Genomic DNA, 71,035 nt, shown 5'->3' with positions numbered 1-71,035 from the left:
GGGTGGGCTTAATGTAGCAACTCTAAGATGGCACAAGTAGCTCCACACCAGATCTGATGAAGTAGGATTCAATCCAGAGTTATATCACGAGTAGCATTCTTTTAGGTTCCTTGCAGAGCTATCCAAGGAACCAAGCTACCCAAGCTATCCTGTTGGGATAAAAGCGCAAGGATATAGGAAAAGGAGAAAAGAATCATGTGCTTGATCCATTTGTATGCATATTAAAAAAGTATGCCATAAGTACTCTAACACATTCATACATGCTGCCGTATCTTTTTCAGTAACTTTGGTATTTTAAATTTATTGAAATTTAGGCAGTATTTGTCATTAGTCTATGAAAGAACCACTGGCAAAAAGAAGGCGTGTGTAAGCAAATTCTGCAGCTCTGCCAGCTGTGCTGAATGCCATGTAAAATTAATTCCTTCTTCTCTGAATAAACCTGCCCAGTAAACCTGTACGATCACTTTATAGATAATAATGCAGTGGAAGTTTACACAGAGTGAGCCATTTCAGCTTTCCACAATAAGGAGATGTGTTTATTTGCTTTTAAAAATCCATTTCTAGGTGTCTGTAAAGCAAAAACATCATTGCCCCAGAGCATCCTGTGAGTCTCACAGAATGCTGTGTCTTTGCCTCTCTAGCTCTGAGCTGTAGACCAAACACTTGTGCGACAAGCACAGCGAGCGTGCAGCAAATACTGAAAAAACAGAAGGGGAAAGCAGAATGGAAAAAAAAAAATTTAAAAACTGTGTTTTCAGGAAATTGTTTGTCTGACCTTGGTGGTAATTACTATTTTCAGAAGCAAAACACTTTACCCTTTGATTCTTGTCCTTCACCTTGGAGATTATTGTTATTTGCAGACAGAAGTCTTTGTTAGTTCGTTCACGTACACATGAAGTATAACCCTTTTTCCTTACAATATCAAAATAATGCTGGTTCTTCGTAGCAGAGGAAGTGCATTTTTTGCATTTCCCTGTAACCATGGGATTTCATGACATACTAATCTTATGATAACTTGCATTTTTCAATCCAAAGGGTCTAATGCATTATGCAGATATCATCAATAATCGGTGCTTTGTAAGTGTCAATGGTGCACGCTACTGTGAAGTGGCTGCCATTAGCTTTGCCATAGAAATTGTAACTTAGACTGGATGGTTCCTCTAAGGAAGGAATTTATTATGATTTTGGAGTGTAAAATGTAACAGACAGATCATAATTTATTTAACTGTTGTAAAAGAGATTCAACTTTTTGAATTCTGAGTGCTTAAATTCCTGAGAACCTGCTGATCACCAAGATCCTGATTCCAGGTTGAGTTCCTGGGATCACTGCTAATACCAAGTGAAATTAGTTAAGCCCAGAGGAAGGCATGAATGAGAGGCCAGGGGAAGGCGATGACGTGTAAGACATTCCCACCCTGACAGGGCCCTGTGAACTGTGTAACGAGCAGCACCTCTAAGGTAGGGTGTGCAGAGCTGTAGTCTGTTGGTGGAAGACTCACACAGGGCTGCAAATTTGGGCACTTCTCTGAATTAATGGGAGTGATGGAGGGATTCAGCCCTGCATGGGCTTCTCCCTGCGCGCCCCTGTCACCCCAGTTACAGTGCCGCACAGGAGGCTCTTCCCTCCTCTGGGGGAATAATGGTAAAGTTTGGTTCATTTCTCGGTCTGTGCTGGATAATGGGGCCCTCTTTCCTTTTCCTTGTCTGAGGTGTTTTTTTTTCTATTATTATTATCATCTAAGCCTTTGTTGCTCTCCTAAAATTAAGGAATTGTTCCTACTGCACTGGAGCTATTTTTTCCCCACGTATCTCAAAGAGAGCAGCCAAAATACAGCAATTCTCTCTGAAAAAAACAAGTGGTGCTGACTCTTGGCAGCGCCCAAGCAGACTCCATCCATCAGGAGCCTCGGAGCACTAGCATGAGGCTTGCACAGCCAACCACACACGCTTGCAAACGTCTCCTGTCATCTACCCAGTCATATAACCCCCAGATTTTCTGCAGAACTTTTGTACATACCCTTCATTTATCTGCACAGTGTGTAGTCCTTAAGATACAATTTGTGAATTGTAACTGCTTAAATTTATGCAAATTTAATCGAGAAAACTTTTTTTTCTCTTGATACTCTAGTTACAGGGTATTGCACAACAAAATGAAGTTATTTATTGAAAATAATGAGGATTTTACCACCTGAGAAATACAGGATTTCCTTTAGGGTCATATGTAAGTGTGACTATCAGAAAAGATAAAGGGAAATCATTGCAACGTCTTCCTTTTACAGAGTACAATTAAGAGTGACATTATTTGTATTTGTTTTAGGCAGAGCTTTTCCAAAGCTACCCAACTTTGGCCCTGTGTTTACGCCACAGCAACATCTTCCCTTGAGGAACACCCCTGACTCTTAGTATAGTGCTATGGCAGTGTAAAGGGACTAGAAAATCTCTGCAGCTGACAGAAAAGGGAGTGGACACTCCCTAAAAATCTCCCTTCTGTGGTTTTATTAATGGACATGCTCAAGAAATGACCTCATCACATAGTCTATATAGGGAGTGAGGGGATTTCCTGGGAACTACAGGTGTTCCTAGTGGCCCACAGACCGTCTGGGGAGACAGCAATGATTTAAGCCTTAAGGATTCTTAAAATTGCACAAAGCACTGTTCTGGTGACAGAACAGCCCATGGTGAAGGAGCAGAAAAGTGACTTAAATACATTATTCATGTGAGTACAGTCCCTTTTGTGTTTCGGAGCTTTGCAGGAGCAGAATTAAGCTGTACTAGATCCCGAGCCTGCTCGTTGTCACAGGAGGCGCCCGGCTGTGTGGAACCCCAGGGCAGGCCCAGGCCCTCCTGCACGAGTGTTGCCTTCTTTGAGATGAGCTGCCAGGGATGCCCGCACAGTGAGAACTGCAGGCTGAGATACAGTTGTAGACAGAGCAGTTCTAGTATTCACATTTCTAATGAGCTGTCTGATACCTTATGGTAAATAGGACAAAGAAAAAACAGTGACAAAGAGCTGTCATAGCCAATGCCCTGCAGTTTGGGCTTTCAAAACACTTGTATCGGTTTCTGACAAAAAAATGTAGGAGTGGTAGCAGCAGCGAGAGAGCGAGCGAGAGAACTTAGCCTGGAATACAGTTTCCTTTTTGCCAACAGCGAAGAAATTATAAAAACAAATTCTTGGCTGAAAACTTGAAAGGATAGGTCTGGAATGTTATCTTAAAGGACGTTACAATCCTGGAGCTTCCAGCCATGCCCCAGATAAAGCACTTTGTTTATACATTACCCTATTTGAAGTACAATGGCTCCTATGGTAGAAGAGCTCTAAGTATTCATCCTGGCTTTGGATGACATGTGTTAACTTAATTACTCATTTGCTCTTTCTTTCTGCAACCTGCTTTCTTGTATGTGATGCATGATCTGTATTTTTGTAATGAGAAGTGCTAATTAAATTGTTCAATCAAATTGCTTGTTATAGTTCTAGGATTTGGGTGGTTTTCAGTGTAGTGAAATGAACAGGTTTTACATCAGTGTGATGTGGAGCAGAATCCAGAAAGAGCCTTTAGTAAAACCTTTTACTATCCACTTTGAACTTGACTTTTCGATTTTATCTTTGTGCTTTGTTTTAAAGAAAGTCTAACTTTTGGTTGGGATTAAATTAATGTTACCATTTTTATACTGATGAGTGTCTAAAATGCAGGAACTCCAGGAGTATGCATACCTAATAACTGAGAGAGATCACAATTTGAATGCTATTTAGCATTACCAGTAATTAAAAAAAAAAATCAGCTAAAAACAGTTGCTGAACATCTCTACTGCTGAAAACAAATCACAAAGGACCGAATTTGGGGCTTATGGATTTAGAAGATACAAGTTAAAGTGCAGTTCTGGCTTCCTCTAAAGCTGAAAGCAAAACTCCACTAGCAGCAGGATTTCACCCTGTACAGCAAAGCGTGGGAGAGTTGAAGAAAATCTGTAAATGTTTTTGAGTCTTGGTACTAACCGTGATTCTGCTTGGTGCTAAGGAAATAATTTGATTTCTCCCTTAAATGAATGGCATTTTTGTGCCTTCTAATTCTGTTTGGTAGTTTGCTCTTATTTGTGCCCAGCACTGCCAAGACAGTAGCGAACAGGAGGTGTGGTCTTTTTAGATGAACTTATGTTGTTTTTGTGGGCTCCACTTGATGCTTCACACTTTTCCTTTAGCAGTAAAAATGACTTGTGATGACAGCTGGAGTAATTGCTGTGCATGGAATAAAACTGACTTTAACTTTGTTTTCTCACTCCAGTTCTCAAATGTAGGTGGATTCTTGCAGATCTAAGCTGAAATACAAAGATAAATTCTTGCTCTATGCAATAAAAATGGTTTATATGTTTTTCTGGTGCTTAAATGTGCAGAAGACACATGTAACCATTACTGAAAGGTAAAAAAGAGAATGGGACAGATTTAGAGGCAATAAATTTTATTTTTATATCCTATTCTTCTCATTGCTTGCTATTTTTTAAGCTCTTCTAATGCTTTTTTCCAGCTTCCTTGAAGTTAGTGAGAGCAGGATGAAGTCCCAAGAGACTTCTGAACATGTTAGAAAAGATGGAACAATCTTCTTCAAGAAGTCTGATTTTTAAAAGCGTGTCTTCATAAAGAGAATTAGGAGCTTTCTACTGTTGCCGTACTTGCCCTAGTGGAGATAGAGTTTTAACCAAATATCTATAGAAAGATAGTCCCGTCCCTACGTTCATCACAATTTCTGCCTTTTTCTGCATATGAACATTGATAGAAAACGCCACCTGAAGTTCTGGAGCCTACCAGATTTATGCTGAGTGCTAGTGGAGAATGTAATGGATTGGGATTGTAATAATGATCAATTCTTTTAAAAAAAGGGTGGGTTCTGCTAACCCTGACTGTGACAGAAGCGGAAGAGATGCTGAGGAGGGCTCGAGTTGCGTGCCGGCGATGCCCTGTGCACTGCAGCTTGCGCATGCCTCTTCCCAGCAGCCACCTGAGCCCTTCATTTCTCTGCCCTGTGATGCCCGTCATTAGAAGACTTGGAGAGAATCTCTGTTTTATTTCCCCTCTTGCATACAGGGTAGTGCTGTTTTGTTGAAAAAGGTCTAGCTGGGCCATATCCGTAGGGGTAGGGGCACTGCTTTTGTGCAGAATGTAGCAAAGCGCACGATCAGCCTAAATGGAAAAACCCACATTCTTGCTGCCTCTGGAATGCACAGCTGCATTCCCAGCACGCCGGGCTGGGCCCAAACCCTGCTACTGCCCTGTCTTCTTTCATTTGGCCTTGGGTTGGGTGACTGCCCTTTCTTTTTATTTCTTCTTCATTTTGATGATGTTATTTATTTGCAGAACCACATCGTGTGTAGCGCAAAACATATATTGTGAAACGTGTCATGCAGGTGTCACGGTGTCATGAGTGTATGTACTGCTTCTTGGTGACAGGAAATGGGTCCTGGTGCTTACTGGCAGCCAAAAAACAGCCTTCTTCTCTGTGTTTACATCACTCAACAGAAATGGCAGGGGATAAGTGAAGTGTGGGGTAAGTTCAATATCCACAGCCTGCACAGTGCACGCTAATACCTTGTATTCTGCTGGCTTTGATAGAAATTCTTTTATATCAAATATACTTGTAAAGGAAGACTCGGCTGACCAAATGCCATGTGGTGACATCCAGCTGGTGATGGAATAAGTACCCCAAATCCTGCAGGCCTTTCCACTTTAGGATTGTACCCAGTGACTCTGCTACTGCCTGCACAAGCCGGTACTGGTAATAGCTCCACAGAATTTAGCTCTGCACCTGCTACCAGGATTCTTTCCCCAAATTTTTCATAAGAAAAGTGCGCTTAGGGTATGTTAAAATAGTTTATAGTAGTTGTTGTATGTTTGCCTTTAAACAGATAAAAAAAAAAAAAAGTCATTCCACATTTAAAGGACTGCAAGCAGAGAAAGAAAGCTATCTCCTAGTGCACTGCATAGTGAACCACAGAACTTCAGTTTTCAGTTTTACCGTTTAGGTTGCAGTGAAACATGTTTCTCTAAAGTAGGGTAAGTTTACAGATCTATAAAACCTGCAGTTTCTCTGATGTTCCTCTCCCCTCCCCCTATTTTAGTTAGGCAATCAGAGAAAAAAAAATGTAAAATAAATCTTCATAAACTGCAGAAGGCTGAGCACAGCTTTTACTACATACTTCTGCAATTAGACTAATTTACTGCCCTGTGAGGTGGGGGGAAGTGTGCAAGGTACTCCTTGGATAAATATACCTCAGTAGGAGAAGCATAGCTGCTCTGTAAGTGTTATCTGCTTGCATTCACCAAGTATCAGGGTCATTCCTATGGCTACATACCGCAGAGCGTTAATTAATGGGGCTGCAGCTGGTGGTACCACTTTGGCTGCTTCAGCCCTGCCTCTTATTCCATATTTCTCGGGTTTGTATGACCAGACTTGGACCACATCCCATCATTTTTCCCCCCCAAAGTACAAAAAGTACTTAAGCCTCTGCTGGAAAACTGCCAGACTTTCATAAAAAGAACAGAACTGTTGTTTCTTTGCTATTTTTATCTTCTCTGCCAAAAGAGACACCACGCTGTATTGGCAGTTGTATATTAAAGATTGTCGTTAACACTGAGCTGCTCAGCCCAAGCCTTCCCCAGCCTTTCTGCAGCCAGCGGGTACCAGTGGGTACGCAGTGGTGGGTGCGGAACAGCTGTGGGTACAGCTGGGTGTCCGTGTCCTGCAGGCGTTGCGAAGCCAAAGCAGAAAGGAGTGAAGCTGCCCGCGCTGCTCTGCGGGACCTGGGGCTCAGAGGGAGGCGGTGGGAGGCTGCAGGAGACACCCTGCCCTCCGCGGGAGGCTGCCCGCAGTAGGTGCTGTGCAGTGAGAACTGGGGCTGCACCTGCTCGCCCCTGTGTCAAATAAACACGCCCTTCTTCCTGTTCTGCATTCTTCTGGCTCCTCAAAACCCTTTCTTTTTTATAACTGCCAAAATAACAGCCCATTAAGTCACTTTCATCACTTAGAAATGTTGGAAAATGCTTTCTAGGGAGATACCTGCTTTATTTACATAATTAAAGAGATACCTGCTTTATTTACATAATTAAAGATGAGCCAACTTGCATACTTAAAACAAGGCTTCATGATCTTCGGTACATTAACCTGATAGAATATAGCTAGTGATTCCTCTGTTTGCTTTGGAATAGAGAATGAATTTTCTGTAGCTTCTACTAAACAACACATGGCTTTGGGGTTCTTTACAAAACATAGCATCTGTGCCAGGCAGCTTATGATGTCCTTAACCAGATTAACGACAAACAGGTTAACTTCTTGCCTGCTGATTTAAGTATTTCTCTTGGACCCCAAGGTAAGGAAGCAGATCCCTCAGCTCTGAGCACGCAGCCTGGCAGGCCTTTTTTATTCATGTGTTTCGTGCTAGCTTCTCTTAACACAATGTGTAGTATTCAGGATCAGGAGCCCTTCTCTCCGCAGCTAACCCGGGGTGCTGAACAACCGCCTTCCCCGTTCACAGGCACTGAGAGAGAAGCTACTTGAGGGAGTTTGCAGGCTTGGTTCTCTCACTGAGCAGTGATTTATGGCTTTTGACTTAGGTCATTGCTTGGCAGGTAATGATGACCATTTTGATTAATTCAGGACTCAGGCAACTCGAGGGCCCTTAGCATTTGTAACCAATCATAATCTGGCTGGCAATGACCGTAACAGAAAAAAATCTCTTCTTGTTTGGATCTGTTTTAAACTAGTTTGGCTTTGTTTTCTTCTTGGAGACCTACTGCTGCCGTTAGATGCTCTTTGATTTGGTTCCAAGGATGGGTCAGAGTCACATTTTTCTTTGATAAACCTATTTTGGTTCCCTCATTAATGTGTATTGCTGAAAGCTGCACGTTTCTTTTCAATGTGCTGTTACATTACCACAGGAAGGCAAGCTGAGGGGCCATTCCCCCGCACAGGGGCAGAGGGGTTTTCGTGGTGTCACGGGCAGCACGTGCACCGCTCCGCTTTTCTGCTGGAGCTACGCCATCCGATTTACAACCCCTTGGTTGTCACCAGCTCACTTGTACCATATTTCAGAAATGGCTTTAATAGGGTTTTCTTTGCTACAGCAACTGCAAGGGGAGTAGCAAGCTCTTAAGGAAAATACTTCTGCCCAGACGGACCTGCTGTTGTGAGATACCCTGTCCCCCTGCACTGTTGGACGGGTTTGTGAATTGTGGAACATCCCTCCTTCTGGAGGGCTGTGCCGACAGCTCCTCCCTACTCGCGTAAAATAGTCCCTGCTGAGAGCTGTTCTATGTTCAGCTATCGCTTGCACGTGCCCTGAGTCCCCTCCCCGTAATAAAGCTCCTCTATTTTGTCTCAATATTTTGCTTGGCTTGGACAGCACCGTGTCATGCTTGCATTGCTGCCTGTTGCAGGGGGAGCTGCAGAATGTGCCTCTCAGGCAGGGTGGGCGGGCTGCCCTGCACACAGCAGCCTGCAGGAGCACATTGCTCACACACCCCACAGGTGAGCACAGCTGCAGGAGCGGTGACGCGCTGCGAGGCTGCGGCTGTGACGGGGCACCCCGCAACGCTGCGCTGCCCGTGCTGCTGAGCCCCGTGCTCCGAGCTGGGCTTGGAGAGCTGGCTCTTCCGTACCGCAGGGCTGGGAAGGAGAGTTTTTTTTCTGATGTAGAGTGTAGGCATCTCAAGCAACAGCAGTAAGAATTAGTATTTCAGTACTTGCATAGATAATACATTAGAATGAAATGTCATCCCTTGCAAAGGAAAGTACTATTTTATTAAGGCAGTCTTGTTTTCAAAATGCTGTTTTGTTCCTGATGTTTTACAATCTCAGAAATTTACTTAGAGGATATTGATATGCCTTGTGGGTTTTGATTTTCTTTATTACATGTTAAATGACTAAAACATAGGTTAAAAATAAATTATTGCACTAAGCAGGAAGTTATTATTACTTTTGTTATTCCTCATTATTACTTTTGTTATTGTCTTATTCTATGGTAATGTCTTGGAGCCACAGTGCTGGAACTCTTCCTCCCCAGTGATACGGGCTATACAAACGTAGAAGAACAGTGGTCCTTGCTTCGAAAGGAGATAAAATATTTCTGTAGAGTGCAGAGGGAAATAGATACCAGGAAGGCTCTTCTTTCACTCCGAATCTTTCCTGGGAAGACCCGCTGAAGACCCAGGACTGTGCACGCAATACTCCTGAGTTAGAAGCTGTGCTGGGAACACATTGAGGCACATGCCTCAAGCTCTTCTAGATGCCAACACGTCTGTCCGACAGCCTGTCCCCGAGTTTCATGTTCCTCTGAGGAAGGTCACAGCCTCGTTTTTACAGGTGGCGGTGGGGACTGAGCTCTACAACAGGTCACCCGAAGAACTGGGACTAGGACCTACTGCCTCCTGACCCAGTCACCTCTGCCCTGCCCACAGAAGGGTGGAACTGAAACGAAGTTTCCTCAGACTGCCAGAAATTTCAGCAGACTCCGGAGATCTCCAAACCTAAACTGTCTCCAACGCCTCTCATGAGTCCAGAGCCTCACCTCTTCCCCTCTGTGCAGCTGCCAAACCTCTAGCTTCCTTTCAGTGACAGCTTTGCAAGTGCAGCTGTGTATTTTCAGTGAGAAGCACAAGGAAAATTTGGGGGTGGAATATGACTGAATTTTTAAAACCCACAGGAAAGTTTTTGGTTTGAGCATCTTAGTCACTCAAGTTCAATTAAAGCTTAATTCCTAAGGATGTTACGTGATGCTACCACAGATGATCCAGAGAGCTGCAGGAAGATGGCCGTTGCTGTGGTCTCAGTGCTGGATGCAGGAAATGCAGGAACTCTTGCTTCACATCCTCCTTCTAGCCTGTGGGAGAACTGAGGCAGTGAAGGTCAGTGATGGATGTCTGGAGGGGTTTGTGTCAGTCGGGTTAGATGTCAACAACCTCTGGTTGCAGATGCTTTGCAGAGTCCCCTGGCAGCCTTCTTTTTTGTGAAACAGCAAAAATCTGCCTCTGTCATTTGCCAAAGGTGAACATTCAGTGCAGTTTTGTGATTGAGTCATAACTCAACAACAGGTAAACATTTGTTCAAGAAAATAATGTTCCAAATTAGCCTCATTAACTTGCCTTGCAATCCCCCTTGTTCTTTTCCTTCTATGCAACCCAAAGTGCTGCTGCGCAGGGCAGGGCCGCCCCTGGCGCATGCTCCCGGGCAATCCTGCTTGCTTTCAAAGCAAGCCATTCCCCAGCTTCCTTGGGACAGGCTTGCAGCTGGTCTCTCTTTGGATCTGCTGGAAGTGTGGGAAGTCAGCGGTGCCTTATATGAGACTGATATGCTCTAGATTTACTTGCTGGCTCTACCGTTGTTTAACCCTTTCAGAGTACTTGACTGGGCAATGGGTAGTCCAAGAAAAGAAATACCTGCTGCGTGGAGCCAACAGAAGCGTGCCTGGCTTTCCTGGGCGCAGTGCTCTGGGAGAAAACTAGCGCCAGCTCTGGCAAGGTGCCTCTCCGGAGGAAAAGCCAGCGCTGGGCGTGCAAAAAAGTCCATCCCGCTTTGTCTCAGCAGAACAGCAGCTGTGGATCCTCTGATGTGAAAACTCACCTCTCCCACCATGCATTTAATCTCTCTCCTTGCATGAGCCTTGAGGTGGTACTTGGTGAACAAAGAAGAGATATTGCTTGACATGCCCTGAACTGGAGAGTATAGCAGTCCAAGGAGTACAAGCCTCTCTCACAGCCTGCTTAAACTTCCTGCCCACCCTTTTTGTTCCTCTTCACCCTCCTGAAGCAATTCTGCTGTCTCTTCTGCAATTAATTTTGCCTGTGCTGTGAAATACCAAGGCCTTCTCTGCCAGTGAGTTTGCACTCCTTTCTGTCCTTTCCTGCTTTACCCTGAGTGAGACTGAAGTTGTTTTAGGATGTCACTGCCTGTTTGGTGACATCCAGGAATGCAGGATGCCGTGACAACAGAACTGCTGTTGCAGGCCTTGTCACATGAGGCGAACTGACAGCAGTGAGAAGAGTGGATATGTTTGGTAAGACTGCATATATTCTAGAGTGACCTGAGAACTTTTATATCATCTATTCAGTTTTTGATATAGCAAGGAATTGATATATAGCTCACAACTATGCCTGTCTGGAGTGGATTCTGTAAGCTTGGCTTTTTTTTTTTTTGGCCTCCCTTTGTATATGTCACAAGACAACTTTTTATGGGGTCCTTTATAGGAAATGAAAAGAGAATCGGTTTACATCCTGCTTAGAAAAACTGGTATCAAACAACTTCTTCAAAGTTCATCACATTTCCCTAACCATAAGTAAAAGCCTAAATGGTTAAGTCAACCCCAGCTAATTCAACATTTAGTAAACTCTGTCCTTACTCACACGTTCTACTGTTCCCAAGCAGAATAAAGGACTAGTTTATAGGCAACAATGGTGCAAATGAAAAGAAGCAGAAAATACTCTTCTTGGAAGGATATGGTCACTTCTCTGGATCATTTAGAACAACCTGATGTTGTTGCACCTCTTGATCACTATCATTATGCATCTTTTCCTTCCCCTGTCAATGTAAAGATTCAGTTCAGCTTGCTCAGCATAGATCAAGCCTTCTCCCTCTGCAAACTTCAAATATTGGAAGCGGGATCTGAAATGCCAGCAAAGGTTTTGCAAGACCCATATCAATTGAGCTGTGCAAATAACTCCCTTATTAGTTTCTTGGCTGAACTGAAAAACAATTTGTTATATGACAGTGGAATTAATGAATCCTCATTTCCCAGATCTGAGTCCTTGCCTCAGAGCTCTTTGCCCACCCCTCTAACCCCTGCTCGTTACACGTCCCCTGTGTTGCCTCCCCTCCCAGTTCTCTCCCTTGCCTTGCCTCTTCCCAAACCACCACTGGGCTGTGGCAGCACGTGCTGGAGTTACTTCTGGGTTGTCATTCACCAAGGAGGAGCCAAGCATCCTACAGAACTGCAGTGCGCCCCGGAGTTCTCCTTCCTGCGGGAATGCCAGCTAGGACCCTTTGTGTGAGCTGCCAGTTTTCCTGGAGCTTTTCTGCATGTAGCATGGATGGCAATTTCACATTCCCACAGAATTTGGCCGAAATAGGCCTTCAAAAGCTGTAAGAGAGAGGGGTGGACTGGCAGTGCAGTCACAGACCTTTGAACCTGCCTACAAATACTTTGCTTGAACCAAGATGAAATCTTTTTGGTTTGTTTTCCAAGACTTGTTAACTCTATGAACTAAAACAGATATGTGTATGAAATGACACTTGAAAAGTTTAGCTTCTTTCTGACCATACATACTCATTTTTAAAATAGTAGTGGGTTTATTTCTTTACTTATTTTAGAAGTGAAGCATGGCGCAGTTTATGTTGGTTTCGCTGGACTTTTGTTACCATGGTGCTGTCTGTACCCTTGATATTCCCCTTCTTTCCCTTTATATTTGTGCATAGCCCGAAGGTGGCCAGCTCTGTGGGAGAGCAAAGTGGTATCACTGAGACTTTTGCTGGCTTCTTAAAAGGCTGAGGTGTCAGTCAGACCCAAAGAGTTTTTCTCCTCACCTTGACATGGTTCCAGGTGCTCAGGTCTTAAGAAGCCCTGCTCCCTCCAGAAGATCGCAGCTCCTGAGGACACGGCCGAGCCCCTGTTGGCCTGTTGGACCAACAAGGCCTGCTTTGCTGGTTCCTTGAACAGGGATCCTGCTTCTGTTTGGGCTTTTTATTGACAGATAGAAATGAATCCCAGGTAGGCTCTTTAGGAATGTAGTCTCATGGCATATTTAATGCTAAGGTATTCCATTTTCTTCTTTGTGAGAATAGCAGACATTGGCATTAAGACACCCATGCTTGTCAAAAGAAAAGGATAAAGTTCTTAAATTCATAAATACTTCATTCACTGTACTCAGTTTCTCTGGAGTCCATCTCCCTTTTCCTAGTTTATTCTGCAGTTGTGACTAGCAGCTCGTAGTGCACTGCAGCTGATTATGTGAGCCCAGTGTTTGCAGAGACAACAGGATCTTTTTCTTTCTTTCTTTCCTGACCAAAGGGTTTACTACTCCAGTCCCATTGTGTAGAAAACACAATAATAAACACCTAATGCTGGAAGCCATGAATGCTGTCCTTCTCTGCCTAGGCTTAAAGTAAGGAAGCTGTATCTCTCTAGAAGAGATGAAACGTGCAAAAGTGATGGGTAGCTCCGGCGGAGCTGTGTGGAATTCCAGGTCCCAGTTGCTGAGCTGCACTCTTAAGATTCCCTTGTAAGCGGTTCTCATCTGCTGTTACTCTTTTTACTGCTGAAGCATCTAGGAACCGAGTGCCGGATTGATACCGTGCCGTTCTATGCGTTTTCATTTCCAGATCTCATAGAGAAATATTCCTTATGCGTATGCCTGGGATTTTTGTCCTCCTTCTGTGTTTCATTTAATGCACTTGGTGAGCTGCGTTAGAAGAATCTCTACTGTCAGTGAACTCTGTGTGAACACTCCATGCCAAAGATAAGTTCTAGTGTCTTAAGCTTTGCAATAGCACAGTGTAGAGATGATTTTTAAGGCAGAAAAGAGATGCTCCCTAAATCTAATGGAAAATATAAATGTCTTGAAACATGGGAGAGAAGGAGAAGGAGGAAGATGGGTAAGTTGTGTCTTATATTATTGCACTATTCCAAACCAGCCTTGGTGGTAGCAGACGGCTCATTATCACACTGCTGGCGGCTTGGCGTCTCTGGGAAATGGAGCTCATGGGATAATTCCTGTCCACAGAAGTAGCAAACTTGATGCTAATTGCCAGCTTTGCCACCATGGTTATGCAGAACAAACATCTCCCTTGCCTCCTGGGCAGGAATCAGGCCTAGTACAAAGGTATTTCTCTGAATATGCTCTGAATAGAAGTAGGTGGAAAAGTGGAAAAGAAATGTTGATCAGCAAGGATAGAGAAATCATATTGTGTCTTCCAAGCTGTTAAAGCAGATGCACAGTTGTGTCCATACATCCCTATCAGAAATGTTAAGCTCATCTGATCTTTCTGATGAGGAATTTGGAAAGCAGAAGCAAGGTTGGGTGGCCGCAGCAAATGGGAGGAATCATTTCTAGGCATCGTGTGCCTAGAGTGCAAAGGCAGGGCAGCTGCGGAGAGGCTGGCGAGGTGCTCGAGGAGCTGCTGCGAGGCACGGAGGCCCCCTGCTCTTCGGGGAGTTATCCCTTTCTCCCAGGCGCGGCTGCTGCCCGTTTCCACGCTCCTCCTCTGGCTGCAGGAGAAGGCCCGGCAGGAGCAGGGGACGCGGGTGCGTTTTGCTGGCTCCTTGGCCAGTGTCCCGGGGAAGTGCTGAGCCCACCGCGGCGGAGCAGGCGGGACAGCACGGCCGCAAGTGCAAACCTGGTTGTAGCAGCCAGCAGCAGCGCGTGTTCTGTCTGCAAGCTGCACGAAAACATATTCTTAATGAACTTCTTCAGTTATAAAGGCCATTTAAGTGACATATGACTTTCAAAACAAAGTATTCTGCGGGGCATATATATCTCTCCCCACTCCTCTGTTTGCTTTTCCCGCTTTGGCATCTGACATTAATGTCTGTCATTGAACATCTCAACCTTTGTATTTGTCTCATGGGAGACACCGATCAGAGTGTTTAAGCTTTGAAATTTGGTATTGCTGGCATTTTTGGTTCCCTACAAATGTTTTCTATGATACTAATGGTGTTTAGCAAGTTTTGGAAGAAAAATCATTAAGGACAGAATCCAAAATAGCCTTGGTGATTCAAATTGCTCTCTGAATGAACTCTGGGAAGTTTAAATTAAGATACAGCATCAACCTTTTCATTTGTACTAGAAGTGAGGCTATTTGCAGATACTGTTTGAAAGAAAGAAAATGTGAAATGCTTCACACAAAAGTTTTTCGAATTGTTCAGAGAAGGGATGACTGTTGATCAAAAATACATTCTGTGTGTTCCCAGTTCCTGAAGACGTATTTATTTCCAAGACCAAAACTGCTGTCTTTTTATTTCTACAGTCTTTGTTTGAACTGAGATCCACATTCATTGTTACTGAGGTTTAATAATCTAAGGGTCACTCGAAGGGCTTTTGTTTGAGAGACCTTTCAAGCCAAGCCAAGGCAGCAGTTTAGAGAACGGTTCTTGTTTGTAGACAAAAATATATTAAAACAACCAAGGGAGCTATTACTCTTCCACATAATTATTTTTAATGTCTCATTGGACATGTATGAAATGCCTTTGAGTTCCTGTGGGAGAATTACTTTTTTGTCTTGTTTTTACATTTTGCAGCATGGCTTTTGTTACATTTCTATGCGACTTCCCTATTGAGCAACCTTCACCCCAAAAGACTTTATAAACACGAGCAGTATCCCTAGGAATACGCTGCCAGCGTAGCCCACGGAACACTTGGAGACTCGTCATAGGGCCCGATGCCTTGCAGGCTTTATGCCACCTATTTTTTGTGGCCAGGTTTCCAGCGGGGAAGGTGGCAGCGCAGCTGTGGGTCCAGGGCCGCGTGCGGCAGGGCCAGGGGCAGCAGCCCGTGGGGAAGGCGGGCGGAGGGGAGAAGGGCTCCGGCCCCTTTCACTGCTCTCCCTGGTGAGCGCACGCCAGGCAATCAAAGCAGCCACGGGTCTTTGGCAGGGAAACTGTCTGCAAACACGTTGCCTCTCAAAGCACCTTCCAGCTACCTAGGAAAGACAGAAAGGGAACGTATCCTTCTGCTTTATAACAAGAACAACCTCAAGGAGGGGAAGAATAAGCATAGGAAGAGGGGTAGAGTACCATTAAAGAAAGACAGAAGCCATCTTGTAAGAAGCCCCTCTAACAGGCATGCTGGAGCTTAGCTTAGGACATGCTGCTGCTGCCTGGAGGTGCAGGCTCAGCAGATGCTGCTTTCAGACATCTCCCTCCTATTGCATGCTCGAGATCCTTTAAATCTGCTGTTTGCATTTTGAAAGACGCCTATGTATTTCTGTATTTCTTGCTCGGCTGGTGAGAGACCCCTGAGGTCCAAGAGCATCTTTATTAGCACTATTGCCTTGCCCTTTCTGCAGGCACAGGGAAAGTCACACTGACCCCGCATGGCCTGTGCTGTTAATGTGCTGTGTTTGTGCTCCTGGCACCAGCTTTGCACCAGGGCCCAGGAAGCACCAGAGCTAAAACTGTGAACCTGAAACCTGCCATGCATTAAAGAAAAAAAAAAAGTAATTGCTCACCTGTGTGTTTGGCGCCAAGGTCCTTAATGACATAGGCATTACGTGAGCGTGCCCACTCTGTGCTGGGGCTGGTGGCCTCGGAGGCTGCAGTGCCCTTACCTCTCTCCTCTGCTATAAAGGGAAAAGCAAGGTCTGAGTTCAGGCAGTGATCATGTAGCTCTGTTTCAGTTTTGGCACCTCATGCAAACATATACCATTGTCAGAGTCTAGTCTTAAAGCTGGTCAAGTTTCGTAAAAATGGAGGAGTATATTAAAGGTATGTAGATAGCTGTTTTCCTTGGCTGGATGTAAACCCAGGTTCAAGTATATTGTGCTCCTAAATTCTGAAGGCATTCATTACCCCATGTTCACCATCTTCAGATTACTATACTTGAAGTGTCTCAGCTCGGAGCTTTTAAATTGTAAGCTAAGTAGGTGAAGTGTAATTTGCAACAGCATCTGGTTTGTGGAATTGCCTTGCAGTATTTGTGGAAAGGAACCATGCTTTTCTAGCAATGAAAGTTGAGTCTTTGAAGTAGGGGGTGATGAGACAAGCAAGTTATTGTAACTGTGTAATGCAGTGATCCGTCTGGATGTTCAGTGTTTTAAGCATGAATTACCCCAAAATAAGTGATATTATTTGGCAACTTGACATTAACTTCTCTTTCTTGAAGCAATAATTTGTGTCTCAAGAATATAAGATAATATGCACTTATTCAGTATCTTCCTAATGTCACAGTGACATAACACTTGTGAAGTATTTTGCACATAAAAATCACTGGAAATAATGTGTATACTTCATGACACATTCCTTGAGACAAGAACAACAGATGAGGGAAATTCGTAAGGAAATCATTACTTAAGGGCTTCCTAGAAAGTCGGTCTTGCCGTGTCATCCAAAGTACCCTCTCCTGGTGTAATAAATACATGCCTATGGATTTTCACTTAGTTGTTCAAGGCAATTTAGTCATTGGTTTGTGTGTCCTTACATTTAGAGACCAGCAAATGTAATTATTTGGAAAATACTTAGTGCAGCACCGAGTTCTTCTCCTCTGGAGAGATTCATAGCAGGAAAAATGGACAGGACTTAGTGTGCACAGCCTGAGTCGCTGGGATAGGAGGACATAATAGTCTATATGTAACTGAAACATGTAAGCATGAGCGAGGGAGAAGAATTATGTCCAGTTTGGCAGGAGGATGTAATGAGTAATAGATGGAATGATGGAGGGGAAATAAAATTGGCTGGATGAAGAAAAGCTTCCTGACCGCGAGATCTTGTTTGATTACTGAAGCTTCCCGGGGGACTTCTGTGATTTGGGAAAAGTTAGGCCAGGCTGTTCAAAGCCCAGCAGTGCTGCACAAAGCATAGTTCTCTGGTCACCTAATGCCTTGGCATCCAGGACTGTGGAGTGCTTCCCATCTTTGAAATGAGCTCGAGGTTGGTTGGATTCCTTGTGTTTGCTGGGCAGCTCTGATCCCCGGTGTGCTGGCTGCACCAGGGCTTCTCTCTTGGCTGGTGCAACTGAGCAGTGTAACAGGGTAACAGGGTAAGCAAGCAGCTCATGAAAAAAACTGCCTCTTCTGAGCCTGTACGGAGCCCAGCGCCTGCTTGCTCCCAAGAGCTAACTGGTTGGAAGTGTGGAAAAGCTGCATTTTGAAATGCATCACACAGAAATGAGACTTTCTGTATATAAATACACTAACAAATCAAAATATCTGCTTATGAGGACACTCCTATTTGAATTATCTTCTAATTTGAATGTTATACATATTATCTCATGGGGGTATGATTGCTTCTGTAGCAATAGGTAAATAACTTGTACACCCTGAGATATATCTAATTTCTACCAAAGGAAAAAAAATAAATAAATCATTTAGATCTGGAACGTTGATCACAATGGAAGTTTCATTTGCAAGGGATTTATGGAGACTTGAAGTCAGTATTATGTTTTGAATAAATGCATCATTGACCAGTGTCAGATTTCCATAGGCTTTATCTTGTTTTTCCTAAGCAACTGCTCATAAACTTTTTTAATATCTTGATTAGTACGATGGTGCTACTTGCAGATCTGTTCATAGAGCTATTAATCTACAATACTGCAGTCTAAAGAAAAGTCACACTTCGCTGTTCCTTCCGTGGTTTCATTTAAACACATAAATAACCACTTGACAGGATTTCTTCGGCTTCGCTTTGCATCTTGGCCAGTGCTCAGGGAACTGCGCTCGCGTCAGCTCCGCAGGAGGAACGGTGACGAGCAGCGCTGCGCGGTGCCTGCGCGGCAGCGGGCCTGCACCGAGGGGCGCGCTGCAGCAGATGCCGCAGTGTGTGGCAGGGTGCAGGGGCGTAGCGGGGTCTTTCCTACCGCTTCTGAAGGGGTAAGCATTTGCTTTGCCTTCCAGGTATGTGCCCACATCCCAAGACTGTGTTCCAGGTGGCTCCAGGGATTCCTAGAGCTTGTGTTTACCACAGGTATGTCACTGATTTTTTATCCAAATTATTATATTTATAGTTCAGTGTGCCCTCACGCTTGGATATACACTCTGCAGCCAGGCATAAAGTAATTCCTTGGCTCCAATTTACCATTTATCCGATATGCATTTATAATCTACTCATCTCTAGATTATTTTCCCTTTATCTCTCCCAAAACAATAATTTTATTATCTTCAAGGCCATTAGAGATAAAGCCAAGAACTGAACTCCAAGAACCGAGACCTTTTTTTTACATGCAGGTAGCAAATGGTAGCAAAAGGGGAAAAAAAAAAGAAAGGTAGCAAAACACATATTCTGTGTAATAGTCGGGGGCTCGCCATGCCCCGGCGCCGCGCTCAGGCACTCGGGGCCCGGGATCCCGCCGCGGCTGTCGCGTAGCTGCTCCCAGACAGCGGCGGTGACACCGGGACCGGTCCCGGCCGGGGTCCGGCCCGGGGTGCGGCGCGCGGGGCCCTGCGGCGCGCCCCGCTCGCGAGGGGGCGCCCTGCGCGGCGCGGGCGGGGCGCTGGCTCCCCGCGGCCGGCGCTCATTGGCCGTCGCGGCGGGCTGTGGCGGGCGCCACCCAATGGCGCTGCCGGGTGGGCCGGGGCGGGGCCGGGGCAGGTGCCGCCGCGGCGCCCTCGCCCGGCTCCCGCTGCAGAGCGGGCGCGGGGAGCCTGGCGCTTCCCTGCAGGCGGCGGGCAGGGTGTCCATGCGGGGAGCGCCCATGCAGGGCAGCCCCGGGCGCCCCTGCGGACGGCTCGCAGCTTCCTTCCTGCTGCTCTCGGCACCTACATAACCAAACTCCTGTCAGCTCCCTGAGTGGAGGCAGAGAGCGCGCTCCGAGCGGCCGGGACGGCGCTGCGAGTGCTGGCGATTTATCTCTGTTTAAGGCACTCCTCGCCACCCTCGAGCCGCAGCGGGAGCGCTTAGGGAGTTTAAGGAAGAGTGGCGAGCGTTACCGGCCCGTTATGGTGCGCGTGCGGGGGAAGCGGGAAGGGGGAAAGCGCCGCGCGAGTTCCCCGGCCCGTTTTGCCCGGAACCGAGTGGGAGCTTCGGCAGAACCAGGGCAGGGAGGAGCTCGGCTCGATCTCGGGATGCTGCTGAGTTCGTCGGGACGGAGCGTTCGAGAGGTCCCCAGCCGCTAGGGAAGACAAGCCTGTCCCACTACACTACGGAGCAGGAATTGACTCCAGACCTTTTGGAGGGGAGAGGTCGTAAATTTTTGGGCCACCTGGGTCTGGCCAGCAGCACAGGAGATGCTGCCAGAAAAAAAAAAAAAAAATCCGCCTCCCCACCTTTGCTTTCAGTCTGCCCCGAGGCTGGGCGCCGACGCCCGGTTTGCGGGGTGTTGCGGGGCGATTTGACACCGGGATGGGAATCGCGGTGGGCATCTCCGGGCAAGGTGCCCCGGCGAGCTCAGCCCCGTCCCGCTGCCCACTCCGCTCCCACCCCGGGAGGGAGGATGCGCTGAAGCCGGGATGGCTTTTTGATGCAGCGCTCCGTTTGCGCTGAAGCCGGGATGGCTTTTTGATGCAGCGCTCCGTTGTATCCACTGGAAACGTGAGAGAGAGAGGCGAAGGTTTGGAAGGGCTTTCGCAAGTCGCCCTCCCTCCCCCGGCCCAGGCGAAATAAGGCAGACTTAAGCCATCACAAAATATATCTTTTTTTTTCCCTAAAGAAGATTTATCAGGTTAGGCTATTTCAAGGAAAAACAAAAACACGACAATTCGGAAGATAGTCCGTTGCAAGGAAGGCTGGCTGTTCGTACCGAGAGCGGCGTCGTTTTCACAGCACATAAACCACTCCAAATTGACAGGCCAAAATTCTATTTCTGCGGCTACTCTGTAGATTTCAGAGCCGAATATTACCGAGACCGACATCACGGGCCCGTCATAGAAAGGAACAAATGCCAGAGAGCCCGGCCGCTGGTTCGGCACCTTCCCGGGCCCCCGAAGTCGCCAGTTCGGCACCTTCCCGGGGCCCCGAGGCCGCCGGTTCGGCACCTTCCCGGGGCCCCGGGGGGCAGAGTCGGGAGCCCGCGGCGCTTGGGCGGCCCTGGCCGCTGGCAGGAAGACCCCTCCGAGCGTGGGTTAGTCCCATCCGTGCCCGTGGGAAGCCCCAGGTCTTCAGACGCGGCTGATCGGCGACTCTGGCCAAGCTGGTCGGCGAATCGTTCTCTGCCGCCGTCGCGCGTGGATTTCTGTAACAAATACATTTAGAAATCGAAACAGGTCAATTAAAAGCGCATTGTTTAACGATAGTGAAAATTAGTTTCACTAATAAGAGGGGCGACGGTTTCTGTGAAATAGTTTAAAGGGGAAAATAAAACTTGTCTTCCCTTTTAGGAAACCGTTTTAATTTATTCCAGCGGCTGCCGCCCGAGCTTTAACGCGTCGTTGCAAGGGCGGCGCTGCTGCGTGCTGACCCGCGGGCGGCGGGCACTGCCGCTCGCGGGACAGCAGCCTCCGTCGCCCCGGGGGCAGGTGAGCGCCCTCGCGTTTTTACCTCGCTTTAGCTTCAAGGGCGAGGGGCGGGGGGCTCTTCTGCCAGCAGGAGCCGCTCTGCGCGGCCGCGTTTCTGCCGGCCCCCGCGCTGTGTTTTCGGAGCCGCCGTGTCAGCGGCTCCCGCGCCGTGCATCGAAACGGAGCCGCCGCCGAGTCTGCCGCTTACGAGGGCTTGGTAGCTCCGTCGAGCAGCACCTGGAACGGTGCTTCACCTTCTTGGGGAGGGACGGCCCAACCCCTTCCCCTCGCTCCTGCAAGCGTGGCAGCTTCTCCCCAAGGCCCCCTGGGCCCGTGGCCCCGCCGCCCTCACAAGTGGCCGCGGCCACTCGAGGAGCTGAGGGGAAGCCCGTACTTACTGGCCACCTGGCTCCCCCAGGCCCCTGGCGAGCCGCTCCCGGAGCGGAGGGGCGCGAGGGTGAGGCTGAGCGGCGCTCGCAGCAGAGCAGGGGTGGGAGGGGTGTGCAGGGGAGATATATTCTCCGCAGCAAGCTCTCCCCCCGCGGCGGGCCTCCGCAGCGCGGGCTGGGGGCAGCCCCTCGGCGGGGCTCGTGTGAATGGAGGATCGGCGCCGCTGGCTCCTCCTCCGCTGCAAGCGCCTCTATTTGAGCTTTGCAAAGTTGAGGGCGAGCAGGCATCCGAGGTGAGGCGTGCGCGGCGGCCGTGCCCCGAGCCCACGCACACGCACCCAGCGCTGCGCCGCGCCGCGCCGCGAGCGGGGGCCCCCCCGGAGGCGACCCTGGAGAACAACCTTTCCCTGCCGCTGCTGGCGGCTCCCGCAGGGCTGGACCCGGGCAGCTGCGTCGCGGAGCAACCCTCGCCCAAGGGGCTCGGCTCGCCCGCCTGGTGCCTGCAGCCGGAGCCGGCCCCCGGCCTGGCGGGCAGGGGCCAGGTCTCCTGGAATAAGTGCGGCCCGGGGGCGGAGTGGCTGCCCGGCGGCAGGCAGAAGGTCTGCGAGCAGATGGGGTCCGACGTGCGGGACCTCAACGCGCTGCTGCCCTCCGTGCCTTCCCTGGCGGGCAACGGCAACTGCGCCATGCCGGTGAGCAGCGCGGCGCAGTGGGCCCCCGTCCTGGACTTCCCACCGGGAGCCTCCTACGGCTCCCTGGGGCCGCACTCCTTCATCAAGCAGGAGCCGAGCTGGAGCGGCTCGGACCCGCACGAGGAGCAGTACCTGAGCGCCTTCACCGTCCACTTCTCGGGCCAGTTCACGGGCACGGCGGGCGCCTGCCGCTACGGGCCCTTCGGCGCGCCGCCGCCCAGCCAGCCGCCCGCGGGCCAGGCGCGGGTGTTCCCCAACGCGCCCTACCTGCCCAACTGCCTCGAGAGCCAGCAGGCCATCCGCAACCAGGGTAAGCGCGCAGCCGCTCGCCTCGCGCCGACTGCTCTGCTGGGCCGCGCGCCGCCAGGCCTGCCATGGAAAGGCGGCCCTCGGACCAAGCGTTTTGGTTTAGTTTGGTTTTGGTTTGGTTTTGGTTTGTCTTTTTTATTTCGTTCTGCCGCTTTCGAGTCGCCCGTGGTTCCCACTGCGCTCGCGGAGTGCCCGGCTGCGGGATCCGCGCAGGAGCGGCGCGGGCCGCGGAGCTTCGGCTCTCCCTCGAGCACGGCCGTGGGCGCCGCGGGCTGCGGGGCCGGCGCGGGCGGTCACCCCGCCTGCGGGCGCGGGTTGTCGCCGCGTCGGCTCCCTTCCAGTGACCGCAGGGCAGGCTCGGCTTCGCCCCGGCCTCCTCGGCGGCCTCGCCGCCAGCCGCCGGCGATCGGATCGGCCCCGGCGCTTGTCCTGCAAGGAGCCGCGGGCCCGCGCGCAGGTGCGTTGGCAGCGCCTTGCCCTTGCGAGAGGCCTGGCGTTGCGAGCTGCCCCGCAGCTCGGGCTGGGCGACGCGGGGACCCGCAAGCCAGGAAAGGCCGCGTTGGGCGCGCGTCCGACCTCGCCACGGCCCCGGGAGCGCTTTAGTGCGGGCAGGAATGGTGATGGGCACGCGGGTGACTAAATCCCGGCGCGGGAGCGCGGCCAGCCCTGCCCGGCTCGCTCAGGGAGCAGCTAGCCGCGACGTCGCGCGCTCCGAGCTCGCCTGACTTGGGCCCGCTGAAGAGAAACCCTCGGGTTTAGGCACAATCGCAGCGCCGCAGGCGGCGGCTGCCTCGGCCCGAGCGGGCGGGCGCGCAGCCTGTGCGGAGCCCAGGATGTGGCCAGGAGCGTAGCTGTGCGGAGCTCCCAAAGCCAGGGGAGAACCGGGCCGGGGTTCTGCGCGCAGGGCTCCCTTAGAGCCACGCAGGTGTGTAGCGGAGAGCAGGGCCCCGGCAGAGGCTGCTTGCTTGCTTTGCTTTGCTCTCTTCTTCTCTCTCTCCTTTTTATTTTTTTTTTCTTTCTGGAGATGGATAAAATGTTCTTGCTTTGGCTCTCCTCAAGGTTGAACTTGCGCGTTTTTTTTTTTTAGCCAGTTTCCCCGAGCGTGGGAAAGACACCACCTTGGCTTTGCGATGACATTTCTGCCAAGTCTGGGGAGGGCTGTGGGGGGAAATCGGGCTTTGAAACCTCTGCCCAATTTTCCTCTTCCCCTTCGCCCGCCTCTTTCATCCAGATGGGCTCCTCCAACAACTGGATTCCAGCGGCGGGCACAGTTCAGCGGCAGATGGACCACTTTTAATTATTTTCAGCACATTTTAATCAGGCCTCGTTCTGATAACGCCCTAATTAAAGAGCCCTCGCTATCGGCAGCTCGGTTCAGAACTCGGCTTTCTTATCACATTCCTGAAGCTTTGGGTCAGGCAACACCGGAAAATGCGGCCAAAACATCGTTCTGCTCCGAGCGGAGTTTTGAAGGTCACCAAAAGTCTGCGGCGGGCCAGAAGCAGCGTAGACAGTGTCAGTGTTTCAAACGAGCTCGAGAAGAGGCAGAGGGGAAGGGAGAGAAGGGGGCTGCAGGCTGAACCTCTGCCTGAGGGCTAAGGAGGAGACAGAGCTGCGAGAAGCAGCTGCGGGGTTGGCAGCGCCGCCGAGGGACCCCGCGGCGGGCGAGGGACGGAGGAAAAGTCTGTCCCGCTTCGATCCCACGGGCTGGCTTAACCGCAGCGAAAGACAAGATTGCGAGGTCTTGGGGATTTTTTTTTTCTTCCGTGCCTCTCACTGACTTCGTTTCTCCCGCGCAGCCCTGCAGGTTAATTCGGCCCCGTACCGTCTGTGCGTCCGGGCCGCCGGCAGAGCCGGTAAAACGAACAAGCGACAACGGGCTGGGTCCCTTTGCTGCCTGCCCGTTTCGTCGCTCGTGCCCGCTCGTGGCGGTGACACCGCAGCTCCCGCGCGAGCTCTCGACAGCCCCGGCCCGCCTCGTCCCCGATGAGCCCCACGCTACCCGTGAAAATAACCCCCGCCAGCGGGGCCGCCCCGCTGGGAGCCACGCGTGTGCGGGAGCGCGGGGTGATTTTCCCAGCCCGCGTGGCCTTTGGGGGTTGTTTTGCTTTTTGGAAGAGTGACTCTCGGCCGAGCTTGGCACTCGGGTAAATGCTGATGAGCCGAGAAGCCGCTGAGATAATATTACTTTGTAATTACTTTTTTAGCTGAAGTTGTTTAGCCAGCTCCAAGTCATTAATGAAAGCTGGTGTCCAAGCACCTGATTTACGATGCGGTGTCGGCCCGGGGTCAGCAGAGGTGGTCTCTTTCCATCTGAATCTGCTCGGGGTAGGAAACAAAATAAGCTGTTTATTATTTTGGATAGGGTTTTTTTTTTTGCTGAAAGGAGTAGTTTTATTTTTGCATGTAGCATTCCGCCTTTTTATTGCAAACTCTTTTTAAAAAGAGAGAGAGAAAGAGATTAAAGAGTAACTTCTAAATTGGAAACGGCAGAGGAGTACACAGAGCAGATGGGACTCTTCCTCTTTAATATGAGCAACAATTAATGAAAACATCCTTTTTTATTGCCGAGGCCGATCTGTTCTCTTTAAGCATGACACTTCCGAGTTTCGGCCCCGCGCGCTGCCGGCTGGCCCCTCAGCGCGGCGTCGGGCCCGGCCGGGCGCGCGGGCCGAGCCGGGCCGGGCCGGGCCGCGCTGACGGCGCTGCTCTCGCAGGGTACGGCGCCGTGCCGTTCGACGGCGCGCCGAGCTACGGGCACCCGCCGGCGCACCACGCGGCGCAGTTCAGCGGCCACTCCTTCAAGCACGAGGACGCCGTGGGCCAGCAGACCCCGCTAGGTAACGCCGCGCCCCCCGCGCCCCGCGCGCCCCCCGCGCCCCCCGCGCTCACTCGGCCGCTCTCTCCGCAGGTGAGCAGCAGTACTCGGTGCCGCCGCAGGTGTACGGCTGTCACACCCCCAGCGAGAGCTGCGCGGGCAGCCAGGCCCTGCTCCTCCGGACCCCCTACAACAGGTACCGCCCCGGCCCGGCGCGGCTGCGCTCGCGGGGCTGCTCGCTCGGACGCGGCCTTTCAAGCGGCTTTCTCTGTTCTGCGGGAAAACGGGCCTGTTCACTCTTATTGTAAAAAAAAAAAAAAAAAAGCATTTAAACAAAACAAAAAAAAACAACAAAATAATATCACACATACACAAACAAACCCACTCCGCTTCCAGCCTGGCACCCGCCGTGTCTGGGCGCCTTCCCCTGCGCCTCCACTGCCACAGGCGCCCCGCTGCTCGCACCCTTCCCGGGGCAATTAGAGCCTGGCAGGGGCGATAGGGATGGGCAGGCAACGAAAAATGAGCTCGGGCAAGAGCCCTGCAACGGCTGTGAATAGACAGGCCTGTGGAGCGACTGCTTTCTGAGAACGGGGCCACCAAGGTGGTGGGTCTCCGTGCCAGGAGGAAGGGCACGGGCTGTCTCCGCAAACAGCAGTGTCCTCTGCAAGCGCCGCTTCCCGCTCCCCTCGGCCGGCCTTGGGGGCTGGGCGCGTCGCTCGCAGTTTTACAACGTGTTTAGCGAGCAAAGAAGTTACCCAAAATTTATTCTTCAACTTTTTGTGAACTTGGAGCCGGTCCCGTATCTGGGGGTTGCTAAGTAACCCGCGCACACAAAACAATGTTCCCGCGCGGAGGAAGCGGCAAGGGGCTCCACTCGCGGCTCCTCTATCGCTGCTGATTCATCTGCGCTGGACGCGGGACAACAAAATGCTGTCACTTCCAGAAGCCACTTCGCCGATGGCCGCGAGTTGACGTCAAGGGAAGGAGGGAGTGAGGTAATGAAGGAAGGAAAGGAGCCTCTGCCGCGAGATTAGCCCGCGGCGTCGCTGCCGGGGAGCCGCTTGCGGCGGGAGGCGTCGCCTGGAGGAAACGCCACCGTTCCTCGCCCTCCCGCCCTCGCGGCCGTCCTCACTTGCGCTAACGGTACTGGCCGCTCGTCCCCCTGCCGGCCGCGCGCCCTGGGAGGCTTGCGGCTCGCTGCGGTAGGATAAGGGCTAAGCCCTCAGCCGCGCCGGGAGCCGATGTTGCGGCGCGGGATGTAGGTCAGGACGGGCTTCTTCCCGGCTGAGGGAAGCTCCTGTTTGTCCCGAGCCTGCTCCGCTTCTGGCTGGGTAGCCCGGCTGGTCCCTTCTTGTCCTCGCGTCCAGATGTTCAAAAGCACCTGAAAAACGGAACGAAACGAAACTTGTCCCTTCACGGTTTTCCTGCCGCACGAGTGCTTCTGCTAGAGAGGGTGGTCAAGGAAAGAGAGACTAAATACCGTGCAGAAATGAACGGCACTCATAAGCCACAAGGCTGCAATGGCCTGGAAAAACGACCGCACTTGTCGAAACAGGATTTGGAGCAGTCATTATTATTGTTACTACCACTGCTGCCGTTCTGAAGGGGATGTCCGCGGCCTCGCGGGATGCTCAAGGAAAGAGCGCAGTCGCTCGCCCCTGCTGCTGGTGCGGCCCCTCACCGTGGTCTTGAGGCAAAGCAGTCGGGAAGGCCACGGTGAGAAAACCGGTGGGAAGACCGTCACCAAAGACCCTGCAAGCAAGAGCCTCTCTCAAATCTGTGGCCTCGGCAAGTGGTGACTCCGCTTGCAGCGCCGCTCGCACTTTGCCTGTCGCTGGTAGCTGGACGTGGTGACAAACCCGTGCACAGGCGCTCTGGCCGCCCGCGCTCGTGGGTGCGTTGCACGGTGCTGTGAACTTTTCTACCTCGCGCTGCTTAATGTAGTAAACATGCCCGATGTTGAAAATTTACTGTGAGTCACACTTACAAAGACTTTAAAAGTGGAGGAGTCTCGGTGCAGATTATAGCTCTTTCTGTGCAGAGGTCAAGAACTCGGCAATACTGCAGTGCAGGCCAAAACAAACTCTATATGATCTACTACTGGTTTCCTTTTAAGTTCCCTTTTTGCTCAGCGTTGACTTCCTTTTATTCCACTCCAACTTACATTAATCCCCGTTGTAGAAATGCTTCCCCCCCTCCCCTTCCTCTCTTTTCTCTTTAAAAGCATCTCTGTAATGAAAATAAGTTATTTTTAGTGTCCTCTGCGCGGCCACTTGGAGGGCCAGGGATTCAGGTCGGGAGCAGCGCAGGCGTATCCCTAGGGACGGCGCTTTCCTTCTCCCAGCTGCCGCCTCGTTCCCCGGGTTCGGAGCGGAGCCGCTGCTTCCATGAGCTCGTCCGCGGTGCTGTCAATAAGAAACGCGAGCGGAGCTAGGGATGCGCGGCTCCCCAGGGGCCAGGCGTTCAGTCCGCAGGCGGTGCCGCTGGCCCCGCAGCGGGCTCGGCCCCTCGCCGTGGCCTCGGGGCGCGAGCGGGACGGGGAGCTGCGGCCGCGCTCGCCCCGCGCCGGGGCCGCTGTCGCCGCGGCGCAGGGGCTGCCGGCCGGTGACAAGATGAGTGAGTGCGTCGCCTTATGAGAAGGCGGGAGGGGGGGAAAGTAGATATTGTGGGGGAGGCTCTTATAAATGAACTGTCAAGCGAGAGAAAGTTAAAGGGAAATCTCCTGCTGTAAATGCACCGGGCGGGTACTTCTAATAAAAATCAGGGTCCTGGAGGAATTAATTACAGCAGCCTTACAGGAAGAATTCGTGGAATTGCAGAGCGGAGTTGGCACAGGCCAGCACGGCGCACGGGGAAGCGGCGGGAGAGGGAGCAGTCCCGGGCTCGCGTGCGGCACCGCTCGGGGAGGCGCACACGGGCGGCCCCGCGCGCCCCGCGCTCGCTCCGCGGCCTTCCGCGTGCGGAGGCTTCCCCCGCGGGCTGCCCCGGCGCGGAGCGGGGCCGCGGGCACCCAGCGCCTCTGCCCGCCCCGCCAGCCGCAGCGCGGCGGCGAGCCCTTTCGTTACTGTAAACGGGTCCCTATCGGATGCTGCTTTTCCGCAGGGAAAATCCGTACGGAAAGGTCTCCAGCGAATGAGAAATGAACCGACCTGTAGACCAAAACAGGCTTTTATTTTCCCTGCGTCATTTTATTTTTGTAATCGATATTATATTGGGACTGTATAGAATAAATCGACTTGCGCTGTTGCATGTTTTAAAACAAGAAACGAATAACGATGCTGCTCTTTTGACTTAATTCTGCTCAGTTCACGGCGATTTTCGCTCTAATTTTCCCTGTTTTCCCCACAGTGACAATTTATACCAAATGACCTCCCAGCTCGAATGCATGACCTGGAACCAGATGAACCTGGGCTCCACACTCAAGGGGTAAGCCGCTCTCTTACGCCGGACTCTCTCACCCTAGCAAGTTCCGATTCGTTTCTGTATTGTTTTACGAAGGGAACGGCGAAAGGCAAAGAAGCAGCGCCCGCCCTCCCCGCGCGGCGCGGCCGGCGCTGCCGCAGCCGGCGCTCGCGTCCCGGGGCCGCGGCGGCTCCCTGCGCGCGGGCCCTCCCGCTTCCCGCTTCCTTCCTCCCGGCCATTGTCGCCCTCCCTCCCACCTGCCGGGAAGAGGCTCCGGGCGCCTCCCCCGCGCCGCTTCCTGCCGCGGCGCGGCCAGGAAGGCCCCGCGGCGCCGCCGCCCCCGCGCCCCGCGGCGGGAGCCGCGTTCGCTCCTCGCGAGGGGCGCCCCGCGCCTCCTGCCGCAGGTGGGTGCCCGGCGGAGCATCGCGCCGCGGGGCCCTCCCGAGCAGCACGAGCCGGGCGGGAGAGGCGGCCCGGGGGCTGCGCTCGTGGGCTCCCCTGCCGCCGTGGGAGCCTCGGCTCTCCGCGCGTTGTGTGCAGCGCCGCAGCATGATAACGGGGCAAACGTTGGGCGTCTGCCCCCAGCGCGTTCACAAGCCGTGGTTGAAGGTTAGAGGCATGAGATAGCCCTGTAGTAAACTATTTGCGCTGGAATGAGATGGTGAGCCGAGTCTGGAGAGAGCCATGGAGGAGCTCTGCTGCTGCAAAGAAGATCCCCAGTTCCCACAGCAGTGTACCACGCAGCCTCTTTGCTGACTCCCTTTTTAAAGGTTATTTCCTACTTTTTTTTTTCTCTCTCTGAAGTATTTGTGATTTCCTCTGTAAAGTGTACCCTTTAAAAGCCAGCCATTTCAATATTAGACACTGTTTTGTCTCTTCTGGAGAAAATATCCTGCAAAATGGAGAAACACATCAACCTTGACCGAGGTCCAAGTTATTAAAGCAAGGAAGAGGTTATTCTTTGGGGAATTCAGTGAAGAAGGAAAAAAAAAAGACACAATAGGAATATTAAAGGAGTACTGAACAAAATAAATGGCTTCTTACTTGTCCAGGAGTCAGGCTGTTAGCAGGGTAAAGTATGTGACCTAGGATGCATGAAAGGAGGAAAAAAGAAAGAGAAAAAAATCAAGATGAATGATCTATGGTAAAACAAAGCTGAAAGTTTTGGTATAGGCCAAGATTGTAGAATCTGTGGAAAATCAGCACTAGACATAGCCTCATCACTGGTAATTTGAGCCAAAATAGTTATCTGTCTTTTCTGGCCAAGAGTTACAGTACGCAGTACCTCCAATCTCAGTTGCCATGAACATAAGGTATTCTTCCCAAGATTTACATCTTTAAAATATATGATCTGTTCATAAGCGATTCTCAGGCGTTTAGTATTTCAGTTACTTTTCTCAATCTTGTAGTTGTAATTTAAGGATTTTGGAATCAGTCTTTCTGCTGAAATACAGAGCTTCTATATTCCGTCCAGCGATGACAGTCCTTATTTAGCTCCCTTGACTTGAGTTCTCACGAGTCCTTAGCTAAGCCTAGCTAAGGCTTCTACTTCATAGCAAGCAAGAAAACATTACCAATAACTTTCACAAGTAATTAGAGGATTCTGTAATTATATAAAACTTAGGGATTGTGCAACGTATATTTGATAGCAGACCAGTTCAGTAGGGTGCTTTCTGGCAAGTTGAAGGTTGAGGCACTGAAATGAAGCAAATGCCATATATTGTAGATGAGGCCGGTAATCACTCTGTGCTTAAGCCATCCAGCAGTTTCTCTGGTAGCGTTCTGCTTTTAGCTGTTTGCAGTCTTGCCAGCATTTGATTGATCAGCTCCAGAATCTTCTCACTTTGGATGAGAAGTTTGATGTTTGGCAAGGAATGTTGTCGGATGGCCAAAACTGTGTCCTTTTCAGCCATTGTGTAAGCCACTGAAGTTGAGTTGTGAGCTTCTCAACGGTCCTGTCTGTGCAGTATTAGTAGAAGCAAGAGTCTGGCAACTATCTCATGATTTTATCTCCTGGAGCCTGCTTCAGCCAGTGGCTTTAAGACTTAGCAGATTTGCTAAATTTTTTTCCTCTCTGGATATTTTAATGTCAGATACTGGAGCTCGGGGCAAGAAATTTTGTTGTTTCTCTGGGTTTTAGTCTTTAAGCACTTTTAGTATACGTAGGCATTAGGAAACTGCAGAAGGAATAGCTCAGGTGTCAACCAGAAGTGGGCAGTAAAAAGTGTGGAACAGGGTGTGAGACCAGCACTGCTAAACGCTGGAGAGGTAAACCTAGAAGCTTAATTCTAGGTATTTTACTTGCTGGCAAATCAAAAAGCCTAAATATGCTTCTCTGCGAGAAGAAGACATCCCACTGCTGCTACCCACTGTTCAAATGACCTGAGTTTGGGTAGTAGATTCTTGTGTCCGGTTCTTAACGCCAAAGGTTGTATTCAAGCTGTGCTTATAAGCCCTGTAAAGTCCAACCCTCAGGTGAATGGAGAGTAGTCCATATTTACTGCCTTGTGAGCTAATATGTTGATTATGGGATGCCTGTTTGCGTAGCGACTTCTCCATCCTCCTCAGAACACTGGGTGGACAAGGGCTGTCCTAGTGACTCCAGGAACTGTGGCACAAACCAGCAACTTCTAGGATCGGAGGGAAAGGTCTGTGGTTTGTGGAAGGCTTTTGGGGAGAGGTGAGACCTCCTCTGTTGTTGTTGCAGGGAAGTCGGTGTGTCCTGTACTTCTGCTTTGCAAACTCAGCTGTCCTAAACATCTCAGAAGGGATGCCCCAAATTAGTGGACATCTTTTCCCTCAGTTTTTATCCTTATTTTCTTTCTGTTACTTTCCCATTTGTACAAGGAAGAAAATACTGCCTCCTTTCCTAGGACTGTTGTAGAGACAGTCCTCATGGCTATGAAACTCACTGTTGTTTTGATGAGTTCTGTATATAAGTGTTGTGGAAATAATTTATACAAAGTAGGGAACAGAAGTGCCTGGTAGACAAAGAAATACAGCCACATGCACCACAGCAAGACTTAATAGAAATACTGCATAGTTTTCTCTTTGTTTCTCAGAGTAAAAGGAATGATCCATATTTCCTATAGCCACTTGAAATCTCATATATAACCTGACAATATTTAGTTTGGTACCTCTTGTTTTTATTCAGGTGCTAAATAAGAGGTGTTTTCCATAGACATTTGTAGAGATTGCTCTTTGCTCAGACTCACTGGAAAGAAAATGAGACAAGATTCTGTAGCAGAGCATTAAAACTGCATCTACAGCAAGGCAGCGAAAGCTCAGGTTGTCTAGGAGAGATTCCTAAAGGTTCTTCAGTTTACCTATGGAGGCATAATTAGTAAAATTTGGAAGCATAAAGCTTCAGTTCTGCAGACAACGTGGACGATGACCTATTGTTCTTAGTACTGTATTTTCCCTTTCCTACTGATAGCCGAGCGTCTCATCGAAGGGAAGTCTTGAGTGAAACCCTGGTCCCACTGAGGTCAGTGGTAAAACAAAACAAAACAAAACAAAAACCCAACCACGACTGAAGCTGTTGAGATTAGGGTCTCCTGAAGGCCCAGTGCTTGCGTTTCATTAACCAGCTGTTTTTCTCATTGCAGATGGCAGAAGGGCTGTAATCTGTGAAATCACGTTTTTTAATATTACTTCGCCTTGCAACGTGCAGATAAAAATGCAGCTTTACACTCCACCCTCCTTAATAGTGTTAGACAAAGAGCAGGCAGAAATATGATCTTCTATATAACTAATCAAAATCTTTTTGCTGTCTCCATACATATTTTTCCCATGGTGCTAGGATGGTAAATATTTTAGCAGAGAGAATTAGCTCTACTTCTTTTCCTTTATGTTCTGTTATCAACAGGACTAGCCCACACCCTCACTTTGCCTCATTTTTTTGGCTCTGTTTCTAAACCCTAAAATTCCTGTCCCTGCATTGAAACACAATTAAATTGAGGCTTAATGTGGTGCCTGTTTAATGTAATCTTGCTTTCTGGCTTTCTTTTTTTTTTTTTAATTCTTCCAAGTCTGAATCTCATGAATCAACATGTATTCACATTTCATCTGAAATTTTCTAACTCTCCTCGGTATGCCTTAAAGTTTCCCTTTTTCAGTTTATGAAATAATAATAAAGAAGCTTAACTCCTCAGATTAAGTTGTAGCTGGTTTATGCATTACACAGACAATTTCAGCTTAACAAAGTAAAAATGGTGTGAGAGAGAAATTGCAGCTTGATTATTTTTTAAAATATTCAGATTAGAATGTCATCTTTTATGAGTTTTTTTATAACCACTTAGATTGATACAACTCTCTAAAGCTGCTCTGTTTTTCATCACACATTCTCATCTGTAAAACCTTCGTTTTTATTAATCTTTGTACAATCTGTACAATTTAGAGATTAATCATTGTAAAAGAGCTACTCTCCAAGTGCTACGGATTTGCTGGACTAATGCTAAATGCAAGCATTTCTAAATACTCTCCAGCAGATAGCACTTGCTTAGCATTTTGTATTAGTAAGTACCAGTCTTGGTTGCTCGGTTATCTAGAGTTACGTTTTATGGATATTTTTCCATGTCTGTTTATGGCTGTCTAGAGCCAAAGAACAAATACACTGGGTGATTTTTTCATCAACCAACGAAATATTTAATACACCAGTTCTGCCTTTGTGCTGCTTTCATTAAGTTAAAGGAGTCGCATATTTACAGGTAAAGGCAGAACGCGAGAGACCGTGATGCCCAATCCTGCAGTCCTTTCTCGAAAAAAATCCCTGTTGGGTCCCCACAATTTGGCTGTGTCTGACCTTGCTTAGATCTGACTCCTTGCAGGACTTGCAGAGGGATCAGCCGGGTGTCGCTCCCAGTGATAACTCTGGGCTTTAAAGGGGAAATCTGCTTACTCATTTATTGCCCCTTGGTCTCCCCTTGGGAGAACACGCGGCTCCTCTTCTGGGAAGTGGTCTATCCCAAGGACCAGTGTTCATGCACGTCCACCTGCGCAGCGCTGGTGAGTCCCTAACGTGTTTTTGTTATTGTTGCTTGGTCTGGAACGCGCAGCGTGGACTTTGTGGTGCTTGAGGAAGATGTAGGATGCTGCCTGCTCCTCAGGGACTTTATGGGCAACTTTTCATTATTTTTCATGCCTTAGTAAATGTCAAAGCGTATGACGTTCTGCTTGTTTGCCTAGTTAAACATCTAATCCCCAACTAGAAGAGACAAAAGTTAAAGAGCTCCAACCCTCTTAAGATTTCCTTCTACCTAATGTACTGCAGATACAAATGCATCACTTACTTGCACTGTTAATGTATGTGGGATTTCCTCTCATTTTTATCTTTCAAATGCAGTAAATTTGAGGTTTTGAGGTTCAGGAATGTACTTAGGCCTTTATACTGGTTCTTCTGTCACTTCTTTTTATTTTAGTATGTAGATCGTAACAATATAAAGAAACCTGACTATGCAAAAATGTGGTATAAATTTTGTGGCATACATCATGGATGCATTGAGCAAAGAGGGAAGAGATTGAAAGAAGAAAGTTCCTTTTTTTTTTAAGGTTATTATTAATGCAGAGGGAAGGTTCAGGTTCAAGAGAGCAGGAGTAGGGACTGGTTATGAAAACTCTCCATTCAGTGTACCAGGATCTTCACTGATTTGAATGAAGAGTCACTGCTAATTTCTGTCTCCATGAAGATCACGTTATTTCATGCTGCTTCATAGTAAATTCTATCTTCTGACTCAAGAAATCCCGTGTAGCCCATTTCGCTATCCTGGGCTGTGTGACTGTGCTGAGTACCAGCCAGCGGTGATACGCTTTAGAATGGAAACTACGGTTCCTCCTTAAAATGCCTCTTGTCAGGGGCTCTTTAAGTAGATGGCTCTTCGGTAGTTAATATATTATGGGTCAGGAGCCTCTGAAAACAGGTTTAAATCTTCAAGAATTTGCAGCTTTATGTACAGCTATAGAGAAGTATATTTAGAAATAATGGGAGGAAATATGAAAATGAAAAGGCTGAACGTTGCGGAAGGCTTCCCAGCTGAGCAATAGCAGTTCGGATGGAGACCTTCCCAAGATCTCCCATTCATAGGGACATCGCTGAAGGCACAAGCCAGGGTGTTTATTTGGTTTCTTATTTCTAGGAGGAATTATTTCCAAAGGGACTATTTTTTTTTTTACAAAAGTCTTAATTACTGAAGGGTGAAAACCATGTGAATTTGAAGGAAATATTAGGCTGTATGATAAACTTTTGCTGGATGTTCCTCTTCCTTCTAAAGTTCCTTCTGTCTTGGGAGTTTTCTTATCTGTCTTTTTGTCTGCTGCTTTTTATCATGGGTAAGGTCATTAGGAAAGGTGTGAACTGAAGGTTACGCAACTACTCAGGGTGTCTAATGTCAAAGTTCAATATTTACCCTTGATTCACTAATATTCTGCAGATCAGCAGCAGCAGCTTCTGCTGCAAATGGAGGAGCTCACTGTAAGATGGTAGTTCTCCTGTCCCTTCTTTTTAAAAATACACCCTATAATTTGTGATTAACATGAGCGTTGCCATGAGTCAGGTGCTTTTTAAGCTTTAATTGATTTATTTGTTTATTTATTAGCAAAGTCTGTAGACTTTGCTGCCTTTAAATAGAGAGGAAAATTCAGCAAGGATGTTTTCTTGCCACTACCCTATAGCTTGTTTCCCTGTGATCTCCTATTTGCCACTTCAGGCTGAAATAACAGAGTAGAGTCTCCAGAAGGAAGTAGCCTTTGATCCTTTGCCTGGATAGGAGGAGCTGAAGGGAATTCCTGGCAAGTCCTAGCTGGCCAGGAGCGCTGAAGTGGACTGGAAGCAGTGAGGGATTGAGCTGAAGAAGCCCATCTGTCAGGTGGCGGCCCGCGGGCTGCCACGAGGGCTCAGCATGACAGACGTGGCCCACGCGCTGCTGCAATGGCTGTTCAGTAAACCTCTCCTCTCCTCGGTGAAGCTCACAAACCTTTTAGATGGCTCCTGCGGTCCCGTTCCTCTGGCTGTTCGGCAAATCACTTAAGTGGTTTAAAACTTCCTTGTAACTCTACTCTGCACATGAACTTTGAGTGTAAAGAAAGGAAGGACCAGTGAAATGAGAGCGCGGGCCTCAGGGACCCCCTAGAATTGCTATTGCAAGCACTTGGCAAAGCCTAGGATAACATCCTATGTATCCATCTTTGTCCCAGGCTCTGTGCCCTTGGGCTTTGCTCTGGGCTTTCTAATTTCTAGCGCAGGGTAAAATATGAGCACTTACCATTGCCAGGGTGTATTAATACATGTGGCTACTAATTTAAAAGCTAAAGTTTATTTACATCTTTCTGACATCAAGGAGGTTGTGCACGGGAAATACAGCAATGTTTTTAACATTCTGGAGAGCAGAAAGTAGGATTTTGAAGAAAAAGTGTAATTAGATGACCATATGCTTGTGAGATTCTCCAAAACAGAACAGAACTTATATATTTTTAAAACTTTCATCATGATGCTGCATGAAGTATCCTGATTATTTACAGCTAGTAGGAATAGGCTTTGTTGTTGTTTTTGAGGGTTAATTTGTAGTGCATCCCGCAAGCTGATATGTGGGATAAGTAGTTTGGACACTGATTTGTAATCTCTGTTTATGAGTACATGACTGCTATTCTTATAAATGTCATCACTTTCTTGGTAGTATCTGGTAATATCTGAGTCATGAGGTGCTGACAAAAATCCACTGCACTTAATGTGAAACTTGAGGCATTTTGCTCATTCCAAAAGATATTAGCAATAGCCAGCCCCACATTTAACTGATAAATAACGTGTACATGTGCACATGACACAGTTATGCTGCTATGTGGATTTTTTCCCTCTACCTAATATCTTTGTGAAAATACATCAGAGTCCAAATCATGGCAGTAATTTTTTTGTTCCGGACTGTCTTAATGGCTGCGAGAAGACGTGTGTGTGGAGTCAGCGCCCTGGGCCGGGAGGGAGCGGGTGCAGGCAGCCTGCTTCTGGGAACGCCGCTCCGACGGGGATGTCCTGGCTGCAGAAGCGAGCTCTGCAGGTGTTACCGCCAGCCTCAGCCATGGAACCTCTCTCCTGGAGCCGAGCACTGAAAACTGTTGAATTTCTCCTTTATTTACAGCCATACAGCAGGATACGAGAACGAGAACCACAGCGCTCCGATGCTGTACAGCTGCGGGGCCCAGTACAGGATACACACCCACGGCGTGTTCAGAGGCATACAGGTGAGGGCAGCCCTTCGCGGGGGGGCCCGTTTGGTTACTACTGCCCTGCTATTTGTGTATCCACCCCGGCTTTGTGCTTTCCCTGTTATCAGGAAATGCTTGAAATAACGAGGTCCTGACTTCGTCGAAGTAAAACGTAGGACTACCTTCTGACAAAGCTCTTTAAAAATATTAATTTCTCCTTTAAAACACATTTTTGAGGCAATATTCCTTATCAGCTTCTTGCAGTGGTCCAAAATAGAAAGCCCTGCAACTGGCTGCAGTCACTTCTGCCTTGCAAGGCTTCTGTGGTTGCAATGGGTTAAGTCCATTACTGTATAGAAAAGATAACAGTTTGATTTCAGAGAGGCTTGAAGCCTTACTAATTTGAACGTATTTCCTCACAAGAAAATTTAATAAGCGACTGTGTCCTCATGAATAATTTTTTACCTTTCTGAAAGTTAGAGCATTGATAAATAAATATGAAAATATGTCTTCTTTAAACTTATGGCAAAGTCATTACAAAATATTTCTCTTCTGTGTTGTGTTGTCATCTGTGTTTTCAGCATATGTGAACATTTTTAGACAGCATCTCTTGTCCTTTTGTATTACTATATGGCTTCACAATTCGTTATCTAGTAAGGAGCTCGCAGAAGCAGACGTGTGAGCCAACTTTTTGTTGAGTGACTAGGACCAAGCAGTTAACATAGTTTAAGGAAGTGAATTCTTGCAGAAGATGATTGTTTTTGATGGAACATGATGACGGTGGCCAAACTGCATTAAGATTGAACTATCCTCCAGCTCCACCTGCACGTTTTTTTTTAACCAATTTTCATTGATCCAAAATATTAATATCTCATCCTTTAACTCAATATGAAAGTTTAATGTAAAGAATGCTCTTATCTCTTTTCACTGGTATAAGCCCCAAATTATTTCATGGCCAATGAATGTTCCTCTGGGTCTGTGCAATCACACCCGCCATCAGTGTGCCCTGCTTAATCTCACGTATACATTTCACTGAGAGAATTTAATAAGCAGAATTCACTGTGTTTTACCTGCACATAATTTTAATACTCTGCAAAGACCAGCTTAAGATATGCTGCAGTTTCCCTGAGTTAATAAAAAATAAAATAAAATAGCCTTGTGCTATATATATAGTGTGCTATATTCAAGTATTTCTTTGTCCCAGAGCAGCGTGTTTGACTGTTTGACTGTGATAAGCCAAAGCTTAGAACATATGTATTGCATCAGCCAGCCTCTGTCCTTGCAGGATGTCCGACGAGTGCCTGGAGTGGCTCCAACGATCGTCCGATCGGCGGGCGAGACGAACGAGAAGCGGCCCTTCATGTGCGCGTACCCCGGCTGCAACAAGCGCTACTTCAAGCTGTCCCACCTGCAGATGCACAGCAGGAAGCACACTGGTAAGGGCAGCGGTGACCCGCCGAGGTTGCGTGGCAGCGCTGGACAGCAGAGTGGGGAGGGTGATTTCAAAACGGCCCGAGGGGCCAGAAGTGACGTGCCAAGCTGGGGCAGAGCGAATCCTTCCGGCAAGGTGGGTATGTGCTCTGGGCAGTTCCTCGTCAGGATGCAGAAGATTCTCTGTGAATTAACACTGAAAGATGCTTACGAAGGAACTTGATAGTCTCTGTGGCTTGTTTTTTAACAGGATAAAGTTCTACAGGCAAAAAAATGATTTAAATGTTTATAGAATGTCTATAGAATACAGACAGGCATAAAGGGTAGATAATGAAGACTTTGGAGTCCAAGGTCTGCAGAAATGTCATTCTATTCCTGTGCCACATGCTCTAGGTGACCCTGCATATGCAGGGGGGTTGGACTAGGTGATCTCTAGAGGTCCCTTCCAACCCTAAGCATTCTATGATTCTATGATGCTGTTTTCCATAAATAAATCTAAAAGAGAAGAAAATGTGGAAGTGTAGTGGAACAAGGTAGGGGAAGCTTTCTGGGGTAGTTGCTTGACTTGTCTGGACGATACATTCAGCCTTGGGATTAGAAGTGATTTTTCTTCTTTATCTGGCTGGCAGGGAGAGTTAGATTTTTGTTAGATTTTTGGGTGCTAGCTATTTCCAATAATTATCACCTGGAAATTGTGCTCTAGCAATTTCCCAATTGCCACAGAGATTAGGACATGATGCACTTCATTTCTTGGCTCCTCCTCTAACCTGAAAGTCTTAGTTTTTGGGAGTGCTTGGCGAATTATGCTTTATGGGAGTGTTTGCAGTGGATGCTCTGCAAACACTTCTGCATATGAATTAATATATTTTCACATTGCCTCATTTATATAATAAGATAATTCTGGGATAGTTTGCTTGTGTTTGGCATATCTCTTTATGGCCAAAGTAAAACATTATGTCTTATGTTTCTGCATTGACTCATGACATTGAAACTCTTCCACCTTTCTTAGTATAATGGTACATCAGTTTTGTAATAATGACTTGCAAACAGTGGCATGTATCTAGTATTAAAACAGCAGGTGGTATCAATACAGAATAGTGTTGGCTCTTGACTATCTTTTCCTTTCTACCATTTACAGAGGACTGGCACTGGCTTTTTAGATCTTCTGTTCACTAGCTGCAGTATTGCAAAATCAAACAGGGCTCTAAAACACAAAATTGGATCCTGTAATCAGTTTTTACCAATGTTTCAACACAGCCTTAGTTGAAAATATGTTGACATTTTGTACCCTTCAAGATTGCTTAGCATTGTTAACAAGGCTTTTATTGAAACATGTGCAGCCAAAAAAGCTTTCTCTTATCGTGGTATATTTTGCTGCAGCAGATAGGCCTCCTAAGGGAAACGCAGAAATACATATAACTTTTCAGCAGTGCAGCCATTAATATAGTGACTCGTTATCCTGTAAACTTCAGAGATTTCTTTGTGGAAACAAATTTATGTCTAAACCTTCATGAATGTCGTTTGTGGTGGTTCTGCCTCAGCCCTTTGGAGTGTAGTGCCACACATTGGAAGAACTGTAGATCTATCCTACGTAGAACAGCATCTTCACAGGGAAAGCGCTCCCTGCCTTCCCACCACACACATCCTTCAGCTGAAATATGCTCAGCTGCAGCTGCGAGTTTCTGTAAGGAAAACAGAGAATCTGTAACTCAGGACTTCATCCTTTATGTGGCTGCTGTCTCTTGGTGGTGAAATTCAGAGGCTCTAATAGGTGTAAATAATAGAATCAAACAATGATTTTTGTGCTCATCATCCCATACTGATTGCTTTGACTGAAGCAAATATCCTTTTATGATGGCACGTGTCACTGTGCTGCAAAGCTTCTTATAGTCATTAGTTGTTAAAACACCTTTGAAAGACAGAGCTCTGCTCCATCTGGCTGTGACTGTTGGATTCTAGGAGAGTGGCCAGGGAAAGTATTGTGGCTTTTTGCCCTGTTCTGTTCTCCCGTGGGTGTCCTTGGTGCTCCAGTGTGGGACACCACAGGGCAGCATGGATCTATGGCCTTGATTTTTCAAGCTTTCCATCCTTCCTGGGTTTTAATGTCTGAAGGATAAAGCAAAATTATTCTGTATTTAAAACAAGAGTTTAGTTGCACAACGGTAACATCCTTCTATACCTGAAGCCCCACGTGAAGGTGATAGGAAACATTTCCTGTAAAGACTCTTTACTAAATACAGAGAGCAGGTGGAACAGGAATGTGTTAGAGCAGTGCAGTGAAGTTCTGCGTAGGGGACTGTGCTGGCTGATTCAGTGGGGGTACAAGGGAGCACAGGCGGCCGTCAGCTTCGTGGTGACACTTACAGGCCACAAAACCAACCCTTCTCCTGATGCTTTGCTCTTGGCAGCAGGCTTTTGCTCTTCCAGTGCTCCTTAGTTAGATAAAACAGGCAAGGGGAATATTTTGTGCAATAGCTGCAATAGGAGGAATTTCAGAAAATGTGTGAGCTTGTTCTTTTTTAACTTAGCCCTCTTTGAGGAAATAGTTTTATTTTATTAAAAGTGTTTACTGAAGTAATGCAAAGGCTGAATCACACTTGTGCTGTCATTGCTGAGCTTTATTTTTCCTAAATATCAAAAAATACCTCTCCCATTTTGACTATTTCATTAGTCAAGTCATGCACTGAGTTTAGACTTTACTTTGTGTTCTCTCCATTAGTAAATAAATGGAAATAATCAGGAAAACTTCAGTGTCACAGGAGAAAGGACTGTTGAAAGGTCATCAGCATCTCTGTTTTACTTTTTTCTTAATGTATATAGTCATATAGGAAGGTGAATATACACTGGAATGTTTTTCATATATTGAGAGATCTAAGACTACTACTGAAAAGGTTCTAGTGGATCTGTGAGACTTTCTGTGTAGTGGTTTAATGAGGCACCAAGAGGCTCTTTCTGATTTGGCATCTTTTTGCCATCCTGGTCTCATGAAACTCATGGAAGTTACCGCTTCCAGGACAGGAGGCCTCAGCAGGCATTTCGCTTGCCACCAGCTGATACTGAGCGTGTAGAAGGAAATCTCTAGGACTAGGATTTCTGTCCAAATATTGTGCCTGTTTCTGTTTGTTTGCTTTTGTTTTGTGTGCAGTGTTGACATATCTCTGTGTAAGCATGCTGGATTGATTACACGCTCTGGTTAAATTTGTCCTGAATTTAATCAAGGTTATATTTCAAATATTTAAAGAAAAGCTTTAAGATGCCTGCCATCAGACCTGCTATACTGTTTCATTCAAATACCTCCCTGTCTTCTGCATTTATTTTGCAATTAGGAGACAATCACCCTGTCACTGCACTCTGCTCTGCTGACATTCCCCTCTTAAATCTGCCAAAGAGCTGAATTCCTTGGAAGTAAGTGGTTTCGGAGAAGCAGGCACCCCCCAGGGAGTCCTTGTGGTCAAAGTGTGGGGAATTATTTTAAACACTTCTGGCAGCTTTAATCCCTTATGTTAATAAATTAAGCACAGCAGAATGGCAATTGCCCACACCTAAGTCTGAGAGTCAGGAAACTCTTTTGGGTGACTGTCACAGGAGCGTAAGTCGTTCCTGCAGATTTAGCCGCTATTGTGAAATTTTGATCTTAGCTGCACTCGTAAACTTGCAATACACTTCTTAAGATGCTGTTATGCTGTGTTACCCCCATCAGAAGACTTCTGCCTTAAACTCAAATAGCTTGTACTGGTACCTTAGAACAGAGTTCTGTGCAAATATAGTACAGAGCTATTAATAAACCTTTCAATCGATTCTGTAATAGTTTATACAAAGTGTCTAAAGACCATCCAGAAAAATTATTTTAAAAGAAGAAATGTCTTTAGGCTCTTAAATCCTGCCACATCCTAATATTCTAATGATTAGCCCCAAATGAATATTTATGTAAGACAGACCAATTTACTTACTTAGTCATGCACAAGGATAAAATGGCATCACAGCCATATTCCTTTGCTGTAGCTCAGCAGATACACTTCTCATTCAAGATGCAACTGGTGCCAAAAATCCCTCTTCTCCTCATCAAAATAAAATAAAAAATGCCAATCCTCTCACTGAAGTTTTTTGGAAGCATTTTGAGTTCAAAAATACACAGGGAAGCCAAGCTCACCTTCCCTTATTTTGCTGAGCTCCCATTTTCCCGTAGGTGTTTCCCGCTGGATTTTCGCTTCCGTGCCAGCGACGCGCAGCCGAGCAGCAGGTGGCAGCTGCTCCAGTGTGCGCCTTGCGCACGGGGAAGCCAGGACCTGCACTGCTTCTCGTGCTGAGGTCTCTCTGCCAGCTGTGGCACCGCACAGACACTTCATGTGGGGACTGATATAACTGGATAGACCTTAGGCTCTTGCAGGACTACGCTGTGGTGCAAGGGGGCCTCAGTCGGGGTGAGAATCAAACCTGCCACCCATGGAGCTCCTCTGTGACAGTGCCAGGGTTGGTTCTGTGGGGCTGGCTGGACTTCCCCACCTCTGCAGCGTGCTGCAGGCCAGCGGCGTGTCCGTCTTTCCTCAGCTGCTTCCACTGCTGCCTTTCTCTTTGTTTATGTGGCTGGTGAAGTCCCTCGTTTTGAAAAACATGCTCATTCGGGGCACTATCTTTTAGGGATTTTGGTTTTTTTAAATCAGAAACTCACTGTTATTCCTGGACAGAACATACCCTGAGGTTCTGCACTGACCTATACGGAGGGTGGAGGACGTTTCCTCCCTGTACATGTGGCTTGGGAATAATGCACAGGATTGCCTGGGGGCAGGGGGCAGCTGTCTGCAAAATTCTGTGCAATGGTGCCTTATGGAAGAAACAGCATTTAAGTTTGCGGGAAGAATGTGCATTTTTCTGTGTTTGAATTTTGCTCTGTTATTCTTTTAACTTGTTACAATTACCAGCTGCATGGATGTCATTGGTTTCGTTTTTGCCTCAAATCCAAATTAGAGCAAGCTGCGAGTTTGTTCCCTTGCATGAATTACAGCTCTCTGAAACAGATCGAAATAGCTGACTAAAGTTTTCTGCAAAATAGTGAACAAGACGTTTTGGTTCTTTTCTAGCAGAAAACAATAAAATGGTTTTCATGCAACTTAATTTTGGTGATTTTAACCTAATGGGCCATTTTCTTTAGGGCAAAGAGATTTGAGATCAGAGACAGTATAGTATAATTAGCTATTTTCCCCAGCCTTTCCTCTGTGATTCTAATGCAGTTGCATAGTTTTATATCAAATGAGAATCTAGCCTAACTCTAGATTGCTTTAGAAAGGAAGGAAGATCAAATATTTTAGTGTAATAGGCTTTATCTCTGGATTCTAGATAACATATTCCTCAGTTTGGGCACGTTTTCTAATAAATCATTTGTCCTTTACAGGTGAAAAACCCTATCAGTGTGATTTTAAGGACTGTGAACGAAGATTTTCTCGTTCAGACCAACTCAAACGGCACCAAAGACGACACACAGGTCTGTTGGCAACGCCTCTCTCCTCTTTAGATTTCATCTTTATAAGTGAGTTAGCTGCAAAGATTTGTTCTTAAATTCAGCTTTAGTAGAGGACTGGACCTTCTGTTTCTCCTGCCATTTCAGCATGAATGTGCTTGTTTATGACCTTGCCACCCAGCAGCCACCTTTTTGAAACAGCTTTTTAGGTGGAACTGCGCTGTACTGTTATCTGCAATATAGGAAATATAATTTTAAAAAGCAAGCAGTTCTGCAAGAACTAAGTGCCCACAAGCAACCAGATAAACACTGCTGTTGATGTTCTGGGGTTTGTGTGGTAAAGCTAATTACGTGAGTGCTGCGGGTGCCTAGCTTGAAAAGGTGATGGGATTGCACGTGGAAAGGAGGAGCGGAGAAGGGAAGGCCGGACCCCGTTTCAGAGTACTCCTCTGACGGTGGAAAGGGAGAACGCGGGCTTGGGTGTCCTGTCCCCCAGGGAAGTGCTCTGGCACTTGGTCTCCTGGCTGTTGTGGGGTGGCTAGGATAAAAAATAACAAAATTTGCAAAGCTCCCTTGGTCCAGCAGCGTAAGTGGGTGCTTGTTTACGCTGGTGCAGTTTGGATACTTCAGACCCAGATGTAGACGGAGGTTGCAAAGGGGTTATGTGTGGCAGGCTGATTAACGACTTTCTGTAATGCGGGGGCATGAAGCTGGGAGGAGCACTTACAGGAACTAGTACAAAACATCCAGATTTTTGAAAACTCAGAAATAGCTGCTTGGTAGCTACCCTACCAAGAGGAGAGTGCGTATGAGCATAGACTTCTTTTATCTCTTCAGGTGTGAAACCCTTCCAGTGTAAAACCTGTCAGAGAAAGTTCTCCAGATCTGATCATCTGAAAACTCATACCAGGACTCATACAGGTAAAACAAGTGCGTAAACTTTTCTTCACATTTATATTTCATTATTTATTATGTTTAAATAAATGTTACTATAAATTAAATGATTAGAAGGTCTCCTAATGAGGGGTTAAATATTCAAAACTACAGAAAACATTTCAGACCCCAATGATTTTATAATGTGACTATAGCTCCTAAATGTCATAGTGACTTTTCAAAATGGGATTTAGGTGATTTTACACATTCTTATTTAATATTTTAAGAAATTTCAGCTTGGCATAATATATTTTGTCAACTACTATGAAACAATCATCACAGTCTCAACCCACAATTGTGAAGCTGATCTACTGCTTTACTGCAAAAACCTCCAAGACAGAAGTTTTAACTCTAGCTTCAGCAGAAGGTCTGTAATCTAAAGTATTCATAACTACTCATGCTTCCCCTAAGTGTCACTTGAGCCTAATGCAGGAAATCATGGCAAAGCTCTTATAGTTGCTCATTGCGCTGCAATCTCTTCTCTCCAGAAGATAAATAGAGAGCTTCTTGCAAACTCACACTGATGGACACTGAAGTAAAAGCCTACTCACATATCCAAATATCCATTCTTTTTGTAGAAACCATAGTATTTCATATAAATACAGAAAAAAAATATGAGGCTATTTTAGTCTACTCTGTGTGCACATGACTGTGAACACTATTAAGGAGCAACTGCAGCAACCTCTGTATTTTGGCTGTAACTTTAGAATTGTTCTTATGAATAAATATTTTTATATTCCCTCGCAGTACATATACAATATTTTTACCAAGTACTTTTTTTTTTTTTTACTAAACGCTTTGACGTGCTAGCTTAGTTTAAAAAGAATTGAGATAGTTTTGGTCAGGAAGTGATTTCACTTGGCTCTTCGTAGTTGCCACAGTATTTTATGCTAGGATTAACCTTGAAAAATGTCTCTACATTGGTCCTATGGACCAAAAGAGATACATGTTTAAGACTTGAATAAATTAGTTAGAAATTTTCATAAAGGACACAATTAACCTGAGAATCATGGGACTTTCTCTGGAGCGAACCAAAGAAGTGCTTCAAGTAACAGCCCCGTCTGCGCCTGCGAGCTGCCAATGCCCAAGGGCTTGGCTGTGTTCCTGGGCTCTCCCCAGCCTCCCGTGCCGAGCCACAGCACCCGGGGCTGCACCCAGGTATTTTCTTGCTCAGCAAGAGCTGACGCTCTGATGTGGACACATGGCAAGCAGGTTTCCCCATGTTGCTTGTCAGGATAAACTGTGTTCCCTATCACGTTTCACTGCTGCCTCATCTGCTAATTCATATGAAGACCCCTCAGTGTCCCAGTTTACCTAAATAAGGGAGAAACGAGAACTTGTTCTCTTTTTATTTTTCTAGTAATCTGTTTTAGTCCTTCCTCACAGGCCAAGCCCAAACTGTGCTCATCGCTGAGTCAGTTAACTGCGGTAGCAATCCTTGCTTTCAGAAACAGCAACAAAATGAAAAGAAAGTTCCACACCTCTGACTTTTCAGCAATAGAAATGTGATTTCTGCTGCCTGCACAGGGAAGCTGTGTGGAGTAATCCGTGCCTAGCACAGGATCAGTAGAGATTGCTGCCCCCTGTTGCAAGAGGAGAACCAGAATTGCTTGTCAGGCCCCACAGCTCCTTGCTGCCTTTGCTGTGGTGGTGCAGCGCCAAGCTACCAGCAATAGAAAACTCACAGCAGTTCACAGTGTGGTTTGGCTAGTGCTGTGGAGATGAAAGGAGACCACTTTATGCAATTTGTGATTCTTATCGGTAGTTGTAAGCAGATCAGCTTTGTCCCATACTGTGTTATGCACTCAAGTGAGATGGTTGATGCTTTTGCAAGCATGTATGTTAAGTGGATAAAGTAGATTTTAACGCTCCACCCCACTTATATAATCTGTTTATTGCATGGGATTTTACAAACAGAAATACACAACATTCACGCCCATCCCAGATCCCTTTTTGCCTGAATTTGGATGTTTGTGAAATGCACAAAGTATGAGGCAAAGAAGAGAAGAAGATGGCTGGGTGAGCTCATCCCACTCCAGTGTGTCTTGAGTTGGAGGTACGAGGTGTGTAGACAGCACGGAAGAGGCCAGGCCCAGAGCTGAACCTGCTTTAAAGTATTGCATCTATTTGAGGAGAAAGAAAATGAAAGTCTGACAGAAACATGAGTCACCAGGCATTGCTCTGAGCTAATGAAAGCATTCCTGCAGCATTCCTGCAGCATCAGAGACACGGTCTGACATTCCACTTAGGTGCTGTAGAAAATCAAGAGAGCAGATGGAACTCTAAGAAAGTGGTGGCATTTCTTGTTACAATTGTATGTTCTTTCCTTGGGCTTCATTTTTAGTGAAGAGTGTATTTGTTGGAATGTTAGAAAAATGCTGAATATTTTGGGCCTCTGAAATCTCTATTTTGGCAGTAATGGGAAACTTCTGGTATAGCTCAGCAGACTTCATGCTGAACCCTGTTGCTTCTGCCACATTCACTTGCACTCACCAGTTCCAAAGAACGTGCTGAGCGTGCGGGGACGACTCTCCTTGACTCGATGTCAAGCTCTAGGCAGCGCCGGCCGCTTCTGCGCCGCGCTCGGCGGTGCGGCGGAAGCCGGAGCGAGCGCCGCAGGCAGCTCGGGGCGGGCGCGCTGGGGCAGCGGCAGCAGCAGCAGCCCGGCCGGCGCGCTCCGTCCCGGCGCCCTCGCGCAGGATCGCTCGCTCCGCGGGCCCTGCGACGGCCGCCGCAGGCAGAGAGCACGGAGCGCAGGAGCCGAGGGCGCTGCGCAGCCCGGCCCGAGCGCGTCCTCCCCACCGCTGACGCGAGCGAGTAGCAGCGTCTCGGGCAGGCCGCGTACCCGCTTAATAACAGGGTGTTTTGTTAACAGGTGAAAAGCCTTTCAGCTGCCGGTGGCCCAGCTGTCAAAAAAAATTTGCCAGGTCTGATGAATTAGTTCGTCATCACAACATGCACCAGAGGAACATGACTAAGCTGCAGTTGGCTCTTTAGACAGTTCAAACAAGGGAATAAACCAGATGGGACATTATGAGCTACTGCAAACTTTCTCAGCCATCTTCAGTCACCTCTGTCAGAAAGCTGCGGCTGTCTTCTCAACGCACTTGGCACAAGTTAACTAAACCGTAGGATTCTGCTCAGCCTTGTCTTCCATTTTGACTTAAAAAATTTCCTATTCAATAAGTTCAAGAGATTTTTATTTGTAACTTTGCTAAAAAGTGAGCAGGATTGCCACAGTTTCAATATCACTATAAACAATGCTTACTTTGGATGTCTGCTTCCAGTTTTCTGCTTTAATTTTTACTTCAACTTTCCTAGGTACACATTACTGTACCTTTTTCAGTCCTGCCGTGAGTAGGGTACCTGTCCCAAATCAAGGTAAGCTTTATGCTTGCTGCATTTGTGCACATGCTGAAGTTTCCAAACGCGAGCTATCCTACGCCAGAACATTCATCTGAGATACTTTTGGTAAACTTTGTACTTGTACTGCTGAAGGGCAAGCTTTTAAAGCTAGAAGCTCAGCTTTTGAATTTCACAAATTAAACTTTTTTAAAGAACATATTTCTAGAGCAGCTAAAACTAGTTGAATCAATACCTCTCTGTACAGAAAATAAGAATCTTACCATTAAGTTAACTTGTTCTTTAAATAATCACATAATTGATCCCCAACAACTGATTTGTTTGTCAAATAACTCTCTCTCTGTCTCTTTTAAATGTATTGATTTAAATTTATTCCATCATGAGACGTATAGATCTCCTTGACACAAAACTAATTCCAATCATTGTAGACATTTGGGATTCGTTTACAATGTAAAGCCACACTGGTTATGTGGCTAGCAAGCTGTATAAACTTAAAACTGAACTTTAATGGGGCTGGTCCAGGATCTCCATTAACAGATTACTCTTAAGATAAGTAACTTAAAAAGACTCTTGGTCAAGTGTATGTGAAAAAGACATTATTAGTGTAAGGAAATATATTGTTTCAGGGTTTTGGGAGGAGGGGTTTATTATTTACTTTTAATTGCTTGAAATTGTGTGTATATATATATATATCTGATAATGTATTGCTCTTAGACATCTAAAATTAGAAAGTGTATAAATATTAGATGCATCACTGTTCTGATGTTGTTGCTGTTACAAACTATTGATAACACTAAGAATGTAACCTGCATTTTTCACTGAGCTTTCAATTAAAGCCCATTCAAAGAGAAACACATGAGAGTCCAACAGATGTCTTGTTTCATGTCTGGTATTAAATTTCAAATGCCCTGTCCAATAGTATCCTCTTTTTTTTTTTTTTTTTTGTATATAAAGGTACCACCAGCACTGATGACCACTAGTTAACCTGTCCAGGTCTTGACCACAATTTATCCATCTCACTTGGGAATCATACTGGCAACAGAAAACAGTGTCAAGTTTCATATTGTGCTATAAAAGAGTTGCTTCAATCGTTCGTCTTCTTACAGAAGTATTCCCTTTCTCTAGACCTGTAAGATTTGTGTAAGAACTTCATAGCATAGTAAAATCCAGTTTAAAAATAGAAGTACTGGCCTTCTGCAGAACTGTGCTGAAACCATAAGCACAGATAACTTTTTAAATTAGGATGCCAAGGGCTAACTTTTAAGTAAAAGTTAACTTAGAGTCGGAATGTCTTAAATCACTTCAGCAGGTTGAAAAAGACGGTCTTGCTTAGATGATGAAGTGTGAAAATGAAGATAAAAAAAAAACTGTTTCTTTGTCATACTGCCTGCTTTTCTCTAGAAGTAAGTACAGCCTGCCTTAGTGCCCTTTGACCTTGCAAAATATTTGTATCTCTTTAGCAAAAATCCTGAATGTATCTTGCCAAGCTTTTTTCTCTAATGTACACAATGGAGTTCTATGATGGGTTGAGCTTTCTCTCTTAAAGTGCAGCTGCATCGTCAAGAGAACTCAACAGTTAATTCTTCAAGTCCTCTTTTTCGCATGGGTATTGCATCACGGTTAATTACTGTTGGGGTACTGCGGCTCATTTGTATCCGTCAGCTTTATCTTTGGCTGCCAAGAGACAGCATCTCTCTGGAGAAACTCATAACAAGTGTGGCAAACATCAGATATTTGGAGTGAATGGTGTATATAAAACTGCATAGAATTAAAAAATAAAGCAGCTCCTCCTGCTTTCTTGGAAGGTCAGCCTCAACAACAGTGTCCTCCAATTTACCCAGCAGTGGCCTCCAGCCGCAACAGAATCTGTTCTTCCGTCTGCAGACAAAGTAGAAATCTGACAGAAATGTTTAGACGAAAAGCCAAAAATCCCCACCAGCCTCCAGGTGTCACACACAAATAAAACTCTCTTTTCTGAAATACAAGCATGACTACAGCACAGCATAGCCCAGGCTTCTGGTGACCTGAACGTAACCAAGTCCGTGGTTTTGCTGCTTAGTGATTGTGGGCCGGATAATATTGGTAGATGCCTATAAAAATGAAGTGTGGCTGATAAGTGACAGAGAATCTGTCCTTTCATTTTTGCTGCCACCATTTCTCCAATGAAGGTATTTCTTGGTACTCTAATGTTTGATGATCATTACATCCCCCAACAGTGTGAGTGCAGACAGTGGTAAGTGTTCACTAGATTAATTTTTTCTGTATTCTTTAGCTGTTTTACAGTCTTTGTCATGTTTTTGTCATGTTTTACAGTCTTTGTCTTTTACGGCCTTCCTTTTCATGTCCTTGTTTTCAAGGGTCTATCAGCAAGGTAGGCTACCTTTACCCAAGTGCTTCACTGCTTGAATTTCCCAGAAGCAGCCCTGGGGCCCTGGTTCTTGCCTCATGAAGTTCCTCATTCGGAGGCAGGCTCGTTCCCTGTGAGCTTCACATCCGTATGAAAGATGAGGGGGCTGCACTCTGTTATATCTTAGCAGTATCCTGAGCTCTCTGGAAAATGTTCAATATTGCAATTAATGCAGTAAATCTTGTATGCGTCTGCCTTGGCTTCTTACATTGAAAGTAGTGACTGATGTTATTTGGTTGATGGTTGCTCTCCTACTGGGACTGATTTACTGTTCTGTAGCGTCCATAGCCCCCCATGAAGGAGAATGTTAATTATATAGGAAACGCTTGTACTTGTTGCTCTATGATGTACATACAACATGTGTTAGGTAGGAAAAGGAATCTGCTAACGCCTCTCTGACGATAGCAGCTGGGATTCAAGGGATTCACTTGCACCATTTTCCAAGGTAAGTGAACTCAGCTACATGTCCCTTTGCCTTTATGAAAACAAGACTTAAAATTACTAAATTTTAGCAACATGATCCTATTTTGGTACATTCTTAAGGCTACAAACTACTGCGTGATCAACAGGTACCAAGCAGTTACCTTGCTGCAATGGGAACCGCTCTGAAAGCAGTCAGGCCTCCAGATGTAGGTGTTTGTATGTGTAAGTGAACAGCGGAGCTTGAAAATAAATTAATTGCTTCTCTTTTTATGGTGGCTTAGGTTAGTTGTTTGTTTTAGAAGCTGCTCCAACCAGGCCTGTCTGTTTCAGGGTATCAGTAGGATTCCTTTCAGTGCTCCACCAGCCGGCCTGAAAGCAGCTGAGAACGCTCCTGCAGACGGAGGTAGGTGCTTAGCTGAGTGTTTCCCCCTCCCCAGAGCCCCGCGGAGGCTGTCGCGCGCCGGGCAGCGGGCGCGGAGTGGCGGCCGCACGGCCCCAGCCTCGTCCAGGAGCCCAACGACGCTTTGGCAGGAGACCAGGGGCTCCTGAGCTGCCCGGAGCTCAGGCAGGTACGTGTGGGAAGGTGACGGTCCGTGGTCCTGCTGGGGGGGACCCCCTTTGCGCGTCCCCCTGGGGCGCATGGATTGGCTTGGGCAGCTCTTCCTTGCTTGGGGAATATCCCCCCCACCCCCTGACTTAACAAAACGTAATTAAGGGCAGCGCTGCAGTTCAAAACAAGAGTGCAGCTGCGATATATGGGAAGATCCAATAAAAGATTCATTAGAATCCTTTTAGTTATGGGAAGTCCTGATAAGGTGAAGGAGCCTAATGAAACTGAAGACCTGGTCACAAGAGTGATTCGTTTAAGAAAAAGAACAAAACCAAACCCAAATCCCAACCCCACTGACACATTCTAAAAATTAGACAATTAAGAGTAAAACCAGGAATGTAGCCAGAACTATTCCACCTCAAATAATAAACACAAGGATAAGTTGCCAAGTGAGGTCAAAGCAGCAAATGGTAAAGTGAGTTTAAGAGACAGCTAGACACTTTTATGGGGAGAGAGGGGATTGAAGGATACAGTGACAAAACTGGGGGTAGAGTTGAGATAAACCGCGCGGCTGGGCACAGTGGTCAGCAGCCTCGAGAGCGCGGCCGGGCCGTGGTCCCGCGCGGAGAGCCCCGGGCAGACGGGCTGCGGCGGCCGTGCGAGGGGTGGGGGAACGGCCGTGCCGGTGCGAGGGGAAGAGGAGCCCGGCGGGCAAAAACACAGGTGCCGGGCTGGACTTGCACAGCTCCGAGCAGCGGCTAGCAGGGCTGCTTCGGCGGCAATGGCAGGTGCAGCAGCAGCGCGCAGTCCTGCTCCCGCGTGATGCTGCACGGGAGCCCGGTGCTGGGAAGGAGACGGAGCATCCTATACATAAAATGCAGTTTTCCGTTACGGATTGCTATGCAGACAGAGCAGCAGCTTCTGCTGCTGCAGAGAGCTCTGGGCAGCAGGAGGGGTGGGAGCACCGGGTGTCTCCCAGCAGCCGCGAGCGGCAGCGGTCTCGGGCCTGGCGCGTTAAGGAGAGCGGGCAGCGGGCACACTGCTGCAAAGCGGCCAGAAACCACAGAACCCACGTTTAAACACAAGCACTGAAAATCTTAAATTCAAGGTAAAATTACAAGCCTAACTGCACAGTAAAGGTCCATTGCAAAGGCGGATAGAGAGGGTTTTACCCACCGGCTGGTAGGCAGTGCAGCTGAGCCGCCCCCGGGTTTAGGCTAGGCAGGTTTCTGAGGCGCAGCCGCTAGATGGCTCAGCCCGGCGCTCGGCCCGCGGGGACAGTTTGGATCCCGCAGCGCGGTCACAGCCAGGGGATGCCCTGCGCACAGCCCAGAGCGTGCGCACAAGCCCAAGCTGCGGGCTGGCCTGTTGCTGCTGTTGCAGCATTTATCCAAGGGAATCGGGGCGGTCAGCGAGAATTACTGAGTTTTTAAAAGGTGATTGTTAGGTATTTCAGCCTGGGGCCTTCTGAGGCTGCTGAGCCCTGTGGTTCTTGCTCCAAAGAGAGACTCTCTGCAAAACCCTCACTGCTCAGTATCTCCAGAGTGCAGAGATTCTTCTATTCTTGAAAGAAAGAATGACCAAGGAATAGAGAGGCAAAGAAAGGAAAAGTCGCATGGCAGAGTGGTTTGAATCGCCCGAGAAGAGCAGTGCCCTGATGTTCATGCACTGGACTGCTCGAAAAGCCGATCTCGACTCAGTTATCGCAGCGTTGTGGAAGGAAGGAAGGAAGGAAGGAAGGAAGGAAGGAAGGAAGGAAGGAAGGGAGGGAGGGAGGGAGGGAGGGAGGGAGGGAGGAAGGGAGGAAGGGAGGAAGGGAGGAAGGGAGGAAGGAAGGAAGGAAGGAAGGAAGGAAGGAAGGAAGGAAGGAAGGAAGGAAGGAAGGAAGGAAGGAAGGAAGGAAGGAAGGAAGGAAGGAAGGAAGGAAGGAAGGAAGGAAGGAAGGAAGGAAGGAAGGAAGGAAGGAAGGAAGGAAGGAAGGAAGGAAGGAAGGAAGGAGGAAGTGTTGTGGTGCCAGAGCAGCCTCCCCCCTGCCCTGAGCCGCAGGGATTCGGCGAGGCCGCCGCTGCGAAGCCGGTCGGAGAGGATGAGCCGCAGGCTGCAGTGCAGAAGGTCATCCTGCAGGACAGACAGCCCAACGACAGTCTAATATTTCTAAGCTGCATAAATTCCTGGTGTCTGCTTCAGGCAGAATCCAAACACTTGTGTCAATTCTGTACCATGCCCCAGACTGCCAAGAAACATTAATATAAGCATATTTATCTGGGCTGCAGTGTGTTACAAGAATTCATTAGGACAATATGTGATATGGTGCTGAAACAGAAGGCTGGGTTTCTCTGGCCAGAGATGAGGAAGTCTAGTCCCTGCTGAACTTTTACTACTGATAAAGACAATGTCTGCTGGCAGCATTCATTTTTTACTAGGCCATCTGCATCTAGTCAAGGATAACTTGACTTTCTAAAAAGCCATTCATCAGAATCAACCCTGTACAACTTTCTCTTGATGAGTAAAGCAACACAAAAAAAGACCAAGATGGTTAATAAACTTCTTGGGGAGCAAAAGGTCAATGCTGGTGTAAACAAAGCAGTGTCATAGTACTATACAGAAGCATTGAAGTTTCCTGCATGTTTATATGGCCGATGCCCCATTTCTTTTTATCAGCATTTGTTATCATTTATTTTGCTCTGCTTTAGCTGTTCTATAAATCTTTATAACAGTGTTCTTTATTTTCTTAATTTTGTCATCTCCCTTATCTGCTTTTATCACCTGTTTGCATCCAGTATGTTTGCTACCCTCTGCTGCTTGATGGCTGCCCATGACTGCGGCCTTGTTAACCCTTTCGCTCTCATCCGGCTCTAATAGGTGTCTTTCCAAATTCCCTTTTCTTCCTAAAGTTGACTCAACGGCTGAAGACATCATCATTGTATCAAGTTATCAAGTAGATCAAGTCACGATTTATTAAGGGAAGAAGTGACTGAATGCACCGATGAAGGTAGGTGCCATTGAAGCAGTGGAGAAGCATTTCCTGAACAAGGTTGTTTCGGAGGGAGCTGCAGCTCTTTGCTAGCAAACGTCAGCCTACGAAAGTGAGTTTTCCTTAGGGAGGAGCCTCTATGGTTTATGGGGTTTTTTTTGAATATGATTGGATTTTAAAAGGCTACTTATAAAGGCTAGATAGCCAAAATCAGATTAAAAAAATGGGTCTACTTAAACCACTTTGGTGTGGGGTCAGCAAAAAGGACTCTCTTTTACAAAAAAAAAAAAAAACCACTTAATTTTTTTAATGAAATATAGATCTACAGAGTTTTATTTCTCACTGCTTCAGAGCGTTTATTGCAATTGGGTACTACAGGGAACGAATAAACACTGGAATAAAGACTCTGAATTTCCCAATTAACTATGTGAAATTTGAGGTCTCTGTTGAGTATCAATGAGCTTCTGTTAAATCTGTAGTTTTAAATTCTTACTCAGGAAAAAAGGGGAGAGTTCTTGTCCTATCTGGAGTGAATATTTAATGTAAGAGTGGGCTGAGCTAAGATTGAGACTCAGATGACACACTGGCTCAAAAACCAAAATCATGTTAGAAACAGTGTACTGAATGGTCATGAAATTCTACATAGCACTGTGTTTAGTCAGGGAAATTTTGTAATTACGTGTTGTTTACTTTGGCCATTTGCTGAAAAGAGCTATTTTTGGCTTTATTTCTGGCTTTATTTGCAGAGACCCATCTTTAAAAAGCAAAGTTATTTTTATACATGTTAAATATTTTTGATCAGACCTCTATTAAACTTAGAGAAAAAAACAGCTGGATATTTCAACTTCATTTTAAAATCTAAGATTGATGTGATTTATTTTTTTCCTCTTTGATATCAGTGTATTTAAAATTCTGACCTTTTCTGAAAACATTAACAAGAATCATGAAAAAGTGTTTTTGGCTTCTAGTGGAAACCCTGTATCTCTGTACGCTGTGCAGATCTCTTGCGATGACTAGCATGAAATTTCATTTGTGTTAACCAGCCAGAGGCCAGGGCAAAATGAAATGATCGGGACCCGTGAGAACAGGATTTTGGAGTATTTACCAAAACCCACTTCTTCGCAGCATGAAAAAGCAACGACTATGAGCTCAAAACGCGCCAGCACGGGGTGGCCTGGGGCCAGTCCCAGGTATTGGGGAGGCCGGGAGCTTGGGGGCCGTTGGCGCGGAGGCCCCGGTCGGAGCCACCTCCGGGAGGTCTCTCCTGCCCTCCGCAGCCCGCGGAGAGGCCTGGGCCTGCCGGCACCTCGACGGCCGCAGCCGGAGCGAGAGCCCCTCGAGCCGAGACCCTGCGGGGACCGCGGCGGGAATCCTCCGCGAGGCCGGGCCGACGCACACGGGGACCGGCACCCGCGAGGCCGGGCCGACGCACACAGGGCCTGGGACACTGTCCTCGTGGCGGGGCACGCCGTCCTGAGCACAGCAACCGCCGCAGCTGCCTGCGCTCAGCGAGGCCCGAGGACAAGGACTTGCAGGTTTCCCATGTGAAGTTTCTGAAGGAACGTTTTAGCAACATCTGGATTTTGCGGTATCAAATTTGGTGTTTTACCAGTGAATTTTTTTCCAAGTATTCAGAGAAATGATTGGCGGGTGCAGAAAATTACTTTGCGGATTCTGTATAATCATGTACTCATTTTTTGGAAACATAATTTGGGCTTACATGAAGGTGCCCACTCGAAATCACTATGAAACTCCTCATGTGAGATGGGTTAAAGAAATACTGCTGGCATGAAATGGCTGGGATTCTCTTGAGCATTTGTTAAAAAATACCCAAAAAACACGCACAAGGTATGCTGATTTAGGCTTGAAATTTTCCATCATATCCCAGTGCTAAATACACCCAACATCTGTTGCAGGTAAAAATACCTGTCTGACTAAACTATTCCTTGACAACTTCAATCATACTTTTTTCCCCTCTGTTTAAGGATGCAGAATGTGGTTTATGACAGCCAAAAGTACATATAGCGTTACCAGCTGAGTTCTGTGAACACTCAATACAGCTAAACATTATGATGATTCTTTATTCCATGTGCTATTCCGTTTGGTGCTATGCAGTGTAAGAGGAACACTATCGCTGCTATCTTATTATAAGAAGATACTAATTTAATCTTATTTTCTTATGTGGAGATGATGTGTTGCTATTAATGTGAGTTCCAACATTGCTATATAAAGCATACTGCTAAGTTAAAGGTGAGAAAATAATTGAGTTTTCAGCTGGGTCGAAAAACCTAGTTGTCACTCCCAAATTTCAATTTCATCGAGCCAAATTTACGTTTAGCCTTTTATTCCTTGTGTGAATAAGCCGCTGAAAAGTGCTATTTCGAATTGAACAAAATGTTTCCTTCCAATCCAAAACTGATTGTTTCGTTTCAGCATCTTGTGAGAAAACCAAAGACACTGAAGAATGAAGAAGTCTTTTACTCGGAGCTACGTAATGAGAGAGTTGAGGCTGCAGAAAATGCACGTTCCATTTTCTTCTGTGTCTGAGGTAATTCCAGAGCCTCCCTGTCATGGGCAAGTATGACACAGGTTTCCAAAGGGCAAGAAAATTGCGTTTTAATCCAAAGGCACCGCAATGCTTTTGTTGTTGTCGTTTGTGTGTTTTCCTCATATTACACAAAGCACAGAAACTGGTTCTGGTTGCCCTGAAGGCGTTTGGTGAGTTACCACCCACTCCAGACACAGCAGGCAGGGTTTGTACCGAGCGCTCCGCACCTGCGAGGTGACAGGACGGTGCCCCCTCGGGGTGTCACCAGCGAGCCACCCCTTAACTCACACAGTAGCTGCTCTTAGCCGTCTTTCTGCTTTCTGATGAATTCTTCGTGGATGCCTGGCAGCTTTATGAAAACCCCCGAACTGAAGACTATTAAAGTGGGCAGGATCTAAATCCATTTGAATCCGCAGCTAAGAAAATATCCCTGTGTTCAAAATAAGAAGGGTGTAAAATTTGTAGCCGTGAAATCATAAGGCTTCATGTTTCAGAGATCTACTCTATATTTCCTACAATAAAGTAACAAAAATAAATTGTGGTAAAACATGGACACATGCTACAGGGGAGAAAAGCTCTGCCAAAGAAAGCTTTGGATAGGGTCACTAACTTGAGGGAAGCCCTTATCTGCTTTACTTGTTCCCATTATGTAACAAGAAGTATAAAACAGCATCCCAGAACCCTGTTGTGCCTTAATATTTTGTCAAAACAGGGCTCAGAGAAACTTCTATACGTCAGTTCTTTATAAGAACCCTATTTTCCTTGTGTAGGAAATATGCCACCTAATATACAAGGATATTTTAATAAAGCCATAAGTAGGTAACAATCTGAAATGATGTTTTCCTTTACAGATTAAAAAAAAAAACCATGGGAACAAGCAATTTCTGTGAATGACATCTCTGACTGTACTTTGCCCTGGTCATTTATCAAGGCTCACAGTCATCATTATTTCACAAGATTAATTCTGTTTAAATAGTCAATTGAGCAGTACAAGACGTTAGTGGGATAGTTAGTTATATGTCACAATATACTAGATAAAGGATTATGCCCCACTTAAGAATTAATAACATTCTAAACCTCTATATAAACTATTTTTTTATCAATAAACATTTCTCTGACAGGGAGCCAGGCGCACTCGCAGGTCTTAATTGTTCAATCCAGCGACTAATCCCCACTTGATCAAGATTTTACTGACTTAGCAGCTGCCTGGAGAGTGACAAATTTATGATTCACCAGCAATTCCATCTTAGACGTGAAACTGCACGATCATTTGTGGGAATTAGCTACCCGATAAGATAAGGTGGGTGGAAGGAGCGCACGGAGCTCCGCGCCGCAGGGCCGCAGCGGCGCGGCATTCTTGAGGGTGCCTCGGAAAGACACAAATGGCCATTAAGGGATTAGCCCATCACTGCTGGAGTGGCTGCACCGAGCCGGGGTGCACTAAATCACTGCAGCGCTGGGTCATTACCCGCGGATACAGGAGACAGTCGAATCTGTGTCCAAACGCACGAGCAGTAAATTGGAGCGAATGGAGTGTGCCAGAAAGCCAAAAATAAAAAATGCTGAACCCTTGTTCTTCAAGTGTTCAAGTTTCCAGGTCATACCCCAAGTTTTTTTTCTTGGCATAAGAAATATTTTTTCACTGCTGTTAGTATCAGCATATTCTTGTCTCTGTAATCTGCTTCTAGTGTATTGCTTTCCCTCAATGCTATCACATTTGTGCTTAGCTAACAAATGTCGAAACCTAGATAACGTTCTAAAACTGATTAGAAAAGCAGCATTAGGAATTTCCCTCTCTGGTTTTGATGGGTTGTCCACAGTTAGCACTAAGTATGTATTTGAAATATATATTTTTTCTCATTTGAGGTTTTGAAACAATGATGTTTTGTTAAGTTCCCTTATATCTAATTGTTATTTTATGTGCTAGTGGACTGAATCGATAGTTTTCTGTAATAGTTTTGTTTCTTGTGACGGCTTCTGACAAAAATAATCCCTTCATTAGAAATAAGTACAAATCCCGTTGCTTTATCTTTGGAGAGGAATCACAAAATGCTGCAGGAATCACACAGCACTCCTGCCTTCCTGGAACATGTATTAAAGCAGCTGATGAGTAAAATTAACCACTGAGCAGTTCCACTGCAGGGCTCTGTAACAATATGTCTAAAGACTATTTGGCAATTCAAAATAATAGCTTAAGTATGTCAAATTTGGGGATTTTTGCTGTGCTGGCTATGGCCTTTGGCCAGGCTGAATGAGCCTACGGTCCCCTGGGGCTATTTCTCTGTGAGTTGAACTTAATGATCTCTTTTCCCAAGGTACAGATGCATCTAATGTCATTCAATTTATCTCAGTCTAGAGGGGCACATTTAGTACATGAGAGGGACTTGTTTCCTGAAACACAGTACATTTCACTAAAATCTGCGTGCTACTAGATTGGAAAATCCACCTTTGAGAAATCTGGTTACTTTTTATCATTTAATGACCAATTTTCGCTTCCTGACACAGAAACACACAGTGCTGAACAGAGGTGGAGCCAGAGGCCAAAGCTGCACACAGAAGTCTCCTAGAACTAATTATTTTCCACGCGATTATTCTGCCCTGGAGCTAACGCGGAGGCAGATGGACGTGTTCAGCAGGAGGCTCCCGTGTGCCCAAGGCAGGGGCTGGCTCTGCCCCACGCTCAGCAGGTGACACGGGGCAGCTTGAGCTGTACCCATCCCAGCGCACTGTAAAACAGACCTGCTGAAATGCCTTGGCCTTCGGGAAGATGCGAGCGCCTGGAATAGTGAAGAGATGAAATGAAATGTCCTACTCTCCCTGGCTTTGGTGGGTGCAGGAACAAGCAGGGGCTTTATCCCACCAAGCTATGCAAAATTATGCAAAAAACAGAGGAAGATTATGCAAAAAGCAGAGGAAATTACTATTTTTCAAATCTCTAACTCCTAAGATGAGCCCAAAGGTTTAAATTAGCTGAAAAGCTTTATCCACCTTTTAAGCGTTTAAGGCCTTGGCTGGCTTTACTTCTTAAGATTCAGCTAATACACACAAGAATTGGAAAAGGAGATGGTGACTGGGAGAACAAACTAAGAGGAAGGAAAGTGCAAGAAGAAAATCAATCTGCCAAATTAGACAGAGCAAAGGAACAGGAAGAAAAACAGGAAATAACCCAATAAAATATACGGGAAAATAAATAACTTGCAGTGCCCCAACAATTTCCTCTGACAAAGAGTATTGGCAGGATAAAGTGAATTATAGCCTAATTTCTGGCTGGTTATGGAAAGCAAGCTATTTAGAGACCACATACGGCATTTTTTTTCCTCCCAAAGTGCCCACGGCTGCATCAGGCTTGAACGTGACAGTCCCGTGGGCGAGGGGGAAAGCGCAGGAACGCTCCTGACGGTGCCGGCTGAGGAGAGGACGGGGTGTTCTGCGAAGGTGGCGTTTTCCAGGCGCAGCCGCAGCCATTGCCACCCATTTGGACTAGTTCCGTGCCGGACGCTGGTGTCCCTGGGAGCGTGGGCCCCTCTGCAGGGACAGGGACAAGGGCTCCGAGCAGGGAGCGCTCCCGCTCGCTGGCTCCTCTTCCTCGGGGATGGCGGGGCCAAGGGCGGGATGAGGCGGGAAGGCCGAGGGGCACCCCCAGGGTCAGGGCCGCGTCTCGTGGCGCGAGCGGCCGGGAGACCTTCCCGAGCAGCCGTCGGAGCGGCCCTGCGTGCAGGGCGCTCGGCAGGCGGGCGAGGAGCCTCCTCCGGAGCTGCCTCCTGCAGAGCTCACGGCTTCCGCACGCTGCAGGGTGACTTGGGGTTTTTTTAATATATATATATTTTGAAAGCAGCTCAGAGCTCGCTTCAGTTTATTATAGCCGAGCAAATATTGTAACATTAGATGCTTGCCAAGAACAACAGAAATATAATTAACTCGAGTAACTCCTTGTTGAGCAACTCCGTACGTGATTTACTTTTTTCTCGCTGTGTTTAAGCTGATCTTCCACGGAAGCAGAAAGCGTGTTCCTTACGGCTGCAACTCGGGAACGTCCGACTGCGTATTTTAAACAAATCAGTAATTCGTGTGAAGGATTCCACAGATGAATGAAAACACAGCTTTAATGGTGTGATTTATTCACATCCGTTTCATCCTATGCATAAATGCTATGGGATACAGAAGAAAACAAATGAATCACTATTAAAGTGAACGCAGACTACTGAAAGCACTTTATAGAATCAGAAGCTTAAAAAATACATATGCTTTTTTTTTTTCAGCTTCAAATTAATCATTATTTTAAGTGGAATAGGATGAGTATCTTTCCCGGTTCTAAAAAGATGAAAGCTGCTTTTCTGTTTGCATCATTTCCAGTTTTAGAAAGACAAAATGAGCCAGGGCGTACCATGCTACGATTTCACCCGCTGACACAAACGAAAAGGATTGAGCAGACATAATACATCTGGTTTTGGATTTTAATTGCCTTTGTGACCCAGTTCATACCAAATCCTCTCAAAGCAGAGTCTCTTTGTATGCATCATGGAGCTAAATCTCTGAGATACGTTACTTAAAAAAACACATTAAAAAGTAACAATATTTCTTGCTCACATAAATCTTTAGTACTTGCAGGTGACCTGAGAAAGTGAGAAGTGGAGAGTTCAGTTGTCTGGTGAATGGCTATGCTAAACTTTCCAAATAAAAGCTGCTCCTAAAGCACCAGATTCTTTTAGCAATTAATCACTATACTGTTGTTTATTAGGAAGACACGCCTGGAATTTTTTAGCAACTCAGGTAACCTTTCTCTGTTTGATGGATACGGAAGATAATTGTGTCTGCAGAGATTTAACGAGGCCCTCTGATGTAATATAGCAGACTGCAACTACTGAGTCCGTGTCTCCGGCCTGGGAAGGGAGAAGGCAAATTGGAGGTATATTCGAAACGCACCGTTACAAAAGCAATCCGTTGCTGATCAGTTATGAGAAATGTTTTGTCATGTAGCAGCGAGAACAGACTGCTGTGATAAACACCCCCAGCTCTGCTAGCAAGCCGATCAGCTTCCAAAATGGAGAGTTTATTGAGCTAAACATGAAATGCACAAGGTAGTCAGTGCAATGTCCCTCGGGCGCACGATGCATTGACCTTCACGGAGTCTGAGTGTTTGCACTTGGTAAAGGCATGCAGGAGCAACCATGAGGGCAGTGAAAAGCCTGTTCACGAACCCCAGCACGCTCAGACAGGGCAGTTGGGGCCCCCCGCTCGTGCCGAGGGCCAGCCAGCAGCAGCAAAGAGCACGTTTTACCCAATGCCCACGTATCTGATCAATCAAATATTCCCATCCACTCATTGTTGTTATTTAATGCTCGTATTGAGCATTCGGCAATCTCAGGAATTTGAATCCGTCCAGAGAGCAATAAACCATCCTGCCCTAGAACCAGCAGCTGAATCACTGCGTCTGCTGTAGAGCTGGTACCAGAGGGTGCCCATGCCGGTGATGGTTATTTCTGTGACATTTTTGTGAGTTCCTGATTTTTCTTTTTTCTGAAGGATCAGGTTTATGATCGTTCATGCTCATAACAGTCCTGTCTATGGGCCAGGCATTAGGTCTCCTCCTCACACACAGCACAGACAGAATTTAACTGCACTGTATCCAGCAGTGCCCATTTCCTAACAAGTGCCCCTTGCTCTTCTCAGGCTATTAGAACACCACAAGTAATTTAACAAATTGTTACTGTCTTTTTGAAGCAGGAGGTGGTCTCTCTACATTTGTTCTTAACCCTCAGTTTCCTGGTTTGTATGTAATGTCTGCATTCAGGTAACTACTGTCTTTTTTTTAACCGTTCGAGTACAGTCCGACTTTGGAAAGTGGCCGTGTAAAAACACGTGTTCAAGGAAGCTGTTTCTTCAGTTGCAGCAAGTGACTTTACGTGGAAGTAACATTCTGTCTGTCCGTTTCTAATTCCTAGCACGGTTGGCCCCGAGAAGCCTGGCTGCAATTCCTCCTTGTGCTGAGCAGCAAGTGCTCAGGCGGTCCAAGCCCATCCGCTAGAAGAAGACAGCCCCGTGCAGGAGCCAGCCGGGTACGTGCGCAGCCTCCCCGGCACGTGGCAGTGATGGATTTGCTGCAGTGGCTCCCGCAGAGCCACCCGCACAAGCACCGTCGGTGACGACGCGAGGCGCGAGAAGCCCCTCTTGTAAACCGTAACATCCAGGGGAGCTTGCAGAGCTGGGCTGGAACCCTGACTACGAACAAGCGGCCGCCAGCGTAACAGCCCGCACTGCTTGCTTGCAGTGACTAGGAAATGTGGGTGCTTCCATTTTAAATAACCGGCAGGAGGCACCTTGGAGATACAGTTTTCTTAATTTACTCATCTGTTCTCTGTTCCTTTTGAGGAACATCAGGTTGCATAACCAAAATCTTGGTTCCCAAAATCATGACCAGCTTTCAGAGAAACCAGAGGAAGCTCCTAGAGAGGAAATGCATTTTAGGTTATTTACATGTGCTCTGATTTCCTTCACCTTTACTGCATTTTGAGGCGTAGTTTCTTTAGAAAATAAAGTATTTCTAAACATTTAGGATGTGTATTAGGAAGTGGAAACTTCCTAATATCCTGTGAAGATCCAAGACCGCACACTGCTAGGGAATCCAGGAAACGGGACACACATCAAAGAACTGGTATGGTGGAGAGAGCAAGGAGCACTAAACCCGCTGGGGTTTGGGAATTGTGCAGGTTCCTGGGCTTCTCGGCCTTTACAAAACATCGGCCCCTCCGTGCAGAGGCCCTGTCTGCCAACACCTTCCCTGCTTGGTCATTCTGAAGCTTCCCTAAAGCCAAGAATCCCATTCCAGATCTCCGTAGGTAACAGGAATGAGTCAAAAATCTCTCGCAGAGCGATGTCGGTGTTACAGTAGTTGGGAACTTGGCAACGATGGATGAACTCTTTGTATACAGGTCACCTTCGGTGTCTTCTGACCATACTGTTATGTGACAGAATGGTTTATATCTTAATTCATGAAATTTATTTTTTACTGTAAAACAAATGATAATGAGTAGCTCTTTAAACTAATGCTTTATTTCCAGTGAGTCAAAGTTTTGGCATTAGTTTCATGGAAAATACATTAATCTTCACAATTGAAAGAGAGAGCTGTTGACTAAATATGACCTTAGAAAAATCATTTTTGAAACTATTCACAGATCCTTCTCATCAAATATTAAGCAAATTATATCTTGTTATCCACTACTAAGGACCAATCATTTTATTTTCTATGAATATTTGCTGTGTCACTTGAAACATTCACTTTCAGAACCAAGAGAAAGGCACGCTTTAATATCTACTAAGTAATGCAGACTGCCGCACACATGAGGAACAAACATTTGCTGGCTGTGCTTAACCTTTGGTTAACTAATACTCTTGCAAGCTGCAGTTCACGGGAGGAAGAAGGGTTTGTTCCCAGCTGCGTAATGCAGACAGGCCTTAAGGGCTGCTGTGAAGTTCTTTGAATTATTTTTTCTCCTCCGTCCTGCTGGGAAATGTACAGAAATTGCTACAAGGCCCTGCTATCATTCATGTGGCAGCAGACTGGGACTGACTGCCGGGATGTCCGGGACATGCTTTATGTTTAGCGCTGACAATCTAAGCAAGACAAATATGATTTATGGGACAATAGCTCAGATGGGGAATGAATGGAGATGTCTTGGTGAAAATATCAGCGTAAGTAGGTTATGTGAAGGAAGTGGGTTTTAAGGAAAGATCTAAAGGAGATTTGGCCTGTGGCAGATGGGAAGTTATTCAAAGTATAAGAAGCAACATGGAAAAGAAGTGGAGAGTGGGAGAAAAATATGAAAGAAACAGTTGGGTAAGAGGGACACTGGAAAACTCGGCTAGTCCTTTCCACATCTACCTAACCAACTCGTGTCCAAAGCCTCAAAAGATGGCTAATGAACGGGACACGGGCTACCGTTTCAGAAACGTCCACAAGCCTTTCAGACCTACATGTTTTTCCTTAATAAGTTTAAAAACATGTCAGAATAGCTTGCACTTTGAAAAACTCAGAGATTGTTATTTGGATTATTGTAGCACTTTTAGGCAAGTTGCTGTCCCTGTTCTTAAATAGCTTATTTTCTTCTTGGACAAAGAACGGGCAAAGGGAAATATTATCAAGAGATTTTTATTACAGTGGAAGAAAGAGGCCTGCCAAGATCAAGTGATTTATTTAAGGACATGAAGGGAGCCAAAATCATGATAAAACTAAATCAACAAACCTGCAGCATTTCTGTCTAGCTACAGATGCGGGACCATTTTTTTAGCCGCTAAAGCTCATTCACACTCGTTCCTGTCAGCACACATGCACTGTATGTGCTTTACGGGAGTCCTTGGTCAAGTGTGAAGGCGGAATGTGTAGTTGCAGGCTGCTTCATTGCCAGCTCTATAAGAAATACCATACTGCTTCACATTTTTTTCGCTACTTGCCTTTTCCTAACTAATATTGTTCCTAGTCCACTTTCTCCCCTGTGCTTTGCCAGGGATACAAGCCGTGTCAAAGCATTTGTTTGCTTTTTCTCCGGTTACTTTTGCGGCTTGTCCAATGGCGCTCAGAAACCATGGTGCCTATTCCTGGAGTTGACCCATGTGTTCAGCCCACTCCCTTTCCAAGCTCTCCTTCTCCAAGGACATTCACAAGAAAACTACAAACTCCTATAACTATTTGGCCAAGGTGTACACAGAGGTAGAAATGATGTGTATTTAATGAATAAAGGAAATAAATGAAGAAAAGAATAGCCTCATTTGTATGTAAAGGATGTGTTTTACAACAGTTACCTCTCCTTTCTAAGGTTAATTTTTCTTTTTCTTTTTTAAAGCTAAAACTAAATGAGATAAAGAACATGAGGAAATGAATGAATTTAATGCCAACAGAGATAAAATCGGAGATGGAAACATAAAAAGCCCAGGAGCTGCACGCCAGCAGAAGCCCTGAGTAGAGGCTGACGCGACGCCTGGCAGCAGCACCGCGTCCGCCGGGATTGCCCCCCGCAGCAGCACCGCGTCCGCCGGGATTGACCCCGCACGGCAGCACCGTGTCCGCCGGGATTGCCCCCCGCGGCAGCGCGTGTCCGTGCAGCAGCACCATGGGTCGGGCACCAGCCATGGCCACCCGCAGCACGCGGGGGGCAACCCGCGGCTTGGGCCTAGCACAGCCGTAAAGCCCTTCCCCGTGCTACTCTGCGAGTGAACTTTAATCCACATCTTATCTCCTGCTTGAAAATGAACATCCTTTCTATTCTTATCATGTTTCTGCTCTTTTTGAATTTTTGAGCGTCAGCCACATTCCTCTTGGCAGCGACACGCAGCCGTTCCTGCTCGGCTGTTTCGCTGTTACTTCTGGGTTACCTCTGAATTCCTCCCTTCCTGCGAGCCAGCTCCCGAGGCCCCTTCCATAACCCTGCCTGGGGCTAGCACGCCACGCGCGCTCCCCGCTTTCTCTCCAGACTTCAGCAGGGATACAGCACAGCTTATGGAAAAGAGAAATCAGGCTAACTTTGCTCCAGGCATCCGCAGCTTCACGCCGCTGCCAGCTGACCTTGCCCTGGATCAGGTGCCAGCACGGCGGCTCCCCACCGCCTGGCACGGGCAAGGAAATCGGTGGAAATAAACTACATGGAGCGTGTTTATGGGCTTCTTTCCGGGCGCATTGCTGCGCACGCGGCCCTTACGACTTTCCCGCCCCCAACCGCCTTTAACCGCCCCCAACCGCCTTTAACCGCCCCCTCGCGCCGCGCTGTGGAAACGTCCAGAAGCCACGTGAGGCCGCAGTGCCGGTGGCGCCGCTCCGCGCCCTGTGCAGGTGCGGGTGGCCTCGGGGGAGGATGTTTAGTGTCTGTCGGACCCCAGGCGCGCGGAATCCTTGGGAGAAGCAAGAGAGTGAGTCCCAAGGGAAGTGCCTCGTTTATTTATTTATTTGTATTTTGTTAGGAGAGAAAAAAAAAACTTGAACACATTGCCGCGCTTACTGGTGGCAAGAGCATTTCTTGCCAAGCTGGGCCATGTCAAACCTTTATTTTGAGCTTCCATTAGTTACTTTGGTTAAACCCTCTCTTCCCCCCCTTTTTTTTTCTCCTTTCTTAACTGGGCTGTGCAACAAATACCATGAGAAAAGTGAAAATGTGAATTGAAATGAAAATAATGTTTTAATTTTTTTTCCACCCATGTAAAATTTTTCATATAACCTGCAAAAGTTAAGAATGAGGTTTATAATCACTTTGCTTGAGGAGAGGACTGTAACTTATTGTCCTATCTAGTATTTTTGGAGTGTTTCGATTAAAAATAGGCTCTTCTTAATTAAACTAAGTGGTTGATTTAGTGGACCCGCAGTTCAAATTCTACTGCTCTGAAGCTTTTGCGTTTGTGTGCTTGTTGGTGCAATCTGATTTCACAGCTGTGGGGAAATAAAAATCGCTTGCAGGTGCTGCAGAGTAGTAGTCATAGATCCTTTCACACTGTGAAAGGGTTTACAGAAAACTGATAGTAGGGATTTAAAAGTCTTTTCTTTATTTTTTTTTTCCTTCTTCTTTTACCTGGGAATTAAGTTCATGGTATTTTCATACAGACTGTGGTGTAGTGAATGGTGCTGTGAGTCCTGTCGAGCTCGCACTGGAAGAATTCTGTGGGATTTGGGATTCTGTGGGATTTCTGTGGCATCCGAGCATATGAATTTCCTATGGAAAATAATTTTTGAGAGGGGAGTTTGTGGCGGGGTGCCTGCTGGGTGGAGGGTTTCTGTGGCTGGTGTGACACCTTTCTGAATTGTTGGAGCAGGGCTGGATGCCAAGGAATGCCGGCTGCGCAGGAGAGCAGCCGGCGTGCGGCGGCAGCCCGGAGCCCGCTCGGAGGACATTGCGGTAAGCGGCGGGGCGAGCGGCTGCCGGGGGCTCTGCTCGCGCCTTCCTGGGGAAGGAGCTTGTGCCCCAAAGGGCTCGGGGGCTTCACAGTTCTGCACTGCAGGTTACTTGGTGTGTCAGGAAGGAGGCAAAGCCGATAGCTGGCATTTTCTGCTTACCGAAACTGAAACTCAGGAGGTTTAAATGTAGCAGCCTGTACAGTTTTAGATGATACTTCTACTCTTTTGTAATTTGCTTGAGGCTTGCAATGTTTCTGTATCACTAAAATGAAGTAATTGAAGGAAAGCCCCTGCCTCCTCCGGGGCTGATTGCCAGGGCGTTTACTCTTTTTGCTGTTTAGGAACCTGCCAGTGTGCATGGAGCAGGGCACCGGCGCTGCCAAAGCCGCATGCGGCCTCTCGGGCCGGGCTGGCGCTGCTGAGGTGAGCTCTGCCGCGCTGCCGTGCGAGGGTTGGGCGCTGCGAGCCGCGGCCTGTGCCGCCCGGGCAGCCTGCAAGCCTCCCGGCCAAGCCTTGGGGCGGCCTCAAACGCGAGCAGTCGGGTCGCGGGCCCTGCTTGCGCTGCCCGACTGCTCCCTCTTGCGCCGGCCGCGCAGGCTGTGCCCGCACGCCTCGGGCTCGCTCCGCTCCGCGGGCGGTTCCGCAGCGCCTTTCCAGCTCTGAGCAGCTCGCTCTGGCCGTGTGCCTACGTGCCTTGTTTTCAGCCTTACTGTTACCACTAGCTTGCCACAAGAGGGATAATTAGCTAGTGATACCTTCAGCTTTACATAATTAAACATTGTGTACAGCACTTGGCTTTTGCACGTTTGGGTTGACATGATTTCATAATAGGGCAAATATCTTCATGCGCGTGTGTTTGTGTGGGTCACATTCTTAATAGGGGAGTGTGCATATATACATATATCTGTGTGTGTGTTTGTATGTGTGTGTGTATATATATATATATATATATATGAATAGTTCCTTTGAAATGACACTATTTTAGAAATAGGATAAAATGTGCTTACCTTAGCAGTTAAATGACCCGGATTTGTTCTTAGATATCTTAAATGTTCTTTAATATTGAAAATATGCTACTGAGATTATTTAGAACAAAAATACTTGACAAAAAATCTGTTTATATATTCAAAGGGGATAGAATTACCTATTGTAAACTGCTAATTTTACTTCTATTAGCTTTCCCATGTTGTAAGCATTATATACATCCCCTCACTTTTTAATAGATATTCATTTCTTAGAACACATTTTAGGAGATTGGATGTTCCTTAATATTGTATCAGATACTTTTTTTTTTCCTCTTTTACCACAGGTTATTGCGTTGTGTGAGATTTTGTAATCTTTATCTTAAATAGAATAAAAGCGATATCAGCTTGGGCTCTGTTAGTGTCATAAACACTTGTTAGGATCAACATTTTCTGTTTGCAAATATATTGACCATTCTCATGTGTCGTAAATGGATCTTTTTAAATATCAAGCACTTCATTATTTAAGTGAACTTGCATTATATAGCAACAAGTTTGTAATAATTTTGTTAATGCTTTTATATTTTTACTAGTTAGTAGTGTTTGTGTGTGTTGTACTAAAACATCTATGTTCAGACTAAGCAGTTCCATGAAAATTAACTTTTTTGAAAATCAGTAAGCATTTTATTTATGTAAGCAGCTCTTAATAGAAACACTTTGCAGCATCAATTTTGATTGTGTTTATGTTCTTGCAGTTGTGTTGTAAATGCATATTTGTTTTACAAATGTAAGACGTTTACTGAATTGGTGCTTTCTGATTAAACATAGTAAAATGTAATTTTTTAGCCATAAAGCCACCAACATTTCTGAAATTAGATGTACTTATAGCATCTAATGGAAAAAAGTGAAACATGTAAGTTCAAAGAGGCTAAACTAAGTGAAAGTGTCATAAAAAGGAAATGTAGAAATGTAAACGTGGAATGGAAGGGAAATCTTTTGGAAATGCACAAGAGGGTTGTTTGTTTATTTTATTTTATGGCTTGCCAAACACTTCTTGGTTGATAAGTGGGTAAGTTAAAACCAAACAGACGTTACTGAGGGAACTGGCGTTACGTTCTTTGGGTGCCCCTCCGTTCGCACCGTCGGAGCGCGCTCGTGCGGGCTGGAGACGGGGCACGGCTGCACCCCGCTCGGCGCGGGCGCTTGCAGCCGCAACGGGCTCGCGTTGGACGGAAGGCACGAGCGCGCAGCGCGGGCGCGTGGGGACAGCAGGCTGCTGCAAACCTGCGGGAAATGGCTTGAGGAATTCTTAGGTTTTTTCAGTGGATTAATGCAATGGAATGACTTTTTTTTTTTTTTTTTTTTTTTTTTTTTTTTTTTTTGTTAATATAAAGAATGTTACTGTGTCCGTTTGGTGCCTTTACTGCTGGAAAAATAATGACAAACAGAAGTTTTCTGTGTTACCTTGGTAAAAGATCCTCTGGGAGTCAAACACTATTAACTTTAACGAAGTAGCTTTGATGGCAGGGAAGAGATAGCTGATACTACACTTCCCTAACAATAAACCATGCTGGCAGATGAAAACAAACATGTACATGATAATGTACAGCATTTTAGAAACAGAGACAGAAACTAATGCAACCCGATGGGATCTTTACTTTCTTTTAAAGCCCAATACTCTTTCTGAAATGATTATTTCTGTAAAGAAATATCAATTATTACTTTTATTGGATTTTTTAAATCATATTACTGAGGTAGGTAAATGTGGATATTTAGAGGTGGCTCACACTTAGTTGGGCTGTAATTCTTGGAAAATGATTTTGATCTTCAGTGTCATTTCGTTTAAAATTGTATGCTACTATTGATAACCTAACCAGAAGCAGCAGTGTATTCTTTTGTCATGGTGAAGTGCTCCTTTCCTTCTCCCTTTATTCTGCTTTCTTTATTCTGCTTTTGCACTCAGCTCTGGACATACCAGAACAGTTTTTTTTTTTTTTTTTTTTTTAATATCATTTTCACTGAGTCTGGAGAATATGTTATTTTTCAGTTAAATCTTAACACTGAGGACGAACAGGTATAGTCCACTTTCCTGAAGTAAGTAATACTAAGAAAGGAGGAGGTGATGTTGTTTTTTGTTTTAAGTTGTTGTGAATGCGCAGACCTTAGTATAAAAGATGAATCTTTATTTGTGTTG

At 46.6% G+C, this 71,035-nt stretch overlaps 1 protein-coding gene across 1 annotated transcript; it reads left to right on the top strand.

Annotated features, from left to right (window-relative positions):
* The first annotated feature begins 22,059 nt into the window (after positions 1-22,059).
* On the top strand, positions 22,060-49,623 carry WT1 (WT1 transcription factor). The gene is made up of 9 exons (XM_088525886.1): positions 22,060-22,507; positions 25,224-25,346; positions 25,418-25,520; positions 28,676-28,753; positions 36,856-36,958; positions 38,208-38,358; positions 43,743-43,832; positions 44,646-44,738; positions 47,617-49,623. The coding sequence occupies exons 1-9, from the start codon at positions 22,117-22,119 to the stop codon at positions 47,736-47,738; spliced, it is 1,254 nt and encodes a 417-aa protein (XP_088382012.1). The 5' UTR covers positions 22,060-22,116; the 3' UTR covers positions 47,739-49,623.
* The last annotated feature ends 21,412 nt before the right edge of the window (positions 49,624-71,035 follow it).

Source organism: Tinamus guttatus, unplaced genomic scaffold (genome assembly GCF_059628265.1).
Source record: "Tinamus guttatus ecotype Peru unplaced genomic scaffold, ASM5962826v1 Tinamus_guttatus_pri_ptg000240l, whole genome shotgun sequence".
Classification (NCBI taxonomy): Eukaryota; Metazoa; Chordata; class Aves; order Tinamiformes; family Tinamidae; genus Tinamus; species Tinamus guttatus.
The sequence above is the reverse complement of the archived record's forward strand: the minus strand, read 5'-3'. Positions and strand labels throughout refer to the sequence as shown.

Coding starts and splice junctions, on each gene's coding strand:
- WT1 (XM_088525886.1), top strand. CDS start 22,117: ATGGGGTCCGACGTGCGGGACCTCAACGCGCTGCTGCCCTCCGTGCCT. Junction 25,347..25,417: donor GGGCCAGCAGACCCCGCTAG/GTAACGCCGCGC, acceptor CTCTCTCCGCAG/GTGAGCAGCAGTACTCGGTG. Junction 38,359..43,742: donor GCACAGCAGGAAGCACACTG/GTAAGGGCAGCG, acceptor TGTCCTTTACAG/GTGAAAAACCCTATCAGTGT.